Raw genomic sequence first — 72,089 nt, forward strand, 5'->3', positions numbered from 1 at the left:
TCTTTGGTTTAAAGAAATGCCAATAAACCAGAGCACGTTTTTCTCCCATCCCGGAATGCTTTGTGGACTAGCCAGACCCTCCTCCACAGCGCTGTGGAGGAAGGTCTGGCAATGTGAGACTACAAGTTACCCTATTTAAACAAGTAATAGTAGTGCAACTATTTCATTTTTTTTTTTTTTTAAGTAACGCAACTTATTACATTTCATTCTTTTTTGGGTGCTTTTCTAAATTTCTAATGAATGTTTACAACTGTTTCAAAACCATTTTCAAATGTTTTAACCTGACAGTGTTAACCTTACAGCAGTACTCAACACTGACTACTGTCAAACTCCTTTTAAAATCCTTCATCACATGAATTAAGACTATAATAATTTAATTCTAAAGAACATATAGCCTAGCTTTTTACAGAAAATATTCAGATGCAACTCCCAAAGTAATCATGAACATTTTCATAGGTAACTGTAATTTGATTGCACATCTTTTCACAGTAACTGTAACGGATCGCCTTTATTTAGTAATTAAATTACGTAACGCCATTACATGCAACTTTACTCCCCAACACTGCTTATGGGATGCTCCAGACATGCATTTTCACACCATGCATACCAGAATCTGATCCATACCTCTGATACCTGATCTTAATTGGGGTCATGTATGCAAGGTCAACGTACCCAGGAGGAAGCTTTCACACTGGCCCTGTCTTGGATAACTAGCTATGTGTGAAAAGTGATATCATATTCAGAATATGAAATAAAATGCCTTCGGTAGCACTTCTTGGGGAGGGAGTGTAGGGCCCCAAGAAGGGAACACATTTAGGTCATTTGGAATGATTTTCACTCCTACGCATTGTTTTCCAACCCTATCAACAGAATGTGGATTGGACAATTCAAACAAAATGTTTTTAAATTTATTTATTTGTACATCATTTACACATGACAACTATGGGATGGTTAATGTTAGGGAAATATTATAGTAATAGTAAAAAACAAAAGGGGATCTACTACAAATAATAGAAATAGTGTATATTAGAAATAATATGCACTCGTGGCCGGAGCAGCTATCAATGCAAAGAACAAAGAAGATTGGATGACTACACACAGGGATTGTGACTTCATTCTCTGATCAGGACGCCATTACTCCACTATATCTTTTCATAGAGAATATTTGTTTACTGCTATCTTCATGTTCTGAATGTCGAGTACAGAACCTTTAACTGTTGGTCGGTAATTTGCGGCAAACTCCAGTCAGATGTGCCACACGCTCATCAACCACGAAGTTCCCCCTAGTTCCGACGTCGGTGTTGGGGGGGCTGCATCCTTACTTTGCACAGTAGCTGGATTCTCAAGATATCACGATATCATGAGAGAATTGCAGGATTGCATGTCACACGAAAATCCAATCTTGTCAGGCTTCAAATACAGCGTTTGTGTCCGAACATCAGCTAATCGAACCGAACCGTGTGTATGATGGCTGCGACGTGATAGACAATTGGTTCATCCAATCACCTGAAATAAAGAAAGAAAGAAAATAGATAATTTCAAGTATACTGCATCATGCAGTACTTAACTAGTACCTGCATACTTAATTGACACTAACACTGGCATTGGATGTAAATTGTGCACTGTGTAATTCCTCGGATAGGCCTACTGGGCTGTGGTGTTGATTCATTTTAAAAGAGCACAAAGTTGCTAACTTAGATAATATTGTCTGTCTAGCTTAAGTGATAAGCTTTGTTGAGTTCATCACCAAGAGAGAAGCTTTCAAAATCCTCGCCAAAACATTGCTAATCATTGATAACTATAAAGTAGTTTAAATCCTCTGTAGGCAAATTTTTCATCTCACACTGAAAGTAACTGAAACCAATGGCTGCCCAGAAGGTAGGAAATCTACCTGAAAATATATGTTGTGTTTTGGAAAATGGCCAGTAGTATTGCTAAGGGAAGGTCAAGGTAACTTTATTAATACCTGAAGGTAGATTTGGTTTACAGTGGTTCAGCCTCCTTTTACACACACACACACACACACGCATGCACGCACGCACACACACACACACACACACACACACACACACACACACGCAGCAGACTGTAGGATGTAACGTGACAAAGAGACAACATTACTCATTACTAATAAAAAACAATACATTAATAGTTGTGGTTGTGTTTTGAATTAAGGGAATGTTAATTTGTAGTTAGTGATTTAAAGACATGCAAAAGTACCGTGAAAACTTCCTATATGCTGTGGCTGTTTGGTGGCAAACTCTTGTGGTAGCCACAGTGTTAAGTAAGTGATTTTAATTATTTTTATCTGGCTCTTGGCTGTACATTTTACCCACTTACATCACCTTCATCTTTATGTCTAATCACAATAAAGATGGCTCCTCTGGGTATTATTGCTATATTCAGGGGGAATGGACTTCCTAGTTGTTCCCCTGAGACTATCTATCTATTCTTGATACTGAACGTGAGTCTGAAAGCAGTAGGCTATCTGTCATTCACGCTATTAGTTCATGGTTATCATCAGCTGTGGCCAAGGCCATTAGCCCAAAGACATTAGCAGCAGCCATCAGCAAAGCTATTAACTCCTCTCCCTGCTAAAAGGCTGCTGTCCCTCACAAAGACTCATTAAGGAGAGGTGGGGAGGGATGGCCATGGAGGAAGGAAGAAAGACGAGGGCAGAGGTGGCGGAGAAAAAGAAATACAGAAAGACAAAAGGGAAGAAAGAGCAATAAGGCAGGGAAGGGAAGACTTAGATCATTTTAATTGTTCATTGTGTCATTTCCTCCACTCCTGATCTGCAGCGGGTGTAGGATATACATGCATAGATTAACTGTAGTGTTTTTACACTCTTCTGGGTGGGGATGGGCATCGTTGGAAAGGGTAATTCTTACCTAAAGGCAGGGGTTTCTGTTCTCCAAGGATCTACTAGTGTTTCTCTGTAAAAAAAGAAAAAATATGTATCTTCAATCTAAAAAGTGTCATGTGTATCTCTACAAAATGATGATCGACACACAACAGAAAACCCAAGGTTGTTACATTATCATTAGCTGCACACGATATCTGCGGATGCAGAATTCTGCAGAATTTTCTGCAGATTTTCCTGCAGATTTGAAACTAATTAAAAAAAATTTAATTAAACTCATCACGCACGTCTTCACCCCTAGCAGAAAAAAAAAAAATCAGCAGATTCTGTTTGGGTCTGATTACCATTTTAACTTTTAACTTAATTTGCCAAGAGTTGTATATCTGAAATACTGAAAAAAGGAACATAATAAAATATAATCTTACTTCTCACTGTCTGCTTGTCTCATGGGTCATATGGGCTGGAAACTATCGCTATTACCAGACCTTCACAGGCTAAACACACATACACATGTATAGCCCTTTTACATCAATGGCTCAACCAGGGTTATACCCAGGTTGACTAGGTGTTTCAGTGGGGTATCCCTCCTCAATCTACTCGGCCTCAGGGTATGACTAGGGTCGATTTCAATGTGAATTGCTCACAACCTGGGTCGCTACCAGCAAATTATGTGAAATTATGTGGCGGCACTCGTCACCGGTCGCCGCCTATGGTCGCCACAAACTTTAAAGATACAACAACATACATTTTCTTTCACTGTGCTTTACGCTGGGTTTTCACCATAAACTGTATAAAACTAGGATTATTACAGGCAGCTTCAACAACAGCAGAGCGGAGCGGTTCAATTCATATCCGAACAGTCCGCTTACAGTGCGTTAGAACGCTCAGTATGGAAAGTTGAGTTTAATTCTCTCGGCACCACCAGACACCAATCTGCAGACTGGGTAGCGCAGATCTCTCTGTTTTTTTTTTGTCTTTTTAACAAATGAGTCGTGAAGCCAACAGCAAAGCCCATAACCTCTTTGTCCAGCTGCTGGAATAAATATGCAGAGGAGGAGAAATCTGTCCGCACAAAATCATCTGGGAAGTGTTTGGTGGTTATTTATTTGTGCTTTAGAACGTAATCACTGTGAAACAATCATAAAGTAAACTTTATTTATCACTCCCTACTGTACAATGATTCAATTCAGTAGCTACAAAACATTAGTTCTGCTGGTTTACAGCTGGACTGGAGTATGTGATGTTAGCTGTTCACTGAATATGACCTGTAAAGCCCCGCCCATTTCTAGCACTTAATGTAACTGTTATGCATTGCTCCCGGGTTGTGACCTAGGTGATTTCTGAATTGTCATGACCAGGGATATATCCATGTTGACTGGCTTGGTTTAAATTCCCAAAAGAAGGGTTAAAGGTGCACTATGAGTTCCTGCATGGTCACTTCTGTTGACGTTCCAAGTAAATTCCAAACAAAACTGAGCAAGCTTGCCCCTCCCCACATGTTTCCGCAACAGGTTCTCACACTCATCTCGTAAAATACGGACGCTTGGTCAGGTGCCTTTGTCGTTCTTATTGACGCTAAAAGTCTCCTTTAGCGCTATAAGTAAACACTCTTGGTCGGGACTATTGCCGTCCCTTTTGACGCAGTTATGTTAAGGAAAAGGTCGTGGGTGGGCGTACGGTTCTGTGACACGCGGGAAGAACGGGATGGTTATGTTTAGGAAAGGGTCGTGGGTGGGCGTACGGTTCTGTGTCACGCGGTTAGAACGGGATGGTTATGTTTAGGAAAGGGTCGTGGGTGGGCATATGGTTCTGTGACACGCGGGAACAACGGGATGGTTATGTTTAGGAAAGGGTCGTGGGTGGGTGTACGGTTCTGTGACACGCGGGAGGAAAATAAAAAGCGACTATAGCAAGCGTGACAAGCGGGATGCGAACCCCGCTCTCCTGGGTGAAAGTCCTGTGTTTGTTTGACCCATCCACCACCCCAACCAACCTCCATATGCGGAAATTCGCCCTTACATACTACTCGCTAAATCCTATCTAACTGCTGCTCTCCCCAGTGCGTTACACAAATACGCTGAAAGACGCCTTTTTCGTCACATCAGACGCTGACAGCCACTGTCCAAACGTCCTTATTTTACAAGTTCGGAATGAGAACGGGTTGGTTTCCGTAACTGTCATGACTACCTGACTAACTGTCACTAACCCCCACCCCCTCCCCCAACCATCTTGTCGGTGATTGGCTGGAGTGGTTTGTTGTATTTTGGTGCACAGCCTGTGCCCCTAGTGTTTGTTGGACGTTGTCGTTTACGACCCCTGTGTTGTCTCCCGAGACCAGGCTTTTTCACAGTGTATTCAGGGGGCAGGCAGCTAGCTGATCAAGGAGAGATACCTACGATTTGAGACATAAATGAAATCACGCTGAAACCATGCAGGAACTCATAGTGCACTTTTAAACCTTGATCAGACAAGCCTAGCCCAACCCTGGTCAGCGGTGTGAAAGAGGTATTAGACATTATGATGCATTGTTGTGCAGCATGGCGCTGCAGTGGTAAGCACTGTCACCTCACAGTAAAGAGGACCTCCAGGAAACACTAAAGGATCCTTTGTAAGTAAAATATTATGATCTTATATTGTTTGCTTTTTATAATGCAGACACTGAATAATTTGCATTACTGGATCCTTCCCTTAATATTTGCAAAATCTTTGTGTCTTTCTCTTTCTCGATTATTTCTTTAGAAAATTTACATAGTAGCTCTTAGAGGAGCCCATGGTTGGAGCCTTGAAAAGGACTCCAAAAATAGTATAGAAAGTATAAAAAATAAAGAAAATATAGTAGGGATGCAGAATATTAAAAGTGTGGCTGATACCGAGGCCTGCTTGGTTCTTTCAGTGAATAATTGTAAAGATTAACAAAGATTATGTTTACAATATTTACTATCAGGGACGGGCTAGCATGTTTGCCAACGGGCCCGATGTCAAATCCATTTTCTGACACGGCTATCGTCAGTCGCCGTTGATCTTTTAACTCTGGCAGTGGCATGCACATTGACTTGACCATGTACCGATCCGTTCCCATTCACACAAGCTTCTGTGATATCGGTTTAATACATTTCTGCAAAAGCCACATATAGCTAGCAAACCGCCAGTGGTATTAACACGTCCTATGAGCTCCTCTAGAGCCAAAGTATAGGCTTCACCTCTAGGGCACTGACGATCAAATTATGTTTTTTTTCACTGCATCTGGAGCTTAGCGCCACCCAAGACCATTGTGATTGGTTTAAAGAAATACAAACAACGCAGAACGTTTTTTTCTCCTATCCCAGAATATATGAGTGATGTAGCCAGAACTAGATCTGGCAATGCGAGACTAGAGGGTGTTTCACTCTGAGGACGGTACTTATAGAGTACTTTGTGCAGTCACCAAGCTTAACGTTAAGCTAACTGCTGCTGGTGTAAGTAAATACCTCCAAACAATGTCTTGTTTTTAAGTTTGTTAAATTCAGTGGTGAAAGAAGTATTCAGATCCTTTACTTCAGTAAAATTACTAATATCACATTGTAAAAAATACTAATACTAAGTAGAAGTAAAAGTCTTGCATTGAAAATGTTACTTATATCATCAGGAAAATGTACTTAAGGTATTAAAAGTAAATAAAAAAATCCCCACATTTTAGAAACTGGAAACGATCAAAGCAATTCTGTGTTTAATTGTTAAATTATTTCAGATGTATTTGTAGGCCGTTATATTGTTGGCTAGTTTAATTTATTTAAAATAAAAGATCCTATTTTATAAACTACATGTGTTTTATGTGCAGAAGTCTTAATTTGTAAAGTAACTAGTAACTAAAGCTGTCAGATGAATGTAGTGGAGTAAAAAGTACAATATATGTAGCAGAGTAGAAGTAGAAAGTGGCATGAAAAGAAAAGACTCAACATTTTTACTGAAGTACAGTTCTGGAGTAAATGTACTTAGTTACATTCCACCACTGGTTAAATTACAGAAGCTGTGAGGGTGGAGATGTTTAAAGGCACCTTTGATGGAGCTGTGCTGGAAGTAATGGAGGAAGAAGAAAACGGGAGAAGAAAAAGGGAGAGCACTGAAAGATAGAAAAATGAGGGTGGTGAGTTTACCCTTTGACCCAACGTTCCATTCTATCGCAGAATACTTTGGGGCCCCCTGACATACGCTTAATACCTCACATGGATGCATATGAATGTATATTAGCATGCACACACACACACACACACTCCTACAGCTTATGGGGGTGGCTGATTTCATTAGCACCAAGATCAAGGCGCTAAACCATAAGCTCTCATCTCTGCCTCTCTGTACTGTTTCCTCTTCTTCTCTCTTACGCGTTCTCTCCTCGTGTGCACGCCGGTTCAAAGAGATGAAATGACATGTGAACGCACCAGTGATGGAATGTAACTAAGTACATTTACATTTACTCAAGTAGGCCTACTGTACTAAAGTACTAATTTGAGATACTTTGCTTGAGTCTTTTCTTTAATCGCAATTTTATCGAAATCTCAATATGGACTAGTACAATATCCAAATTGCATGGGGGGAAGGGGGGGGGGGGGGGGCAGTACAAACCTCTCCAAGCATTCCTGCTCAGCGGCCAGGCCCATAGCCACTGGCTTATTACCGGGGGGTGGGATATTGCGCGTCCCTGTGCCACAGCAGTTGCCATAGAGGCCCCGCCAGGGTTGGGAACCAGCATACACTCGTGTGCTCCGGTGCCACCAGAATGACCGACAGGCTCTCCTCCTGAATGTGTGCCAGGAAGCAAGGAATCAGAGGGACAGGGAGAGCCACCGTGAGCAGATCGGAGCAGACTTTTGCGTTTTTACCCTTTAGACAGGAACGCGACGGTGGAGCGTTGTTAAGATTTCCACTCCAGAGGGTGGTTTCACTTTTTTGCGTTTTTAAGCCCCAAAAACGCTGTCGCCGTCCAAACGAAAGGCACATCTGATAAAATATTTTGTCGTTTTCACCCGTGAGTGTTGTCGTGTAAACAGGGCCTTAGTTGACTGACACAACTGTTTGGATCGTTTCCAGTTTCTAAAATGTGAGTATTTTTCTGCATTGAGTACTTTAATACTTTAGGATGATACTTTCCTGATGATACTTACATAATTTCACTTAAAGTGCTCATATTATGCTTTTTGGCTTTTCCCCTTTCCTTTATTGTGTTATATATGTTTTTTGTGCATGTAATAGGTTTACAAAGTGAAAAAGCCCAAAGTCCACCCCAAAGGGACTTACCATCTCCAACAGAAAACACTGTTCACAAACTGCTCCAAACAGCTCTATTGTAGTCCAGCCTTTACTTCCGTGACGAACGGGCGTCACTTTGTAACACACGTTATAATGCTCGCCTAGCTGCTAGCATGGCACTCCCTCATACTCTGCTTCTGACTGGCTAGTAGTCCTTACCTAGGTACTGCGCATGTGCGACTCCCAACAAAGATGGAACAGAAGTGAGATGTCTCACTCTGTAGCTAAAACAGAGAGCTCAACACACAGGGTGAAAAGAGGAGCTGCAGCGATGAGCAGTACAACAAATATATGGTGTTTTTTGAAAATTAAACCATGTAAACCTATTCTGGTACAACCTCTAAATACAATTATGAACCTGAAAATGAGCATAATATGAGCACTTAAAGTAACATTTTCAATGCAGGACTTTTACTTGCAACAGAGTATTTTTACAGTGTGGTATAAGTACTTTTACTAAAGTAAAATAAAGGATCTGAATCCTTCCTCCACCACTGGAATGCGGCCATGCACATACACGAAAGCAGACAGCGAGCTTGATGTCGGTAGGTTTGTTTTGGAGCGGGGATCAGGTGGTTCCCTATGTAGGTCAGAGGGAGAATAAAAGGAGAGAGAAGCCATGTGTCGCTATCCTTAATAATTAATCAATCCTTTAGCTTTTTCTGCCTCTCTCCCCGATTGACACAGACATGAGGATACAGGCGGGACAGAGGAAGAGATAGACAGTCAACCGCACATCACACCGCAGAGTTTAATTTGTCCTCAGGGAGCCTTAGGCTTCCATAATCACCTCGATGAGCTTTTAGCAAGCTGCTGTCTAGCGGTGGAAGAAGTATTCAGATCCTTTACTTAAGTAAAAGTACTAATACCACACTGTAACAATGATCTGTTACAAGTAAAATTCCTGTATTGAAAATGTTACTTAAGTGAAATGATTTAAGTATCATCAGGAAAATGTATTTAAAGTAATAAAAGTAAAAGTACTCAATACCGAAAAATACACACGTTTTAGAAACTGGAAACGATCCAAAGAGTTCTGTGTTTAATCTGCTAATCATTTCAGCTGGACTTGTAGGCCGTTATATTGTAGGGTAGTTTAATTTATTTTATAAACTACATGTGTTTTGTGTTCAAAAAGTAATGTAACTAGTAACTAAAGCTGTCAGATGAATGTAGTGAAGTATAAAGGACAATATTTCTCTCTGAAAGTAGCGGAGTAGAAGTAGAAAGTGGCATGAAAAGAAAAGTACAAGTACCTCAACATTTGTACTTAAGTACAGTACTTGCGTAAATGTATTTAGTTACATTCCACCACTGCTGGTGTCATAATCAGTCTCTCAAAGTTCAAATTACATGTTCAAATTTCTCCATTTTTTGTTTGATATTTTTCTGTGAGGGATTTTGCACGATTTGGCACCCACATAGGTACTTTTGAGGAATGGTGCTTTTCTGATACTTTGATCTGCAATATAAAAAAGTAGTTACATAGCTTGGTGCCTTTGCACAGCTAATGAGGGTGCGATTTTCCGGGGGGGATGTGTGGGATTTATCCTTTCTGGTCTATATATCCCTGCCTCTGCTGAATTATTTTTTATCAAAATGTATCCCCCCCACAAAGTGATCAATGCTACTTCACCAGTAGACCATATATTACATACCTAAAATAGAAGTATTTTAAACTAAGTAAAGCGCTGTAACGTGAACAGTCCATAGTGCCAGAGAACGATAAAATCAGAGCAGCAGTTGCCAGTTGTATTTAGCCGCTCCAGAGCTCCGGGACGCCAGCTACCAGCGGCAGTTGTTTAGCTGCCAACAGGTGACTGTGAGCTGGCTACAGGCACCGCCAGATGACGGTCCTTTCAGCAGCCGTGGTAGTGGAGTTTAGCCAGAAAAAGTGAGCGTCATGCGGCGATGACAGTTAAGTTTAGGAACCAAAACGTCTCGTTAAGTTTAGGAAAAAGATCGTGGTTTGGACTAAACCACTCCAGAGGAACGAACAAGCGGTTTCGTCGTTTTATGTTGACACCACGTTGTGCGATTTCATTTAGAGATTATTTCCCATTGGATGTTGAAGTTTAATAAATAAGTGTTTTGGCATGGCTGGCCGAGTGGCACTATATTCATGGTATTGAAAGGGGGATTTAATTCTTGCATGTTTTGTTTTGTTGTGCATGATCAAAAAACCTCCCCCCCCCCCCCTGCTTTTTTCTCAAATCGCACCCTGAGTATACTCATATGATCTTAGAAAGAAAATGAGGAACCCACAAGAGAAGGGTGGTAATGCAGAATGATTGACGTCTATACCAGTAGCGCGCGCAGACACACACACACACGCAGGCTGGTGACACAGGATATCCTGCTGTAGGCGTCGGCCCAGGGAAAAAGAGGAAGTGCAACATGCAAAGGCTCATGGGAGAGAAGATTCAGTGTTCAGTCTGTATTTCCTTGCTATAAGACACAAACATGAGTATGGAAATGCCACAAACACAGTTAGGATAAAGGCATGTGACATCTAGTTATTAAGCCAAAAATAGATATACAGATAAAGGCATTCACTTTCATTTTGTAGACATTTAGCTGATACACTAATATGCAACAAAATTGTCCTGTTGGTATTAGGAGATATTTGATGTTGAATGTGTGACTTGTGTGAATGTGTCTCGCTTTTTACGCCTGAAAGGGAGGCTGAGAGTGGTATCCATCTTCTCATCTAACTCTCTATTTCTTTTACAGTTATTAATTACACCTATGCTCTGTGACGAAATGTCTGCCAGGAAAATGGTCTATAGTGCTTGATATGTATTAAGTTTAAGTTTATTTTAAGGATCCCCATTAGCTGACACCTAGACGTCCGGCTAGTCTTCCTGGGGTCCAAAACAACTTCAAATCGGACAATATTACATGGGACTATATTAAAACATTACATGACACATACAGGAAAAGAAAAGAAACATAACAACCTAACAAGTATAAAACAAAATAACAGGAAAAACAACCAGAAAAACCCACGAAATAAATCATCTACAAAACAAAATTGCATTACACTATATTACACAGGTAGCTCACAAAGACAAAGGAGAACAAATATATATTACGAAAAAAAAAGAAAATAAGATATAAAACTCCCATGATAAAAAAATTTAATTTCATACTTTATAATATGAGATGTAAAGTCAGAATTTGGGATTTAAAGTCAGAATTATGAGAATTCTCAGGCTACATTGCTACATTTTGGTTTTTAAGCAGAGTTTTGAGCCAAAAGCGATCTCCAAGCACACAAGTGTTTTTAGCTCCAGTAGAAGAACTAAACCGAAGCGCATATCTCCTGAACATTCTTCTATACTGGGCGTACACGTGCCGGGGTAAATAGGAGGCAGCATGTATACTCCGCCCGTTGCTGGTAGTTGCCATGGTAACATTAGCTTAGTCTCAGAGAACGAGACGTCGTGACCGATAAGACCCAATCAGGCGGCGAAGCAATTGGCGTCAGTGTCGGTGTTGCCAAAGGTCTCCGTTTGTGGCTGTTGAGACTGCAACACAACCCCGCAGATTGCAAACCAAAACTGGGTTAGGAGTGTTTTCAAATGTGTCCGGTTTAGGGGCTCTGAAACGCCAGAGCAGGGGGAATGAGAGGTGTAAATGTAGCAAAAGTTATTTGTTTTTTAACCCAAACGTAGTAATGTAAATGCAGCAGACTAAAGTCAGAATTCTGACTTTTTTTACAAAAAAAAAAAAAACTCAGAATTCTGACTTTAAACTCAGACCTCAAATAAATGTAATCCTCTTCTGTAGGGATGAATATATATATATATATATATATATATATATATAAGCTGCAATAATTGGATTTTTGATCACATTTTTGGGGCAGCTGACGAAATGTAAAAACAACTGTTTGTTATTCCCGTGAAGAGAGTCTTGAAGAAACAGAGGGTAGGAAGCAAGGAAGGAGGCACAGGAAGTGAAGGAAGGGAGGTTGCGATGGAGGTGCGGACGGAGGGGAAGCTCGATGCCTGAAGCAGATGGGGAATAAAACAATGGGGGAGCTGTGACATGATGGGATTCCCCTACATTCCCCTGTTGGGCTGACACAGAGGCCAGCAGTGACAGCAGTGTATTTACACACTCAGCCTGCTTTGTCTTATGCAAGAATTAGAACCATGGGGCAAACATGCGTCTGTACACAGAGGGTTTATTGTGACAGGAAGTCTATGAATCATTAAAATAAAATACAGTCTACTGCGAAAAGTAAAATAGCAGCACAACCTTTTTCACATGATCAAAAGGGTAATTTCCCGGATTTTTTTTGACTCATGGGAACAACATTGTTTGAAATTGGTCCAGTATTAAGTAAGAACACTGCAGTTTGAAGTGGCGAAACAAACAATAATGCAAGTTATTGTGCAATTGCGCACCTTCACATTTACGTCCACAAAAAGTGCTGTTTTGCCACCAACGTGCTCAGATTATTATTCTCAGTGTCTGACAACATTATGGAAAAGGATCCCTAAAGAGGTCGACCTTTTTTTAAAAAGTAAGATCCTTTTTGTTTAACCAGAAACAGCTCCGAAATTGCTATCACCAAACTTACCAGACTCCATTTAAATAAACAGTCATTTTATCATCGTACACACACTCCATTCGAAGTCAACAGAAACAAAATAAAACCAAATCAAAAGCCATCTTGATTTGTCTTTCCACTGTTCCAACAATTGCCACTCTGGTTTGGTTGAAATAAACCCTTGATTCACCTATTTACATGTGAAAATATGTTGGCTCTGTGCACGCTAAAAGTATTGTTTATTTTAAATGAAGTCTGGTGGGTTTAGCAGTAGCGATCTCATGTTTCTGGTTAAACAAAAAGGATCTTACTCTTTAACTAAAAGGACTGTAGGGATTTTTTTCCATAATGTTGTCAGACACTTGTAATCATCTGAGCCTGTCAGTGGCAAAAAAAATGCAGATTTGTCCTATTATATTTGCCCTGTTTGGAGCTGCCCGCTACAGTGTTCTCGCTCAATACTGGACCAATGTCAAAGATTTTTGTCCACATTAGTCACTTAGACACCAGTGTATGGGAAAATTACCCTGGAAATCCAGACCCAAATCCGAAAGATTAAGGGTCTGACATTGAGTAATGAAAATGGCCCAGCTCCAGGGGCAGCACCAAGCACGTATTTGAAAATCTCACTGCACGCAATTGGACACTACGACCAATCACAACAATACACAGGGTGACGTATACAGAGCCCCATACGCTTAGCTACCAGTGGAGCTAACAGGTAAATTAATAATAAGTCGTCATCTGTTTAGCTCGCCTCTGGCCCGCCAGATATACCGATGTGATTGGTGCCACTCAGCTACAAGGGCATAGTTAATGAGCATCATTACTCAATGCCAGAGTGATTCGCTGAGCAAATTCAAATTGTGCTCTCGCGAGAACTCTGGATTTCCAGGGTAAGGGAAAATAGGGTGCAGGTTGAAAAGAAAAAAACGAAATTACCCTTCAAAGATGCAGAGGAGATTTCTTGCTTTTGTGGTTTTGAACAGATTGGGAACAAGTCACTGCTGATGTGATGAGTGACTGCACTTATGAACACGTTGTGCAACTAGTTGCACAGTGCAGAGCTGTTTGACCTTACACAACAGACCCAAATATTTACACACACACACACACACACACACACACACACACACACACACACACACACACACACAGGTATGTTTTCAGCCACAGTACTCCCAGTGTAGTAATGGGGTCACAGAGAGAGCTAGCTCTGCTGCCTCTCTTTTGTCTGTTTGCCTTCAGGCCCAATGGTCTCTCTTCCTTTGTATGTAGTCTCAGGTGTCTCTGTCAGCCTGTATAGATGTATCTTGCTACGTCCTTTGCTCCAGCTGTGTGTCTTTTTTTTTAGAAGATCATTTTTTTGGTCATTTTGGCCTTTAATCGATAGAAACAGGGGGAGAGAGAGGGGGAAGACATGCAGCAAAGGGCCGCAGGTCGGAATCAAACGCTGGGCCGCTGCATTAAGGACTGAGTACACGGAGCGCGTGCTCTACCAGGTGAACTACCAGGGCGCCCCCTGTGTCTTTTTTTTATACCACCATGGTCAGCTTTAGGGTTTTACCCCAGTACAAAATGGTTCTCAGTCGTCAAGTTTCCATTTTAATGGGGTGCATATTTCAACAGAACTTCCAAAAAAACAGCAAAAGAAAATGCATATCAATGCACGTTGCCATGAACTACTGTTGTGAATATTAGCAATTCGGCGTATCAAGATCAACAGTTGGCAATAATAATAGCTTGGATTGTTGTAGGGACCTGAGGAAGCTTGATATGAAGGAAGACCAAGTATAACACAAACAGAACAAACAAAACAAAAGAAGTTATAATAAATGGATTTAGTTTCCCATGAATAACTAGAGTTGATGGCACTAATTCTCCACTTCAGTAACGTGAGCTATTTAAATTAGCTGGATACATGGTTAAACGTCATTTCCTCTTACCAGTGTATCGCCGTGTGTAACGTTGCTTCGTCCACTGCAATCCCCACCAATCGGTTCCCAAACGTCCCAGTTAGAGAATAAATGGCGTGAACATATTCTTTGTAAATCTTTACAATCATTCCCCAAAACAACCATGCAGGCCTTGTTGCACGTTCCAAAGTTTCTTGAAAACTTGCCATTTTCATTGTGTTCTAGCTCAAAATTTATTGTTTTTCCTGTAGTGAAGGGAGTTTGAGAACGGCAACACACGAAAGGTGAGGGGCATCTGGTGCGATGTCAGGCAATCATCCTGGAAATGTGCTTCTGTTGTTCCAGACTAGGTGCCATTAAACCACTGCAGAAGGGCGGGGCACAGATGACATAATAAAAACCAAAAAAACAGCCAAACCTCATAAAAACGATGTAGAAAATGTGATGGAAATATGGCATTTTTGTGTATTTTATGTATTAATAAGAGGAATGTTAGATTCTCCTCATCACTCCAACACCATTGGGCTAGAGTACTGTCATTTTGACAAAGCCCAATGCCTCGGCCAGAGGCAATACAAAACTATTTTCAGGCTCTTGTTCAGTGCCACTTTTCATGGGAGCGGTTTTATTTTTGTCTTAAATAAATTTTTTGCTTGCCGAAGTTTTTCTTTTCTTGCTCTTGGAGGAATTGTAAAGCGTGGTCCAGACTCTGTCTGTAAAGTGTCCTGAAATTACCGCTGTTATGATTTGATATTTTAAATAAAATTTAATTGAGTTGAATTGAATTGAATAGTCTCTCGGTATCAGCAATGAGAGGCAGACCTTCCCACTGTTAAGATGTATTATAAGACCAACCAGGTCAGACTCCTTCTACTGGCTGCTGCTCTGCACTTGTGACGGATATCGCGAGACAATTTTTACCTCGACGAGAAGTCTCGTCACATTTTAATCTCGTAGGACGAGATCTCGTCACACCTCTAGTATCTACCATTGGACTCCTGTTAAGTTCTTGTGTCAACTATAAATCAAGTTGGAGGCGTCTCAATTGTACGTAAAGCAAAAGAAAAGATGCGAGTGGACAAAATTTGTGCAGGTGCCTCAAATTAAGGCAAACATGTATCCAAGTTGATAGTTTTCTAGTTAAAAATTTGCGTTTATTGTGAGGCAGAATGACTTTGTTAAAAAAAGAGAGCAACTGGAGGAAAATATTAGAATGAACTGGTGTTCCATGGCGGCCCCCGTATGTTGCGGACATATGTAAAGTGGTGAATTAACAGACTGCGCAAGCAGTCAAAAACCCTCTCTTACAAAAAATATTCTTTATTTGCAACAGCAAATACGATTTGATAGAAACGTAAACGTTTTTGTTAAAGATGAACTATTGTGCATTTCCGTATTTTCTGTCATTATCTATATTGTTATAATGTTGGATTGTCATGTTTAACGTGGCGAAGAGCTTCAAATATTGAGGTAAACGTATTTCAGAGAAATCCCCGTGAACTGAAACGTTCGGATTTCCAACTGTTCTGAACGCTCCGGTTTCAACAGTTTTATCGACTCTCGGCTCGGTTTCACGTTTGATTTGATTTGATTTATTTAATATGATTGGTCATCTGCTCCAAGTAGGCAGGCAGATGCATTGTGATTCATATTAAATACCAGAATTGTGGACATGAGACTTGACTTTTTAAGCGTCATATTTGTACTATTGCGGTCTACTGGAATAGGTTTAGATGCTTTGATGTTCAAAAAACACAGCGTGTCTCCCATTCTGCCCACTGCTCCAGCTCCTCTACCTGAAACCGTTCCCTCATTCACTCACTCACTATTCCCTATATAGTGTTAATTAAATAGTGAACTATATAGGGAATGACCAAACGAGATTTCGAACACTCACTGAAAACACATCGTTGCGTGACTTGTGTTATTTGTGTGACGGAGGCGTGCGCCGCCCAGCATTATGTAAACAAACCGAAAACAAAAATACTTCCAATATGTCTCTAAAACAAACCGAGAACTCAGGAGACTAGTAACAGGTTGTATATATCTTGCTTGTTAACATTTCCACTGTTTAGAAACTAAAGTCCGATGATTTGTAACTAATTCTAGTTTTCGTACTCATCACTGTAGCTTGTATGAGAGTGTTAGTTGGCCTTCTTTGCATAATCGCAGGTTGGAGCATTGGTATATTTTTCTTTTTAAGGCCATACTGGGTAAGCTGCCTCCTTATTTATGTTCTCTCCTGACTCCTAAAGTCACTACAGGGAAATGTAATCTTCGATCATATGGGCAAATCATGTATGACATTCCCCGAACGCAAACTGTTTTCGGTGAAAGTGCCTTTACATTTTTTGCTCCATCATCCTGGTATAAACTGTAGAAACATCTTAAATTAGACTACCTACCAACATTGATACAGTTTAAAACTAGGATAAAGGATTACTTGAGTACTAAATGCACATGTGCTGGTACTGAGTGCTGCTGGTGATTATGTGGAGATGATGTTAATTTGCCTTACTTTTTACTTTTTTTCTGTTTTATGTTGTCTGTTTTTGCTGTATATTTTAAATATGGAACTTTTGTACTGCTGTCTTGGCCAGGACTCCCTTGAAAAAGAGATTCTGAACCTCAATGGGATTTCTCCTGGTTAAATAAAGGTTAAATAAAAAATAAATAAATAAAAAAAGTATGTAAGTAATCATGTATGGCTACATGTAGTTCTAGTTACAGGGTTCCTGTTGGCTGTATAGCAAACAGTACTCTGCATATCCACAGCAGTCCCTCCATCTGGCATCACACAAACCCATTATGTTCTATACAGTAAGCTGTGCTGTCCCCTGCTGTGCTCAGCCAACCCATCAGTCACACACACACACACACACACTCAAACACAGACACACACACACACACTCACAGACAGGCACACACACACACACACACACACACACACACACACACACACACACACACATCCTGAATCCTGAGCATTATAGAAAATTCACTTTGTGTGTGTGCCCGTGTGCACCCTCATATCTCTAAATTTAACTTGATCTGTTATTCTACGCTACTCACGCAAGGGGCACACACACACACACACACACACACACACACACACACACACACCGAGCAAATGAATGAAGAGGAGCGGCTTGTTTCTAGGTTTAAGAACATATGCACGTGTGTGTGTGTGTGTGTGTGTATGTGTGTGTGTGTGTGTGTGTGTGTGTGTGTGTGTGTGTGTGTGTATGTGTGTGTGTGTTAATGGATTGACAACCCTAATACATGCATAATTCTGAGGATAGCAGGTGTTTGATTTGGCAACAAACAGTACTGGAATGATAGAGGTAGGCTGTGATGGCATGGTCTTATAAGTCCGCTATTAGTAGAAAAATCCTATTTTGCATGGCAGCATGTTAACAGGAATATTAGTGGAATATTTATCTTCATTAGCCACGTAAACAGATTCACTTTTAAGTCTTTTTATTTTATCAATGTAATTGTGTTGTCATTTTGCTGGTGAAGAAATGTTAAGGTAAAGGTTGTAAATATGTGTTTTCAAAAAAAGCAAAAAATAAAAAAAAAATACCGTTGTACTTTAGTATCTTTGCTGTGCGTCCTCTTATCATTTCTTTATTTCTCCTTGTCGGTGTTCCTATACACATGTAAATAAGAAAAGAAATAAGCTCACAAAATTGCTTGTGGTAAAAAGCAAAAATATCCGTGCACTATGTCACAAGATGCTATCCTTTATTGCTCTATGCATGATGGCCCTGTGTTATACATTGGTTTTTTTTTTTGCATCTGGGATTTGTTTCTCACTGACCCGTAAATAATGACAACAAAGGGATATCCACCAGCAGGGCAGAACACACACACATACACACAAACACACACACACACACACACACACACACACACACACACATACACATACACACACACACACACACACACACACACACACACACACACCCCAGAGGATCGCCATCATGTGCTATACATAAATAAGTCACTGCCCCATATACAATCTACACCATCCCACTGGCCAGGACATGCACATAACATGCAATGCTATATATCTATATTTGATGCAGCCAATATACAAGCACACAGATGCACATACACACATCTACTTACTGGATGTGACATACAAGTATGGCTATGGCACGCATGTCACACGCGATGCCCTGAACTGTGTGCCCTCCTGGTGTTTGCAGCAGTGCAGTAACAGTATAAAGCCCTCCCTTTAGCATGAAGCCAAACTCTGAAGAGACACATCCCTTCACACGTGAAGGCTGTAAATATGATTAAATAAAAGGCTCGGATCTGCTGGTGTTGGTGCTGTTGGTGCTCTGTGGCAGTGACTGTTGATATTCAAGTCTTTCATAATGTTTAAAAGTAGCTGTGTGTCTCCTTTTCTTTTGGTATGCATCTCTACCTGCCTCTGCATTGCCTGGCTCTGCCTTGCAAACTGCTGGCTGGTTGGTTTGTGTACAACAGCCATAGCAACCAGGGGCGATTCCAGGATCTATTTAAGTTTGGTGACACGGGGGGGGTCTTGTCAGACTACAGCATTAAAAATCTGCTTAGAAATATAGGAAATATTGGATAGGATAGAACAACACAATGTATTTCTGCTAAATAAAACACATAACATTCATTATTAGTTTCAGTTGTTTTTATTTTAAAAAAAAATTCATATCCAAATACAATACACATTTTTTATAGGCTCAGTCTGCCTTTAAAAAAAATATTTCAGTGTTGGTTCCATGGTATCAGAATTTTGGATAGCCACCATGGAAACATTAATTGGTCATGTGACAAGGGCTGGGAAGATTGTCAGAACAGGCAGCCAAGTACTCTGATCCAATGGAAATCACAATTGCCCTCCGATTAGGGGGGGGAATCATATTTCAGGGGGGAAGGGTGCCACCTCGTGCCCCCCTCCTAGCCCCGCCCCTGATAGCAACGCACATGACGCATGTTCCGAATGCTCTATTTATGTGTCCAAAGAATGCTTCTAAATCCAAAAAATGACGCCATAGTCACCTGACCAAGCCTCGGTTTTTGACGCGCTGGGGGTGAGAATGTGTTGTGTAGGATGGCATCTACGATGTCTCAGCAACATTCTGTACCTTTCTGAACACCAGGGTTCATTGAACACAAGGCCTGGGAGCCCCAAATGGAACAAAACACTATAACACCCAACTGTACACGGCCTGCTTCACATGGCGTGTACAGTATACAGTACATTGCATGTGTTCTGCGTGACCTATGAATGCTCTCTGCCTTCTTCCAACATTGCGTGATCATTTATGTTTTATTATGTGTGATGTCAACCGTAAATGCCTCTCTAAACGCAAGTGTGTGTGTGTGTGTGTGTGTGTGTGTGTGTGTGTGTGTGTGTGTGTGTGTGTGTGTGTGTGTGTGTGTGTGCGTACAGTTTCCTTTTTACCCCAGGCACACAGAATCCCACTATTGGCACATCATGTTTGTTCGCCTTCTCTTTCCCACTCTCTGTCGGTTACGGTTTTCATCTCTATTTTTACACTCTCTGTCTGTCCACCCCTGTTTCATCTGCATCCCTCTCTCTTTCTCTCTCTCTCTCTCTCTCTCTCTCTCTCTCTCTCTCTCTCTCTCTCTCTTCCTACCTGTCTCTCTGTTAGTCTCTCGCCCCTCCATCCTGTCTCTGTCACTCCGTGTGATTTCCTCGTCTATCAATCCTAATTTGCTGTCATTATTCCTCTCTTCCAGCAGCCTTGCTATATCCCTGTCTCCCCTTCCTCATCTCTCTCCCTTTCTCTCTGAAAAGTGTAACCTACTTACAGAACAGCAGTCTGATGAATAATGGAGGAGAAACGGTTACTATCAGCATCTCCATCAGCAGGATCCCGACTTTGATCTCCGGAGCGGAGCGCTCCCCTTCCCTCCTGCCCTTCCTCGCAACTCCTTTCTCTTTTCAACTTCTTTTTTCTTTCTTTTGACGGTTTGTACAGAAGTAATACTACATTTACCAACAAAACACCTCATGAAATCTTTTGTGATTTTGGCTTAACTGGCCAATTGTGAAATACAGCATACCTGCCCCAACACTGCCTATTTACACAGGAGTCTCGCTAATTGTAATCTTTTGTCGTGCCGTGCTCCCGATTGGTAATTTGTCAAAGTGATATGACTCAAATGGGCATTTCACAGTTTCTGTTATGTGTCCAGACTGTAGAATATGCCTGGTAACCTCGTCTGGATCGATAACAGTTGTCAAACTTTGTTTGTTTCGGGAAACAACAACAAACTTTAATCTAGCAAGCTACCCGCTGAAAATGTCAAGTTTTGAAGAAAATTTGCGTTGTTCTTTCGGAGAATGATTGTAAAGATTTACAAAGAATATGTTTACGGCATTTACTCTCTAACTGGGATGTTTTGGGAGCGATTGGCGGGTTTGCTGTGGACGAAGTAAAGTTACACACATTGATACACTGGTAAGAGTAGATTACGTTTAACCTTGTATCCAGCTAATTGAAATAGCTCACGTTACAGTATTGTGTGAACAGTTAACTTCACTGTGGCGTTTTCTTTTATCAGGGTGCAAATGTTCCACCAAAACAAGTTCCTTTCCGAGACTATTTTGCAGAGTCACAATCGCTGCGTCCAGAGCTTAGCGCCCTGCACAAGATTATTGTGATTGGTTTAAAGAAATGCAAACAACCCAGAGCGTTTTTTTCTCCTATCCTGCAATTTATGTGTGGAGGAGCCAGACCTTCCTCCACAGTGCTTTGGAGATGGGTTCTGGCAATGCGAGACTACTGGCAACCCAACCGTAAAAACACAGCTGTTCATCATTCGCCATGTTCAAGCTTACGTTCGAGTCAGAGTCAACTGAACTGAAAATGGATGAAACGGCTCCTAAAAGAAGAAGTATGCATCAAAATGTCTGTCCTCTTGGTGCGAGACCTTCCCTTTTCTAGCTGCTAGCCGCATCAGTAAACACCATGCGTTTTGCAAAGTATGTCGGGCAGACTTTAGCGTAGAACACGGTGAGATGTTAGCAAAGATGCTACATACAGCTTACCATTCCAAGCGATACCCTCTCTCTTTTTCACAGCCTAATGCGCACCCGGCGCCACGAGGTGGAAATAGGGGGCTTTGCCCCCTCAGTTGTATTTTCTGCCCCCTTGTTTCAACATCATACATCCATAAAACGTACAGACACAACAACACAATTACTATTAAGCTACAAGTTATGTTATGCCTGTAGACAAGCGTCTACATCGCATGGGGGCATTCAACTACTAACAACAATGTAATCCCATCTGCGGCGATATTTGACACAGAGAGCGCCAGCCGTCCTCTCATTTCATTAATAAATCTATGACTTATCACTTAAAAAAAACGCTGTGCTCAGACCACCGCCAGTAACCTAGCAACGCGTATTGTTTACATGTCTTTGACAAGGCGGCTGCATTATTAGAAGCTAGAGCAAGCTTAGCAACCTCAGCAGTTGGTTTTTCCGGTCGCCGCCACCTTGCCAGTCAAAATGTGTCGTTGTTCAAAACCTTTCTTTTTAGTAAACTCTGTGTACACAAACAATGTTCTCAATGCTCGAGTTTATGTGTAGAGCCCCTTGTGATACTTCGAGCAAAGTTTCATGTTGTGTCGAGCCTTCTTAGTGTTTTAAAAATAGCGATTTTGATAGTATCAAAAATACGGTAAATCTTAAAAGTGATGTTTCCGTCCTAATTATGCTTTTAAACAAAAGTTTGACTCGGGTACATTCACAAAAAGACCCTAGGCTGCATTTTGGTGAAAGTTAAGCTTTAACATTCTGAGTTTAATAAAAAAAATTGTATTTAGTTTGTAAATCTGCGGAACATTCTGTGGAGTTCTAGCGATAATTCAACATAATCATTTACGGACTTTCAGTGAAATCGAATTGTGATAATATGATTATATTGTGTTATTGTTTCACAAAATATTTTTTTCTAAATAACTGGTTCCAAGAAAAATGTATTTGAATTAGTGCTAGGCAGTTCATACCGTATACCGGTAGTAATTTCCCATAGGATATTAACTTTTTTAATATACCGTAATAGCGGGGGGGCACAGCAACCGCAGCAGTCGTTACTCATCGCGCTAACGTTACTCATCGCGCTAACGTTACTCTGACCTGCTAACGTTAAAGACATGTCACTTCAAGCCAGAGATGGGGACGCACTTAAGTCGCACTTAAGTCGCACAAACACCTGACTTCCGACTTGACTTGCGACTCGACCCAAAAGACTTCAGACTTGACTCGGACTCGAGCTTCGAGACTTGTCAACATCCTGTTTTCATGTATTTCTATTTTCTTTTATTGCCGCATATACGTTGGGGAAACATGACGAGCTGCATGTTCCCTGCCCTTTGCCATAATGTGCAACGTAACGTATGCGCTATGCCTATGCGCGCGCTCACCTATCAAAAAATGCATTGACGATGGCGACACCAAGTCCTCCTGGAGTTGTGCCTTTTGTCATTAATTTTGCTTTCAATAACTTTGTAAACAGTGGCAGTAAGTGAACAGCTACATGCAAGGTGTGTGGCACCAAGATAAATAATGCCGGATCAACAACGTTGAACTTCATCAGGCATCACACAACGCACCCAGATAGGTCAATCACTTGCTAATGTGAAAGAGGCGTTACATTTAGCATATATCGTCACAGGTAACAAGCTAACCATCGCAAAGTGTTGTGCAAATGCTGGAACAGGCAAATTGTATCTTTATAACTATAAAGAATGTTTTTTTTTATTTTATTTTATTAATTTTTATATATTCTATGTACTGACAGTAGAATAAGCCATTATGAACCTATATAAAGTCTCAGTCAAGCAAAAGAAAGAAAATACATACTGTGATACAAATTTTTGGTCATACGTCCAGCACTAATTTAAATACTAACAAAGAAAGTCTGAAAGTCTGAAAGTCTGAAAGTTTTATCTGATGTCATGCGTAACAGTGAATCAGTTCAGTTCACTGCACTGAATTTGACGGAAGTTGACCGTACATAACCTCTTACCCACCTTTCCCCTCCATCCCTCCTTTACACTCTTTAACCCTCCACCTTATCCTCCATCGCCTCCACACTTCACACCCCTCTATTCACACTCTCTTCTCCTTCACAAACACTGTCTGTCATTGTTGCGGCAGCTGTTACTCGCCTTGTCCTGATTTATCTTCTCAACAGCATTTCATTGAATTCTTGTGTGCTCTGCCATGAGATCTGGATTCATTTCACAGCTTGACTTCTTATTATTTGGATAGTGTGTTCCATTTACTTCAGAAGTCGGAAGCCAGAGCTGAGAATGACTTCACACCCGAGTTGACTGTGTTCCATTTAACAAGTCGTAATTCATAGTGGAGTTAGCTTTAGCTATTGTTAGCAATACCAGCTAATAACAACGCATTATGCTGTATTTTGTGCATACAAACAGTGTAGCAACATGTCCACAGATAAAAGTTGGACAGGAATGTGTGTATGACTGAGTATTTAATGAGACAAACAAGACAGTAGTGCTAATAAACTGTATATTACTACAGCTTCCACTGCTGTTGATGCACGGAGCAGCCATGTTGGATTTTGAGCTTGGGATACTGTGAGGTTCTCCGACTTGACTTGGAGTACAAATGGAATGCAGTATTTATTCAATTTCTTTTCAGGTTGGATGCCTGGTCAACATATTATGCGTTTCGTCTATTTAAACGTGTACATTTAGTTTGAAGCAGGGCTGTAGTCAAGTCCACCTTTGTCAAGTCCAAGACTAGGACTAGTCAAAACTGAGTCAAGACCAAGTCCAAATGAGTGACAGTCATGGCCGAGACAGAAAAAAAAGAATCCTGAAAATGATTAATGCTTGATGAAGGAAGTTTGACGCAGCCAGGCGTATACCAGGCGATCAATGTCAATGCCCTTCTAGATTGATTTTGAGTTGAATCAATACCTGTTTTCTGAACATGCGCGCTTCGTCAATGGTTTTGTTTTAAGGAGGAAGTTACTTTAGAAAAATAGCATAAAGTGCTGGAATGTTTGGCAAGTCCAACGGCCGAGTCCGAGACAATTCCGAGTCCAAATACCAACGAGCCCAAGATAAGTCCGAGAGATAATAGAGAAACGTCTCGAGTCCCAGTCCGGACTCAAGTACTACAGCCCTGGTTTAAAGTAATATCACTTCCTATCCAACTGGCAACAATCAAATTGGGTTTAAAGCACATGGCCTGTAGTGGGGTTTTTCCATTAGCACTTCTGACCGTGTCAAGTCGACCCATGCCTCGCAGATTTGCGTTTCCATTACCAGTTTTAGTGCGCTGAGCTGTGCAGAGCCACGCCCGAGATGGACCACCAAAGTGCGCCCAACCGGCAACCTGACAGAGGCAACCCCCCTTCTCCCCATCAAATGTTGGGAGACTCAACTCACGTCTGTGCAGAGACAGAGAGAGACAGTTTTAGTGTGTGTTCAGTGTACTGTTCAGCTCTCTTTACTTTTGTAGCTTCCAACTGAATGTCTGTGGTTTTAAGTTTAGATTCTCTCCTGCGTTCCTGTTTTTACTTTCAGATATCTGCTTCATTTTACTGTTTCATGATCTTACGTGGTGTAGTCACGCTATGACCTTAAATCTTAAGCTCCCACTCCCTACACACATGAACGCAGCATACTTTTTTAACCCTGATGGTAAGAGTCCAAATGTAATACGGTTAACCCTTGTAGTGTCTTCTCGTCCACCATGAACTTCTTGTCCTTCCGGGTCAAAACTGAAAATGAACTTTTTTTGGCACTTTTTGCGACGTTTTTGTCGTTTTTTTCTATGCTTTTAATGGGTTTTTTTTTAAACGTTTTTGTCACTTTTTTTTAAATTCATGATCAATAAATCTAATTCATGACATTATACCTCATTTTGTTGTTAAAAAAAAGCAAATAATATGAATTATTTTGACTAATGGTTAAGATCAGAGTATGTTGAGTGAATCACAGATACGTTTTGAAACCATTTAAACATTTTTTTCAAATGCTATAAAATTTAATAAAACACCCAAAATTCAATTAAATGAATCATTCATTTTACCTGTGAAGAACGTTGTATGGGTTCCATCCATGCATCATTGTTATTTTTGGGCAATTTGGTTGATAGAAACCCATACTTCTGATATATATAAAAAAGGGTTAAGTGTGTGTACTAATTAATCCCCTGGCATCAAAATCTCACAACAGCCTGGTAACCAAAGTTGGCGATTGGGTTACGGTGCGTATCGGCTCACACGCTCTAGACGCCAACACTGTTTTGTTACACATCACGCCTCTTTTGCTTCCAGAATGCCGCCATAGAGACAGGGCGCATTTAAGTCTCGCCCCAACCAAGGGGGAAAAGAACTCTCCGCTCTCCATTGACTTGTATTGCATGAAGGTTCCTCCTCATCAATTTCATCTAGTAGCAAATAACAGAAAAATGCCTAAAGGCTGCTGTGTGGTGCATGAACTACAAACAATGTAAAGAACTCATGACTTAAGTTTTAATAAGCTGCCGACCCGACAAACTGAGCTTTTATGAAGACAAAAATTAATACAGATGTGAGGAATCAGCAGAGAAAATGAGGAGACTGTGGGATCCTGACACTAAAGCTAACGTTATGTCCCATGTTACGTTTGCAGCAAGCATTTTGTTACCAAGTCCAATATCCAAATAACCCAGTTTTAGGCTAACTATATGTCTGTAAGTTAAGCTAACACATGTAACGTTGGATATATGGTTAGGTTAGTGTGAAGATGTTGTGGGATCCCACTGTCTCCCCATTTTCTCTGCTGATTTGTCACTTCTGTATTTACTTTTGGTGTATTCACAAGGGAGTTTTCTGCATTGAGTACTTTTACCCTGATCATACTTTTATTTTACTTAAGTAGCATTTTCAATGCAGGACTTTTACTTGTAACGGAGTATTTTTACAGTGTGTTATCAGTACTTTTACTTAAGTCAAGTTACTTATTCCACCAGTACTGGACAGCTCCATACAAAAAAAACATCTTATTGGACATTGTATTTTCAGCTTCATTTCCCTTAGCCATCATTTACTGCAACCATTATGTTTTAGTCACTGCTTCCCTTAAATGTGGTTGTCACCTTATCCTTGTCTGGCCGGAATGCCATACTGACCAAATTAACACACGCAATAAAAAATACATTGTTCACATAACACAGTTTTTGTTTTTTTATGTGGCTCTCTCTCACACCTTCCCCCTCCTCTCCCAAATCCTCCTCTCCCCCATCCTCCTCTCATGCCCCATATATCATACCAACCCCTTCACACATTCCCTTCACTAGCTTCAGTGAGTTGTGTATCTCTGCTTCCTCAGTTGAAATAAACATAAACCACAGCCACATTAAAGTGAAGTGCAATCTTTACTGCCTCTGTATCTCTCTGTCTGTATGTCTGTCTGGACTTGCCCGCCTGTCAACATGTTTATCTTAGTAGCGGAGCTACAATGGCGGATAAAAGAAAAGACAGAAAAGAATCCAGGTCGAAGAGATGGTTCGACATGGAAGACATAGCAGGCCATACCTGCTGCAGCAGTTACAGTTGTGTGTGTGTGTGTGTGTGTGTGTGTGTGTGTGTCAGTGAGAGAGAGATAGAGAGCAGACAGTGTGTCAAGCCTGCCAGAGGACTGCTGAGCCCAAAAGCGCTTTATATGTAACCCCACTGTATACTACTGACTTACTGTGTGCTTGTACTTCATGGGAAAACAAACATTGTACTACTATGTTTACCTGACAGAGAAATGTTACTGGTTACATTGCAGGTTCAGATTTGAATCACAAAACATCTCAATTAAAATGTGGAGTTATCACAGACATTTGCCTCATGGACTCATGGCTGTGCACCATGCGCCACCCATCCGGCCCGTTATTTTAGCCAATCAGCAAAACTCTGCGTTAATCACCCACCAGAACCAGACCGAGTACAGAGACGGAATTAGCCGGCGCCGGCAATGTAAGTGTGTGTGTGTGTGTGTGTGTGTGTGTGTGTGTGTGTGTGTGTGTGTGTGTGTGTGAATAGAATAGTCTATATTGTCATTGTACATGTACAGCGAAAATGAATGCAGTCCTTCCAGTGCAAAACAACAAGTTTTTGTTTCAACTACATTTTAGGGTGAGTCTGAGTGAGACAAAGGAAGTAAAGCCCTCTTTGCCCGGTCAGGCTCCAAGTCCAGGATTACGTTATCTATTGCCCACTGCTTAGAAGTGGTGAATTTACAGCCCACAGCAATTTAATACAATAAAGTGTCTGGCTTTTTTGGATATCTAGTGTCAGTAAAAAAAGGCCTTTTTAGTGAGTTTCCTATTAGCAAAATTCTCTGAGTTAATTTAAGCTGGGCTTTTATTGTGAAGGGTAGACACGGAAGAGCCAGCGTTGAGGCAGCATTTTTTCCCCTCAACTTTTATTGTGCGGTCGTTTAGTTTTATCACAGTTTATCAATATCCAATATCCCACGCTGTCCAAACTGCTCCAAATTCCAAACCCCAAGTTCATTGGGTGGCCAGGAAGCCAAGTGTGAAGTAGATTGGAGGAACGGCTCTCAAGATATTTGAAAGACAACGGACACACACACACACACACACACACACACACACACACACACACACACACACACACACACACACATGGGGGTCCTCGATTTTATAGTTGGATAAGTTGGTTGAGTGTCAATAGTTCTATCTCTATTCATATTTTGTTTGGATGTGCATGCATGTATATATATACAGTATATACTGTATATATATATATATATATGTGTGTGTGTGTGTGTGTGTGTGTGTATTAGTGTGTGTGCGTGCGCTTGTGTGTGTGTGTGTGTGTGTGTGTGTGTGTGTGTGTGTGTGTGCGTGTGTGAGAAGAATTAGAGGAACAGTACAAAAAGTGTTATCCATAAAGCCACACCACTAGTGACTGATGAAAACAGGTTAGCAACTATCCAAATCCATAAAAGTACAAAAGAATCAGTCACACAAATACCTTTGAATGACAACTGTGCAGGTTTGTATGCTTCCAAGCAGCCGGCTGTCGGTAATCAGTGCGGGAGCTACATCTGATCAGTGTCGTAAATACGCTTAAGATATATTTGTGTACAATAAATATATGACATAGCCAATGTCAGGTGTAACTGGTCACTGTGCAACAATTTTTCACCTCTTCCATCATTGCCCTACACTGGCAATATACCTGCCTGTCTCTCAATACTCTCTTTGTGCCCCTTGTGAGGGATTATTGATGCCTTTTGGTGTCCTTAAATCTTTTCTCTCCAGCCGCTTTCACATTAACCTACTAACCCTGACGTTCATCTCCATCCTCATCTTGCTCTTTGTTTTTTTATGCACTCCCCAAACCCATTTTTACCTCTCCCCTGTCTCCTTAGTTTCCATAGATTTAATGTCCGGTATCGATTAACAGGCAGCAATGAATGTGATGTGTTTCCCCTTTCTCCGCTCATATTTTAACCAGCAGCTAATCAATACAGGGAGGCATCACATAAAACTAGGGATTAAAGGGTGTGTGCGTGCGTGTGTGCGTGTGGCAGGGGGACGTGTTAGAATCTATGCATTCATGCATGAACATGTGCAAAAAAGGGCAAACATGCAATATTTTTTAATGCAACTGTAAACACTTTGCAAGTGTCTATAAAGCAGCCAGGTCCCATTGGACAGGAAACCAGTCAGCTGAGAAAAAAAAATCAAAATAATTAAATGATGAAAAAATACCACACAATAACCAAATGCAATGCAAAATTCGTTAGCATTTTCATCCAAATATTCCTTTTTTTATTTTTTATACCAGGTTTGTAGTTTACTCTAAAGGATGTTATGATGAATTTAGGCCATTCAGAATTATGATCCGTGGTTTACTGGCACAAGTTCTGCACAGGAGAGTATTTTTTTTCTTAAAACTGTAGCCTAGCCTACAGTTTAAGGACTTGTACAGGACTTGTGTAGCCTATATGTAGGCTATGTAGTTATAACCCAGCACTGTATGTCAGGTAATAATAGGCTAATAATAATATGAAATACAAATAGTAGTAAGCTAGTTATTTTAGTTGAGAATACCAGTCAGCAATAGTCACATTTTGAAAGTAGGAAGAAAACATTTTGGAGGCACGCGCGGGACAGATAGGTGGAGCTCGTGCGCAGCTGGTGTCACTCATCAAACGAGAGAGAGAGAGAGAGAGAGAGAGAGAGAGAGAGAGAGAGAGAGAGAGAGAGAGAGAGAGAGAGAGAGACAGAGACAGACAGACAGTTGGTACAGCGAGGGTACCACAGGACACTGCTACTGCTGCTGGACCTCAACAACTAGCAACGAAGGCGGACAAACCCAAACTGCCACGGATATATCCTCGACCTACCTCACCTTTGGATATTCTGCTACTTGGACATAAAGCAAGTTACGTTTGGACATAAAGCAAGTTACGTATGTAGCATTTATGTGTCAGGGCTGTTTTTCTGTCGTCAACGTTTGGATTCTGTGAACCGGAGCGAGCGGACGGAGCAGCGACTGGATCTTTTTACTTTTCGGCGAAGGCTACATTCATGTAGGCTACAGCACTGTTTTAAACATTTGTGGTTGTGAGTAGTCTGTCCACTAAGAGACTGTTCGCCTGGCTGGCCACTAGCTTCCGATATCGATAAGTGGCTGATGGTCAGCCACTGTGGTTTACATAATACAATTTCAGCTACTATAGGCTACGAACACAGCGAACAAACTGCTAGCGATAGCGACGTTAGGACCTGTATAAAACCGTTGACACAGGCTGTAGACGGTGAGGTCATTATAAACTCTTGAACATAAAAGGCTACACACCACATGTGTGTTGGTAGGCTATAGTAGCCTATTGACATATCACAGTTTGTCTTTCCTTCTTTTAATTATTTGGTGCTACAAAGTAACGAGGGCTGCAACTCCACCAGCACAGCAGTTAAGTTGGTAAGCACTTGTAGCATTTGGACTTTAACAAAGACAACAGCGTTTAAATTGTCGTCTAAACGTGTTCCGGTCGTGCAAAAACGACATAACTGAGGGTAAAGTTTGACAGTAAACTGCCTGTACTCCTCCAAGGGCTGAAAGGTCACCCGGACCGGTCGTCTCTTTTTCTCTCCTCCCCCTCCTCCTATCAGTCTGTTATGAAGATGTGAACTCTTCCCTCCCTCCCTTCCTCTTTCTCTCTTCGCCGTCCAGGACGCTTTGATCTTTTTTTTCTCTGTTTGGTACAAAGAGATCAAAGGCGACTCCCGCCTCTCGGGGATGTACGAAAGCGTGGATGTTGTGGGTTTTAGCCCCAGCCCCAGCAGCCCCAGTCCGGGCTCTTTTCTGAGCATGGACTACTACCACAGACCCCCGGGGCTCGGGCCGGAGAAGGGACTCCTGTCCGGTGTCGGAGGACTCCAGCGTCCGTTCGTAGGGTCCCTGGTAACCGGCAGACACTGGAGCGGATCCAGCCACTGTGAGTTCCCAATGAAAAATGATTTGCCATTTTGGACTTGTAAACAAAATAACTGCAGGGCACACCAGAATTTGTCAGTGTAGATAATTTAATTAGTTGAGAAATAACAAGGGGGTCCTGGCGGGTAAAGCCCTTGTCTATGCTTTGAAATGTGTTGTCAGTTGTGTGAGTGTGTGTGTGTGTGTGTGTGTGTGTGTGGGGGGGGGGGTGGGGGGGTGTGAATGCATGAGTACACCGGTTCCAATTGGGACACATGCCCCCACAGCCTCATTTTTAGTCCCCTAACGAACTAGATAGGAATTTGAAGACACCACTGTTCTATACAGCATGTAGTGCCTGCCATTCACTTTAACTTTACTAGCCTGCTCAGCATGTTTCCTTTCCTATTCTTTCATTGTTAGTCCCTTACAACATGTATGTGCTTGTTCTACAGTACACTAGCTACTGTTTGTGTCCACACCATTTAAATCAAGTGGATATGTTTTTTTAAATGTATTAACATTATGATTGCCAGACCCCTAATATACCTTTACTAGGGCTGGGACGATATGCTTTTGGCCCAATTCGATTCTTTAACGATACATGGGTGCCAATTCTAGAAGTATTGGGATTGGATAGTATTGAGAATGAGGACATACGTCATGGTAGCTTGCTGTCACGTCACAATTTGGGAGGTGTCTGAGCCCGACCATTTTGGCGTACCTACACTATCGGTTGCCAGGGGCAACAGTGTAAGAGCGCTGCATTTCAAAACACTGGACGAAATGGATGTGGAACTGTGAACTGTGCTGTCCAATTTGTTTTGTTGAGATGGAGAAGGTGAATCAGCGTCAGTCTGCTTGCAGGAGGAGAATAGTCTGTCGGCAACTTTGCCCGCAACGTGCGAAGGTAGGTAACGTTACCGACACTGATAGGCAATAATGTAAGCAATAGCTAGTCGTTTTCTCTTATTTATCCCATGTCAATAAATTAAAAACTCATGGGAATTCATGTTTGTACTTTGTAATTGTCATAACTCTTACCGGTAAGGAGAATTGCATTAATTAATTAATCTTAATTACATTAAGCTTACAGTAGCTAACAGTTTACATTAGCTTGTAGTTTACTACATGTAACATTAGCTCATTGTCCAGTAGCTTCTAGCTTTCAAACAAATGCGGTGCAAAATATGATCAGCAACTACAACAAGGTAAACGCTACCAGCTAATGGAGGTTGCCACAGGCAGTATGATATGCAGTAAACTGCAAGTGAGAAAGGGTAAATAGTACTGTAAACACAAGCTACAAGGCTACAACCAACATATGAAAAGTCATAACAACACCATTGATAAACACCCACTAACACAGTAAAGGTAGCTAGGTGTAAGTGTGTTAAATGGTCAACAGTTGTTAGTTAAGACCATGATGAAGAAACTACACCACTACACAGTTACGAAGTACCTTCATGTTACAGTATGCTTAAATATACTTGTGATACAATTCTAATCTTACCAGGACAGGTTGGATAACTACTAGACTAAACTAATCTTACCAGAACAGGTTGGATAACTACTGGACTAACCTAAATCTTTCTCCTTCTGTCTGCAGTCTTGAAGCAACCCCATCATCGGCAGCTGTGTCTGATCGTCGCTTCATGTTGAATAAACCTGTGTACAGTATATAGTAATGTTTGAATAAATGTTATAATAAAGATACACGTTTTCGTTAATGTCTTTTTAGAGCTTGTATACCTAACGAGTTATTAAAACAGGTAGCATCTGAATATAATTATTCAGTTAGAAGTTTCCTGTGTCCAGGTCATAATTTGATGGAGAAATAGACATTGAAAAACAGTTTATATTATATACACACCCAAAAACTTAATGACACAGACAAACCAGTTAATTTAATGCATTTATTTTTTGAATGGCAATCTCTAATATAGCAAATAATCTATTCAACATCTCTCTTTGGCCTCTGTCTCCCTGCTTGTCTCTTGCTGTCCCTCTCCTCCTCATCTCTCCCTTCTAGTGATGCTAGTGCAGCCTTCGTTTGTTCCTTAGTCTCTGTTAAAAGACAGCAAACACAAGAAAAATATGTTTATCGTTATGAATGCTAATACGTAACGTTATGGAACGTTATACTTTTTACATGGGAAACTACTCATACATTTTAGCTTTCATTTAACGTTGCTAGTGAAGTTAACAAGCAGCAGCTTTACCCATCCTGCAGCTACAACTGATAAACTCAAAACATTTCTAAATCTCACTCTCACGGTACGCATATACAGTAACGGCAAACACAAATGGCACAAAAGACAGCGACCCAGCTAACAGCCTAATGTTAAATGATTAGTATGGGTGTATTCACTTATGCTTAGCACTGTAGTTAGCTAGCAGGCTAGGCAACAACGTTAGGTGCACTTCGTGGCTTTAAGAGCCGACAACACAAACATATTTAAAGAGATTTTAAGAGAACTTACCCGAATGAAAATGCAGAGAACACACTCTCATCGACTGGGAGATGCGGTCGAAAGTAATGTCCTTTCTTCTAATTGCAGCCACTCAAGAAATCTGATGTCTCATTGTCACATCGGACACATGCTCTCCTTCGTGCTTTTTCTATGTAGGGATACAAAAAAACTGTAACTCATGGTTTCTACGCTTTCCATGAAAATTGTGTGTGGAACTGAAGCAGTTTTTTACACAGCAGTGTGTTCCAGGCATTCTAAAATATTGAATTATCTAGAATCTAGAATAGTGAAAAACAGAATTGCAACGAAGACCTCTGCAACCAACACAAACAATGAACATGAGCAGTTCAAAATGGCGGAAGGGGGATCTCTGGGGGCGGGGCGCTGTGCCGTGACGACATCTCCTCATTCTCAATTGAGTGTTGCGATTTTCTTTTCCTTCTTTAACAAAACCAAAAGTTAAATAATACACATCTAAAGACAATATATTATGAGACATTTCTAAAAACTAATTGTTTTCTAAGAATGAATGCACATCACATGTTAGTCAGTCAGTCTGACATTTATTTAATTTGTAAAGAAACACATAACGGATATGATGTAGTCGCTGTCTGCGGTACCGTATAAACAGAAAATACTTAGGTGAATCATTGACAAAAAATAAATTAAAAAAAAGGTTATATTAAATCTGGGGAAAAGAATCGATTTCAATAAATCGTCGCAAAAAAAATCCTGATCCATATGTGAAGTGATTTTTTTCCCCACCCCTATCCTTAACAGTGAGGATGTTTATGTAGCTGTATGTCTATGTATGCTGTGTGTTATGCAACTTTAAGATTAGGTTCATGTTTTCAATGAAGTGATTTATATGACCTCAGTAGGTCAGCAGCTGTCTGCACTCATTTACCAAATCCAGCTGTCATGACCTAAGGCTCACTGCTTCTTTTTAACGATACCCAGCCTTATTTACAGCTGAAACGTTTCGTTGATGTTCATTGGTAGATAGTGGAGCAACTATTTTTCATAATCAATTAATCCACTTTTCAAGCAGCATTTCCAAACATTACCTAGTTTTCAGTTTCTCAAATGTATAGGGTTTTGTGCTGTTCTGTGTCCTATGTGATAGTAAACTGATGTAGACATTGTGTTGGGCTTAAGCCAATTCTGATTAGTATTTTATTCACTTTTTGCTGACATTTAATTTAATTGACAAGACAGTTTAGCAATTAATTGAGAAATAATTATCAGCTTAATCAATAATTAATATGGTAGTAAGTTGCAACCCTAGAAGGATTTTCATAGATTCTGTAAGTTACTACTCTTTTATTTGACATTCATATATATTGCATACGGTATAACGTGTGCAATACAGTGTTTTGTATTCTAATGTAATTGACAAGGAATTAGGGGGCATACTTTACCACAAGAATATTACTAATATTGTATGGTTTATGATAATTAAAAGCCTTGTGTATGTAAACAGTCCTTCCAGAGTTTTTTTGTGATTGTTGCGTGCAAAAATCCTTGATTATACTTATTATATATATATTTAGTTTTCTTAAAAAATGCGATGGAATATGCGGGATATTTTTGCAATTTTATGCGATGAAATTGCGGGCGCTTGCAAAAATTGCGGGAACTTGCAAAAATTGCGGTTTCATCATGGCTTCATCGCGGGATTTGCAGCTTACTGATGATGTTCACGTCGCGTAATTACGTCACTTCATAACGTTCCCATGGCAACAGGGGGAAATGGCTGCTCTTGTGTGAAGTAAACGCAACATTTTTCAACTTTCTGCTAAGATATATGTGACTTTTTTGCAACGAAAATGCGGGGATTATGAAATCATGCAAGGAAATCGGCATTTTATGTGCAGCGTATTTGAAAAAATGCGGTGCCCGCATAAATATGCAGACTTTGGCTGATTATGCATTGAATTATGAGATCGCATAATCGCGTTTTTCTGGAGGGACTGTTTAAAGGTGATTGTGGCACCTTACATATTATTACAATAGTTTAAAGCTATAGTGCGTAGTTTCTGTCGCCCCCCCCATGAGGAATTCTAAGCAATGACAACAAAACTGTCGGCGTATCCACATGACACAAGGCTTAAGGCTGTTTTATACTTCTGCATAAAATCTACGCCGTTGCTACGTGTAGGTACGTGGAGACACGAACCTACGACGGACCCTGCACAGTAGCCTGATGTGCACCTCTCGAAAAATGTAAGTACACGTTGCGGCGACGCACGTCGCTTGGCCGTGGCTTGGTAGCGTTGCATTTCCCCCTACTCATTTCCTGGTTCTCCTTTTTCATAAACAACATGAAATCAAGGAGAGAGTTAACTTTTCCTGCTACAGATTTCCCACCGTGGTCAGAAAGCACAGGGGAGACACTTTGTTGCTCTCACTATGTCTCTAGAGTCACAACTTGCTCCGAAGCTAATCACTCTCTCACTTTCTCCCTAGCTCTATCACACACACAAACACACACACACACACACACATGCCGGCTCGAGGCACACACCAACGCACAAGTAAACAAAGAGTTCGCGATTGACCCTCCGGAAACCACACACCCCCTAGCGTTCTGGCGGTGAAATGCACCGCGATGCAAAGAATTTTTATTTTTTAATTTTAATCCTGTCGGCTCTCATCGCTCACGATGACCTAAATTGAGAACAGCTACGGTCGTTATTGTAAGTGCAATGATAAGTTAAAGTCCAATAAGTACTTTATCAAACCGTATGAATGTGTCCCAGGCCAGGATAGGAAATTAACTAACAATGTAAAGATCAACAAGCCACTGACAGAAATGTTCAAATTTGATTCATTCAATAAATTATAATTTTTTTGTCTTAAATCCACCAGCCATTTTCATATTATACCAACATTTGCATCCATTGTGGCTGGTGGATGCTTAATATTTTTGCTGCTTAATATTTTTTACCCTGGTGATCGTGCACGCACCCCTCCCCCTCCCCCACACAGTTGCTAGTAGCCAAGGAGGACACGGAGGATTAAAATAACGTGATGGACTCTTCAGAAGAGGTAATTATCTTCACTCGAGTTTCTGCGTGGGAAGGTTACCGGACGACACAATCTTCTGAACATAGTCATACTGAGAAATCCAGAGAGAGTTGTGTGGAGCTCATAGTCTTAATTAGCTTTGTAGCAACTCATTTGGCAATGGCTTGAATGTAACGGACGTTCATCAATATCAAAAAGTTACGCACTAAAGCTTTAAGTTTTTGTTCTATAACAGTATTCCTCAGAATGGTCCTTGGACCACCGGTGGTCTGCAAGCGACTCCTGGTGGTCCGTGAGTTTTTATTTTAATTTAATATTCAAATCAGTGTTTCTCAAACTGCCTGCCAGCATAGATGTGTTATTTCAAACATTAAATACACTTGTATGCGAATTTAAACATTTACATTGGCTGTTTTCTCGTGTTGTCGGACTTCAGCAATGAAGCCGACCGTTTTGCAGCACTGCCTCGCGTGACATTTGAAGGAAATGCGGAGAAATTAAGTTTATGCTTACTGCGTTCTCAGCATAAGCCGCACCATTCTTCCCATTTAAGATGGAAACTAAGGCAATGAGTCGTTATATTTGGCTATAATGTGTAATATAGTGTTGAAGTAGGATGCCTATTGTTTTTGGGAATATTTTGGCAGTTAGGTGGTCCATGAATTTTTTTTCAATGGGTAAGTGGTCCTTGGTCTGGAAAACCTGTTGAGAAACCCTGTTCTATAAGACAATCCTGGTGACAAGTGGTGCAGTGGTGCTTTTAGGGACCCTTGGTTGGAAAGTCAGAAATATTTAAATCTATACATAGGGGTTAATAAAAACAAAGAAATATACTATAAATACTATGTTTGATACTAACACTAATTATTCTTTTAACTAATTGTAATATTAAAATACTAGTAAGTGTAGGCCTAATTGTGTTTCTTTTTGAAATCGTTTTCTGTGTGATGTTCATTTTATGGATTTTACACTTAAGCATGTTTTTGTGTCACCAGTGTGCCATGTTGGGTATCCTTTAAAAGTTTTTAAATAACTGTTACCAAAGTGATACCTGAGTTTTGGTACGGATACCAAGACCATATGTTTTACTATATTTTGTTCTGAGGAATAAAAATGGTTTCTATAAAAGCCCTTTTAATTTCATTACAGAAGCCAAACTTTTCAAATCAAGTATTCTTAGGAACTGCGTAACAAAACTGGACACTTGATGCCAGCTTTCGGCATATTTTCCATCCAGCCATTTTCTATACCTGCTGAACAGCCAAATAACAGAATCATGGATGAAATCGCAAAACTGAAAATTTAAAAAAGCTATAAGACAGATTCCATAGGGCTCTACATTACATTCCAGTGCTAAAAGCTAACTGGAGATATGAAAATATGACTAAATTTCGGCCTGGTGGGGGGCAACTTAGGCCTGGTGGGTCACCAGGCTTGCAATACACTGGGGGAAAACCCTGAACACACAAACACAGGACCTTTTGCTGGGAGTTGACAGTGCTGCCCCACACCAGTGTCACATGTTAGAGACAGCCAGCCTCAGAGTGAGGCAGTAACCTAAGGATATTGACATGGTGATGTCACTGTGACATAGCCCTTGCACAACCGAGTTAAAGTCATAAAAAAAGAGAGTGCAAAGTGGACTCTGGTCGGCCGGTGAGAAACAGAAGGAAAGAAAGACGTATTATAGAAGCAAGGGGGGCGGCGTGCTCGTAAATTCAAGCTGTAACGACAGGGAGGATTGCCTTCGGTGTGTGTGTGTGTGTGTGTGTGTGTGTTTGGGGGTGGGGGTGGGAGGGGTCTTTGTGCGTGACTGGAATGAAGAACGTCAAACAGGTTCAAAGGTCAAAGGCCGTACACAGACACAGGCACGCACACACATTCAGTAACTGCTCCAGCGACATGTAAGCAGTGGCCTGGGGGATAGTGCTTCACTCTCTGTGTGTGTGTGTGTGTGTGTGTGTGTGTGTGTGTGTGCGCTTGGGTGTGATCCAAGGCAATGACTCACTGACAATTGGGAAGTGACCTACATCTCTCCCTCTCTTTATTTCTCCTTCTATCTGCCTCTTTCTTTCCTGTGTCAGCTGCCCAGTCATCACTTCTCTGCACTGAATGACCTCTCTTTCTGTCTGTTGGACACACACACACACACACACACACACACACACACACACACACACACACACACACACACTTTGGCACACATACACACATTCACTGATACTCACAGTTTGTCTGGGAATGTGAGGGTATACTGACCAAGTTTGACCTGAGTGTGAGTGTGAGAAAAGGGAAGGAGGTGGACAGTTGTGTGTCAGTGTTTGCATCTACTAGATGTCTTTATTTCTGTATGTGTGTTTGAGGGATGTCAGATGAATGCTAAAAGAGTGGCAGTGGAAACTGGTTATTAATTCATTCGTTCTAGTCAGAGTCCTTTTGCAAGGCATGTCTTTGTTTGTATTTGACTGTGTATGAATTGCTTCTCCAATGTCACACCTTCACATATTTTATATTTATTAGAGATAGGATAAAGAAGAAAGAGAACAAATATGACGGCTATTGTTGTACCAACTTCTAATTTGGAGTATGAACACGGTGCTAGCATGACTAAAACTTCAATACTGTTGTTGTTATTTTGGTGTTGTTATGGGTTTGCATGTTCCTGTTATGCGACCTGCAAGATCATCAAACGTTTTCTCTAATACACCATACATATTGAGGATGTCACGATCAAGTTTTTTTGGCCCTCAAAAAATGTATACAAAGCAGCAGAATATATAGATCTATAGATATTTTTGATTAAATGTGTATCTGGCACATTGAAATGGCCTTCTAAATATGGCACACATTGTCCTCATGAGATACTTACAGTACTTTTACACCTACCTTGTTTGGTCCTGACATTTTGGGCTTTTCAGTGTGATCCGAACCCAAATATGGGCTATAGTTCTGGAGTCAATATCTGGTTTTGCTGTCTGTTTTGATGTACGACTCAAACCGGTTAGATTTGATCCAACCCAGCTGAACCAGCATTTGTTGTTAAAGCAACACTAGAGCACTTTTGCCGCTTCGGTCCCCCTGCAGGTTGGAAGCGGAATTTTCCATTAATGTCCCATTCGAACTACAGATCCACTACCCAAACTGGCAAACTTGCATAATGTAATGTAATGGACAATTCCGCTTCCAACCTGTATGGGGACCGAAGCGGGAAAAGTGCTCTAATGTTGCCTTAAGACACGTTATGGCAACTTAAAAAGTAGCCTTCATCAGCAACCTGTACAGAAAACTTTGCATTAATTAATTGCATTAGTTATAACCAACTACTACACCTACTGGACATTTGGTGTCCTACAAACACTTGACTCTAGAAATGGCTCCTACAACATAGTTAACATAATATTGTGTTTGTATATAAACGGACTAATGGAGCCACTAGGGCCCGTGAGGCCGTGCACAATTGTCTGCTGAGCAAAGGCCGGCAACATGAAGGAGATCAAATTTCAGTTGAGTTGGGAGGGAGGAAGATGTGCACACATTGTGTTTGTTTACTAGAAATTGTATGTGTTTTTTGGGGTTATGAGACAAGACATGGCAGTGTTAAGCATTGAATTGAGTGGCTGAGAGTAGCTTTGGTGGCGTGGCACCGCCGGAACTTGATGCAGGCCCGAGCCTGCATGGACCCGGTGCAGACAGCTGCATGGATTTTAAATGAGTGTCTCTTTTTACATGAGACGTGCAGGTAAAAAACACGTCAGACATGCTTGCTTTCTACACACCAGTCAAAGAAAACTGAAACTGCTGCAAATATGGCAAACACTTTGGATTTGAAACCAACAAAAGAGGTGAGCCAAAACACATTGACATAGTCCTGCTGATTGGGTTGCGGCTTCACTCTGTGCTTCTTCTTCTTATTTAGTGTTTATTGGTGCTTGGCAAACCAGTTTAGAGGTGTATTACCATCACGCTTTCATTCATGGGCTCTCTCAGTCTCATTATGTTCCACTCAGGGAGCGGCTGCTGAGTCGGGTGCGACACCTAGTTGTAAAATTCCTTATACCGGTCGGGTGTTGGCTTCATATCAAACCGGTTGGAAAACGTTTACACCGGCCCAACCCTACTATGGGCATACAGTATGTCTGCCTTTATGTCTGCCAGTAAGCAACACGGAATTGGCTTGGATTTGATTTTTCAACCATGTAATGCAGGGGTCTTCAACGTTTTTTAAGCCAAGGACTTAAAGAGAGACAGAGCATGGACGCCCTACTAGAGCTGAAGATCTTTGCCCGAACCCAACGGGGTTTGGTCTTAATTTATATAAATTTACACGGGTTTGGGCTTGCGCTCCGGGTTGCGTGGTAAATGAGCGGTCAGGTGATGCGTTTCGATTAGCGCCGAAAATGGATGCTGAGGAGGTGAAACGGAGGCTGGCCTCTGGAGGACTTATTTTATTTCTTTGTTCCAACTTCCAAGTGGCCCATATCCTACGTTAGTCATTAATAAATGATGTTAAAAAATTTATAAATTACTCATTCTTGACGAAAGACAAAAGAGCTGTGTGCGTGCGGCGCAGTCTCTTCTTTTCTTTCTCTCCCTTTTCTGCCAAGTGGTGCGTGTGCCCGCTTGCGGTGTGAAGCGCGTGTCCGCGCTATTCTCCGACATAATGTTAATTCTCAAATTTAATCGATTAATCGTTTTAGCTCTTACGCTAATATCTTTCTGCACATGATGCTGCTACAGGAAATTGAGAAGGTTTACAGGTGAAGGTAGGGCTGGGCAATATCACTAAGATATACCAGAAGACAAAATTTGTCAACAGAGATTTTGCCATAACATAAATACCGTGGTAGCTATCTCTTTAACATCTCTTGTTATATTAGCACAGTGTGAGCAAATCAATGAGCAGTCACTGCCTTTTTGCAATATTGGATTTTCAGGATTATGACATCAGTATGATGTAATAGCTTAAATGTGTCAGGTATGGATGGGTATGGGTAGGATTATCCATATTGCCCACACCTAGGTGTTGGTGATTGCGGAGCAAGGGCTAGTCTGAGCAGTTTGTCCAAGAATGGTACTAGACTGGAATGTGCTTATTGGTTGTAGTTAGTTAGTTGGCTTTGGATTCGCACCAGGAGAAAATCATTAGCAGTGATAATGGATGTCAGTGAGGCTTAATAGCACGTCAACAGAAACCATGTCTAAGAGCTTAGATGTACGTCTTGTTATCTCTCGGGAGAAGAATTCAGTATTGTGATTAGAGGCCGGTCTCTAAGCAGATAGAGCATGCTCTCTATTCAGGAACTGTTTGCTGGCATAAAGCCAGAGCTGCCTGGGGAGGCCATTTAACAGCATTTTACATCACATTTGGATCACTATTGGATTTTCACTAAACTGACCCGGGGACACAGATTGGCCGCTCTGTAGGGCAGGGCGATATGAAGAAAATCAAATATTACAATGTTCTCGACCAAATACTTTGATGTTGATATTGCGACGATATTGTAGGATTGACAATTGGTGCTTTACCAAAATATAATTTACACAATGAGATTTGTGATAAATAATCATCTCAAGTGCTGATTTAATGAGTAAAGGCAAAGTGTAAAGGCAAATAATAGAACAGCTAGAACAGTCTGCTAAGTACAGAAAAACTTTACTCTAATGCAGCCTTCAAAACCAGGAAAAGGCCACACTTAGTACAGTACGATTTTACGATATCCAAAATCTAAGACGATATCTAGTCTCATATCCCGATATATTATCGATATCTTACCCAGCCCTACTGATCTGCCCTGGAGCAAGGATGCCCCAGGTGTCGAAAGGCTTTAACCATGCATTATTTGTAGCCCAGGCCAGGGTAAACCCCAAGCTAAGTATTAATGTATGTAAATAATGTGTTGTTGGTATTTACATTAGACTTTCATACAGTCACTTGTCTTCCTGCCCTGAACAAGTGACTTTCCCTTGACAGCTGCAGGTGTCATGTAGGGATGTCACGGTGAGGAAATGTTCCCACCGGTTAATGAAGATATTTTTCGATGGCGCTCAATGTCTGTAGAGCGCTTATTTGACATCTGGCCTCTCCAGTCGAGCTTCCACTGCCGAGCCGGTGTTCTGTGGGAGGGTTGTACCGCGTTTCAGCAGCAAGGCGGCCGGCAGAGTTTAAAGATTGTTTAAAGATTGCCTCGTTAACGTTATCAGGTTCCGTTACTAGCGTTGGGTTTATAGCTGAAATATTGCCAAAATATGCGGTCAAACAGACGCAGCACAAACACACAGCATTGTGAACGGCCTGCAGACCCTGCACGCTGTTATTGGCTGGGGGTTACACCCACGTGGGGCCCAAAGACTATGGTTGATGCCCAGAAATGCCCCACACACAGCGGAATAAAAATGAAACACAGGCAGAGGGCATGGTCCCTGGAGTTATTAGGGGTGCTGAAATTGGACGATTCTGCATCGACGCACTGACAGACCATAATCATAATTGCCTACTGATGTTGCTCGCTGATTTTCCGGTCACTGCTTATTTTGTTTTTGCCTTTTGTTGTTTGCTGTGTTCAGACTCTGCTTCATTCAGGAAGTGTCTTTTTTGTGTCAAATTGTGTGACCAGTGAAGATTCACACCCCTAGCAGATATAGACACACGTGATGATTGAACCCTCTCAATTACTTTTGTACGAGTCTATACATTGTTTTGTTTTTTTAGAAAATTGCTGCCGTGTATGTTGTCAACTGGGACTACGTGAGTTTCCACCGGGCTGCTCTGGTCCACAACTGCATCATCGTCCACCAACAAACGATTTGTTCCATACCTCCACACCCACCATATTCACGGAAGGTGTATGACAGCCCATTCCCTCGCACGCATGCCTCTCGTCCATGCAATGGATGATTCATGTGGTGAAGTTGTGAAAGGGCTTTCAGGGGATGGATCCGTCATCACTTCAGAAGATTCTTTCCCCGCTGTTTAGTCAGGGAGAACTTGTAATGTGAACTTGTGATGTAGATGAGGTGCTGTGTAAGAGCTGTCTTATGAATGTCTAGACTTGTAATTGCACCAACAACTTTACATCTGTGAGTTTGTCAAAAACAATATGTAGCCCAATGACTGTAGATGTACATAATATGATGAAGCTGATGAGATAAATTTATTATGCATTAACTATTTATTCACACTAATATCTTTATCTAATTAAAACGTGAGTAACAAAGATGAGGCACCGGCGTTCCTCTCTGTTAAAATGCCTTGTCCCTCAGTTTAACAACACAAAGAAAGTCTTTCTACAAAACCTCCAGCGAAAAGCTGTACATTTTGTTTGTACGTGCTTCCGAGTGCGTCATATCCCGCCCACTAAAGCAGAAGCAGAAGTGGGAAGCAATAGGAAGAGATTACCAAAAACAGAGATGAAAACAAGAGCAAGAGACACCGTGAAATACGAGGCGAGGGACAAAGAGAAGTTTAAAAGAGGTCAGACAGGGCTGAAGGGAACTGTTGGCTGGCGTGTCGGTGAGAAGAGACAAATATAGGAGAGATGAAGAGAGGGGAAGATGGAGGGATGGTATGGCTAAAGAGGAGGAACTTTATTTCCCTGCGTGTCTCTCTCCCTCTCTCAATGTAAACAGAGCAGGCCAGTAGAGGGGAGTCAAATCTCCTCCAAAGTGGAATGTCTGGTATGGCTACTGAAGCAGGGGGAGGGGGGGAAGTGTGTGTGTGTGTGTGTGTGTGTGTGTGTGTGTGTGTGTGTGTGTGTGTGTTCGGTTAGAGGTGAAAGGAGACAGAGTGAAAGAGGGAGAAGCAGAGAAGTTGTGGCTGCTCCTGGTATCTTAATCTGAAGGGTCAGGACCTTAAAAATGGGTCACGGTCTGTCTTTGCCAGGCCTCTGAGCAGCCACTTTGACAAAAATGAGCCCAGACGCAGAATTAGGAGTGGAATAGATGTTATGGTTTACTTACTACAGAGCTGCTGGTGTGCAGCGGACTCCTCCACTGTTGCCTGAACTGACATGAGCAGCAGGACAAAAGAAATTACAGAACATTTGAAAGTCAACATTTGAAAAGGTATAATCCAACCACTGAAGTTGATTTTACCGTGTCCATGGAAACAAATTCCCTGTGCAGAGCCAACAGATCGTCGCCTTGATTTTCACCTCACCGAAGCAATGTGTGAGTAAGAGATTAGAGTTTGGATGGGATTAGAGTTTAATGACACACCATTATGCCAACATGGTAGGAATTACAAACAACATATACAATACAGTAATGGCAAACTAAATGGGACCTGGCAGAAATGAAGTGAAATAAATGTAAAATTATTTTAACAAAGATGAAGCATTCTTAAAAAAGTCGCTTTTTTTGCATGCAAATTTTGGTTTACCCAGCTGTAAGAACCCATGTCAGCATAGACAGTTTCAGGCCTCTCTACAACCAATTTTTTATTTGAAAATTATTCTGCAGTATTTGTATTAGTGGGGAGTGTGTCCTTTACCTGCACCTAATGAATCATGGTGTGTGTACTATCTGCATGAAGACAATATGGATTTGCAATAATATTTTAGGTTGTCCTAAGAATTGTAGGAGAAAGCATGATCTCAATTCTGAGTGGAAAAAAGCAGGATTCTTATTTTGACCAGAATCATGCCGTCCTGATAGCTCGCCAGTTTAAATAGCACAAGTACTTTCTCTTATTTTTCACTATGCGTGCATTGTTACATTCAAAACAAATATGAAACTATCTAAGAAGGTTGCCCTTACAATGGTTAGACAAATGTGTCATAAAAATCACACATCTACATGCTTTACAGCTTATTATGCTCCATTCCATACACCATAATGTTTCTATTTCTGTTCAACAGATTCATTTGATGTTGTATCGTTATTGTTAAAGCCAGAGATACGACAGACAGCAGTCATCTAATGGCGCTTACCCACTGCTAGTACCAGCTCTACTCGGCTCGGCTCAACTCGACTCAGTCGCGGTGCCCCGTCCTCCATTTTCCATTGCAGATTTAGCACTGCCTCATGCGTGAGGCGAGCGTGGCTGGTCGTCATAGCGACGCCACAGGAAACTGCCGTGACCTAATGCGACACACACACAGAATGCCAAAGGTGTGTTGTTTTTGACTATCGGCATGTGGCTGTTGCCACAGCCAGAAGACACATTTAGTTTCAAAAGAAGCTGGAGGCAGCAAAAAAAACACCGCTGGCTAAACTATTTAAAAATGGCGGGTTTGTTCAGGACACCCCCGTCTGTCGCTAGCAATGATGACGCAGTGATTAGTGACGATTCTCGCCGACCAATCAGTAGTCTGCAGGTTTTCACGTCACCTTTTGGTATCGCCTCAGCTCGCTTGGAACCTCGTCGGTGATACTAAAAAAAGTACCTGTTAGCAGGTACCAGGGACTTTTTTTCATAATGGAAAACCAAAAAAAGGCGAGTAGAGTTGAGGCGAGTCGAGCAGATACCATGTAATGGAAAAAAACTGCATACTATCTGCTCTAAAATCCATGGTGACCCATAAACCCCAGATATACAAGTTAGGCAAAAAAAAAGCCTCCCCCTGAAGCCAATAATACTTTTTTATTGTACAAACAACAACACAAAGTGGATATCTACGAGCCCCCAATAGACCATATTATTATAAACCAACATGTTATCGTATTTTGGGAAACTTTTTCACTTTTGGGAGACTGCGCATGGCCAACAAATCATCTGGCACATAACTCCCTGTAAAACCACAACGTGCCGTTTTAACACTGGGTTTTTGTACGTATTAAACAGATAAGATATAACTTGTTAATTACAGTGAGCTTCAGAGATGCTGGTTGGCAGATTTCGGCAACTAACATTTAGACAGAGCGGCAGCTTCATATTTACTATACAGACATGAGAGTGGTATCAATTTTCTCATCTAATTCTTAACAAGAAAGTAAACAATTCTGTTTCCAAAATATCAAAGTATTCCTTAATTCATTGGTAACCTAACCAGTTGAAAAATGTTGCTATGGAACTGTGTTAGAATAGTATAGAAAACACTTTATTGTCCCCTTTATTGTTCCCCTTTATTCTAAAATTGACATAAAATCAACATGAAAACAAACTCAAGATCATAAGATCAACGAAGCATCTTAGGACATAAAGGAAGGACACAGGACTGTGCAGACAATATAACATCCTAAAAAGTTACTGTAAGAATGAAAGTGTTATGTGCAAATGTGCTGGTGTTGCTAGTGCTTGCAGCAGGGCTGGTATAGTCTGTGTCTTTACCTCCTAGTTGTTAACTTTCTACCTATTTTCATAAATAAAAGCCACAGAATTGCAGAAACAAAGGTTCCACTGAACAGCTATTACTTTGAGCTGGCTATCATAATTGGGAAACGACAGGTTCATTTGAAATAAGAAGCTGGCTTTTGAGAAGCTGTTTTATGAGACAGCAAACAGGGCAGTTGGTGCTGAAAACATACTCAACCTGAATCAGCTTTGATATTAATCACAACATAAAAAAACCTCCAAAAATCTTATATGTATGATATAAAGTATCATCTGTACCCAGAAACTTCAGCTAATTGTTTATCGGCAGCCGGTTCTGGTTCTGTTATAGTTAAAAGCGGTTAAAAACTCTGTGTAGTTGCATTAAATAGTAGACACCATAAATTGGTGTTTAAAAATGTGTTGGTGTTTAAAAATGTTTGAAGCTCAACATTTCATTGGGGAAGGACCCTCAGAACCCCTGCTTAATATGTGTCCCCCCCAAAGGTCCATTCTGAGCTAGGAAAATCCTGCTTTAGTAACCTGCAAATGTGCAAATACTTGGGTTTTACAGTGCACATTTACAATATTACAAATGTTAGTCGTGATGCTGCCATCTATGACTGATAGCTAGCTTACCTGCATCCACTCACCTGACTCAACTCTTCTCCAGACTTGCACCTTAAGCATTTTCGTACAGTAGCACAAATAAAAGGGACACTGTCACTTCCAGTAAATAAAATGAAATTGTAATCGTTTCCCAAATCTTAGTACAACTCAAGTTAAATGCAAAGCAGAGAAATATAGATGTCTTAACAGAAATGCACTACAATTGCCGTATGACTAAATGTAACTCACCCTGCTTTTTCCTCCCTCTGTCTCCTCATGCAGCAATAGAGACTGAGAGCACGAGTTCAGGGGAGGACCTGCTTGTCCCCAGCCCCCCCTCACCTCCGCCTCCACCGCGCATCTACAAGCCCTGCTTTGTATGTCAGGACAAATCTTCAGGATACCACTATGGAGTCAGTGCCTGTGAGGGCTGCAAGGTAGGCAGCTAAACATATGAGTGAGCTAAACTTACACCGACACTACACAGACTACAGCCCTCATTCTGGCTAACCGGGCCGTGCATGTGAACAGATGCAGGCCGCAGCTAGAAACCCCCGAATGAAAAATAGCTACGTGAGACTACTGAGTGTTTGCATAACGTGTTAGCGAGGAGGTCACAACCTTTGCACCTCTCTTGGATCTGTAAGCCTCTTTGCTTCGTCTAATCCTACACGCACGCACGCACGCACACGCACACACACGCACATACAACTAAACTGTGTATTTGTGTGTGGGTTTTTGTTTGCTTGTCGTCAAGTTAATGCCCTGACGGATGCACTGACCTGCTACCAGCTGACCATCAACAATAAATAGCACGCTCCTCAAGTGTTTGCAGTAGTGATCATCGGGGTTTTTTTCCCGATACCAGTGCTGAAACGATACTTTTAAAACGATGCCGGTGGTGCGAGGTGCAATTGAACGTGCCATTAGGTCCCGCCAGTCTTGTTTCTCCGACAACTCTGACTACGGCAGTGGCCCGGGTGTTTCAAAGTGGAGAAAGTCTACACTGTGTCTTTAGCTGCAGGCTGTTGTACGTCCTGCTGTTGGAATCCTTAAAAAATGAAATACAGCCACACGTTAGACCGTTTGTGATGATAGTAGTTGATAGTGCAGTTTTGGTCCTAATACAATACAAGGTTGTCCCTGTTTCTACTGGAGGTTAAAACAACAGCACCTCCAAATGTTCACAATGCTGTGCGGTACTCTGTTCCCCTGCTTCTGTATTTCGGTCATTGCCTCCATTTCTTCTGTGCCAGGGTTTCTTTCGGAGGAGCATCCAGAAGAACATGGTGTACACGTGTCACCGAGACAAAGTCTGTGTCATAAACAAGGTGACGAGGAACCGGTGTCAGTCCTGTCGACTGCAGAAATGCCTCGAGGTTGGCATGTCCAAGGAGTGTGAGTACAGTATGTAGATGCAGTGCCATTCTGAGTGTGGAGTAAAGAACTGATAGACCGATTCATTGGGCCGATTAATGCCATTTTGAGACAATCAGCATCGCCTGATGCCTGCGCTCATGAGGCAAAAAAATGACTTCAACCAGCTAAACTAGCTTACAGGAATCGAGAAATTATTGTATGGGAGTCACCAGCCCCCATTCCTACTCCCGACCAGTAAAACATTTATCAGATTTGTTATTTGGTATGGTTGTGGAAAGGTAAGTAAGAATGTGTAAGTGTGAAGCCTTTAAAGGGCCGCCCAAACAACAACGGAATGTTTTGAAAATGGTTTTCCTTTGCGTTTTTCAAAACTATGCTGCAAGTTACGGCCCACAACTTAACGCACCCTAAACATAGACAATGCAGACAATAACAGTACAAAATAAAAATTCATGTAAATTCAGCAATTTTGTATTTCATGAAATGGGCATTATATATCGGCCATCTGCCACCCTGCTCTCTAAACATTGGCATCGGCCATGGAAAAATCCATATTGGTCGACCACTAGAGCAAAGTGTGGGAAAGGGTGAGCTTCGAAAGGCACTTTTCTGCAAAGGGTTAATGTTTGTTAATGTTTTAAATTGCTTTTTAGTCATAGCAATAATAAAGCAGAGCACAGCACACTAAGTGACTTCTATAACTCAAGCAAGAGATGCAATACAGCCGTATTGCAAGCTCAGTGCTCCTCTCAGGCAGCACAGCAAGGTGTTTTAACCTCCATATTTGTCTCCCTCTGGTGGCCTTTCGTAGTTGACACACGCCTCACAAAGCCACCACCATTAACTTAGAAGAACCAGTGTCTTGCAACACTGTAACATCTGCTTTTTCAAATCTTAAAGGGGTTCTCCAGAGATGTACTGTTGTGCTTCCATATACTTGCAGGATTACACAAGAATGGTCAAATTGATTGCTGCAATGAAATATCTGAAATTGCAGTCCCTGGTATCTAAAGCATATATATATATATATATATATATATATATATATGTGTATATATATACGTGTGTCAGGCTCTAAAAGTGCTGCATTCTTCATTTCCCATAGAATTACCTCAATGCCTGGTAAATGCCAATGTCTTTCAGTTCCACAAAGTACAGGCCAGTGGGAAGCTGTGACATTTGAACAACTTTGAAAAACGTTGAAAGAGCAGCCTCGTTGTCCTTGATTTAAGATGTCAATGCGAGCTGCTGCATAAACCTCTGAGCTAAATCTTCCAATCTTTACCCCCACCATCAGTGGTGCGAAATGACAGAATGAAGAAGAAGAAGGAGGAGAAGAGGCAGGGAGAGACAGAGATCTACGTCCTGTCAGCCGACACAGAGCAGATGATTGAACGAGTCCGCCGGGCCCATATGGACACATTTCCCTCCCTCTGTCAGCTGGGAAAATACACCACGGTACACACACCAACACCAACAAGCTTATTTTAATTTTTTAAAAAGCAGATGAAAATATTCTTAATAACGCACACCTAAAAAAACAAATCAAACATACTGGTAAAGCCAATGCTCTGAATGTGTTTTCTTCAGCTTTTTAGAAAAAAAAAATTCATTTTTTATTCTTTACCTGACCCCAGAGCAATAGCTCAGAGCACCGTGTCCCTCTGGACGTCAGTCTTTGGGACAAGTTCAGCGAATTGTCCACCAAATGCATCATTAAGACAGTGGAGTTCGCCAAGCATCTCCCTGGTTTCACAACCTTAACCATTGCTGATCAGATCACCCTGCTCAAATCGGCCTGCCTCGACATACTGGTGAGTTCATCACTTTTGTCGCACATAAACACACCCGTAAGAGTTAAAAACGTTACACGAAACGATTCCTCAACAAAGACAAATCCTCCACATTTGGAAATACACAGTTGCAGTACGGCTGAAAGTTGTGTATAAAAAGGGTTGTTTTCTTCTGCCTTCGGCCAACGTATCCCCTTTTCTTAGATTCTAAGGATCTGCACCCGCTACACCCCAGACCAGGACACCATGACCTTCTCTGACGGTTTGACTCTGAACCGCACCCAGATGCACAACGCCGGGTTCGGACCCCTCACAGACCTGGTGTTCTCCTTTGCCAACCAGCTGCTTCCGCTGGAGATGGACGACGCAGAGACGGGATTACTCAGCGCCATCTGCCTCCTCTGTGGAGGTACTGCACTCGATTTCTCAGGAATATCAAAATGAAATAATCAATAAAAGAAAATCATCAAAGAATGCAGAGTTGCTTTAGTGTTAGTGCTGTGGTGGAAGAAATGTGTAAGGACAGATATTATTTTTGCCTTCTTGATCCCACATTCACATAGAGATGATGGGTATCGTAGGGCTGTACAGAGTAATGTTCTTTGTTGGCTACTTACTGTAAACGTTTAATGTGTGTGTGTGTGTGTGTGTGTGTGTGTGTGTGTGTGTGTGTGTGTGTGTGTGTGTGTGTGTGTGTAGATCGTCAGGATCTGGAGGAATCAGAGAAGGTGGATGTTCTTCAGGAGCCGATGCTTGAAGCCTTGAAGGTTTGACACCTACTTATTGTTATAGTACTATTGTTACTAACAGAATAGTATTGCATTTTTATTCCAGAAGAAGACATCCTTCAGTTCCAATACAAAAACAAGTACTACTTATAGAAAGCAACGTGTAATACGTAACTGAAGGCTTTGGTTACTATTAGTGACTATATGTTTTACACGTTTCTGAGACTGTGTAATGTTCCATCTGATGATCATAAATGACCTGTAACAGCAAACGAGACTAACAATGAAAAGAACTCTAGTTTTATATAGTTTTTATTAATGCCTCTGCCACAAAATGATTTACGGCAGGTAGACAGCGCTACGGAGCACACGTTCTGAAGGGTCACAGATTTCGGCTGAACACGAGTAAATGTTCCAATTAATGATCCAGGCAGCACATTCTCGTCTCCCTCCTTCATTTTACAGTCGAATGGTGGCTAGAACGGCTCCGGGTCAAACGTCAATATGGAATGGATTAATCTGCGTTATTTCTTCTCAGATTAATTAATCAAAATTAACGTGTTATTTTGACAGCCCTAATTTTAATGTTATTTTAGAAGTTATCTGCTGTAGTTATGGCTGATACTGGGGCAGGGCCATCACAGAAAAAAAGAAAATTAATCAAAGAACAACTAAAAGCTGAAAGGGAAAGTGAAAGACGACAGCAAAACCGAGTCATTCTCGGTCGGACTTTCAACAGATGGAGACAATTACGGTATTGTAAATGATTCAAAAACATCCCATAAAATAACTTTAGATTGCGCGATCTGGTTGTACGTCAATAGCCAACATTAAATAACGTCGCCTTTCCATTTAGCGCAGACATTTTATTCCTTTTAGTCCATGTTTGTGTTGGCCTACTATTTTCTTTTCTCTTGTCCCCCTGTACTTGTGTAAAGCGTCCGTGAGTTTCATGAAATGCGCTATATTAATCTATGTTATTATTACGTTGGTTGCTACTGCAATTTCTTAATGCTTTGCCTCGTGACACAGTGACAGTGATACCCGGTTAAAGGATAAGGCTGCAGTATTCTATAATCTATATATATATACGGTATATATATATATATATATATATATATATATATATATATGGTTCTTATTGTCAACAAATGTTAGTCTGTCTCCCTAATTTCTTCTTTTTGACTTCCCTACCATGTCTGTTTCACTCAGCACAAAGCCTATTTGTTTTAACTAAAGCTGTCTTTGAAAATAGATTTATAGTTCATTATACAGGGCTTAAAAAGGCTCAGTAATACATCTGGTCACTTTTATTTTCATTTTTGCAAACCCTCTCAAACAGGATTGAATTTTGCTATTGTTTGGTACATTTGTCAGGGTCCGATTACTACACATTTGATGCTCTAGTGAGTATTTGGGGAAGCGGAATGGTGTATATGGGATTGAGTCAAAATAAACTACAGTGTGCATGTCACCCAGTGCAAAAGCGGGCTCATTGATGTGTTTTTAGTAGTGGTTGGACAACAATGGAGCTCTGTAGCAAAGAGGAATATCAAATCATAACAGACGTTATCTCAGGACACTTTACAGATAGAGTAGGTCTAGACCACACTCTATAATTTACAAAGACCCAGCAAATCACCCCTAAGAGCAAGCATTTGGTGCGACAGTGGTGAGGTAAAACTTCCTTTTAACAGGCCTAAACCTCAGACAGACCCTGGCTCTTGGTGGGCAGTCTTAACGGGTTGGGGAAGAGGGAGATACAGAAATATGACTCATATTAATTATAACAGTGGGTATAAGAGAATGACATGATTAACAGTGGCTGTTATTGTAACACTAAAGATAATAGATCTATGACTAGTAATAATAGTTGTAGCAGTGCAGGGCGTTAAGCAGGACCTCGGCACCAGCTGCAACCACGATCCAGAGAAATCTGTAAGACGAGAAAGCCATTCCTTACTAAAAGCTTTATCACCGAGGAGAGTTTAAAGCTTAAAGTGCTCATATTATGCTTTTTTGCTTTTCCCCTTTCCTTTATTGTGTTATATATCTTTTTTTGTGCATGTTATAGGTTTACAAAGTGAAAAAAGACCAAAGTCCACCCCAAAGGCACTTACCATCTCCAACAGAAAACACTGTTCACAAACTGCTCCAAACAGCTCTATTGTAGTCCAGCCTTTACTTCCATGACGAACGTGCGTCACGCCTAGCTGCTAGCATGGCACGACCTCATGCTCTGCAACGGACTAGCTAGCAGTGCTTACCTAGCTACTGCGCATGTGCGACTCCCAACAAAGATGAGATAGAAGTGTGATGCCTCACTCTGTAGCTAAAACAGAGAGCTCAACACACAGGGTGAAAAGAGGAGCTGCAGCAATGTGCAGTACAACAAATATATGGTGTTTTCTGAAAATTAAACCACATAAACCTATTCTGGTACAACTTCTACATACAATTATGAACCTGAAAATGAGCATAATATGAGCACTTTAATATTTAATGTGGAGACATGCCTCCCAAACTGAAACTGGAAACTAGTTTAACAGGAGAAGAGCCTGATAGCTGAAGACTCTGGCTCCCATTCTGCTTTTGGAGAATGTAGGAACCACAAGTAACCCTACATTCTGGGAGCGCAGTGTTCTAGTGGGGCAATAGAGTACTATGAGCTCTTCAAGATATGATGGGGCCTGACCATTTAGAGCGTTGTAGGTCAGGAGAGGATTTTAAATTAAATTCTGGATTACAGTGCAGAGAAGCTAATACGGGAGAAATATGATAACTTTTCCTAGTTCCTGTCAGTACACGTGCTGCAGCATTCTGAATCAACTGGAGAGTTTTAAGGGACTTATTGGGGCAGCATAATAATAAGGAATTACAATAGTCCAGCCTCGAAGTAACTAATGCATGGACTAGTTTTTCTGCATTGTTTTGAGGCAGGATGCACCTAATTTTTTTTGTGGGCTTTAAAGGGTATATCCTGATCAAAGATAACTCTTGAGATTGGTGGTGCTGGAGTCCAGGCAACGGCAACTAATTAGTTTCACATTGCTTGATCGATGGATATAATTGGGTATCATTACATAACAGTCAAAGTTGATAAAGGGCCCTGTTTTAATGATCTAAGCGCACGGCGTGAAGCGCATGGCCAGGTGCGTTTAGGGCGTGTCCAAATCCACTTTTGCTAGTTTGAGAGGGGAAAAAGGGTCAGAGCGCCGGGCGCATGGTTCAAAAGGGTTGTACTTAGTGTCTTCATTAATTCATAGGTGTATTTTGGGCGTAACATGCAATAAACCAATCAGTGTCATCTCCCATTCCCTTTAAAAGCCAGGCACGTTTGGACCTTGGCGCATTGCTATTATGATGGCAGATTTGCACCGTAATATTTTTATTTGCAATCTTTTGCATGTTTGTGTGCTGCTGCGCTTCCCTGTGTGTGTGTGTAACAAGCATAGTGTGCACGCGCTGTGCACGACCCTAGGCACATTTTACCAAATTCGCTGTTAAAATAACAATGAAATGCTGTGCTATTGACTTTAGACCAGGTTTTTGTTGGTCAATGGCACGATCACTTCCCGCTGCCTCAAGATAGCAATACGCCAATAATTCACCTGAACACACCTCCCTGTAAGACCAGCATGCCCATTGCACCAAAGATGGGTGCAGGTGCATTTGCTATTTAAACGATGTGGGCGCTGGACGGGAAATTGACAACTGCGTCTGTCTTAAACTAGCAAAGACAGGTGCAAGATAGGGCCCTAATAATATTGCCTAAAGGAAGCATATACTGTGTAAGGTAAACAGAATTGGTCCAAGCACAGAGCCTTGTGGAACACCATGGATAACTTTAGCTTGCATTGAGGATTCGCTAGAATTGAAATTTAAAAATAAAAAGATAGGCTACCAGTCACAAAAGTGAAACAAATAGGTTGTCACATTGAGAATGGTTGCTCACGCTCCTGTCCGCTCATATTTACCCGCATGAATCCCAATAACCAGGCCTACACATTTACTGCAAATACTGTACCTATCATCATTCTTAAGTTTCAAACATGTTGAATTAAAATCATCTGGCTAAAAATGTCTCATATACCTTTTTCTTGAACGACAGGCGTCTGTTTTGGGAGTTAATATGCTGGTTATGAACGACCAAATGAAGTGTCCCTTTAAATGTTGCTGGCGCAAGGAATTGTGTGACAGCATTCTTCTCCTTTCCTTTAGTAAAGGGTGGTCCAGTGTATCCTATACTAAATGAGATAATAAAGGAAGCATTGAAACATCTTTCCTTATCATTCAGAGAATTCGACCAGCTCCTATCATGGCGGCCGCTTGAATACTTCCGGGTCATTTCACTCAGTTAACGCAAAAAGGACTATTGGAACACAGCCACAGACTAAATACACTAGGAAGGGAAGGATTACATTACATTACATGTCATTTAGCTGACGCTTTTATCCAAAGCGACTTACAATTGCTACATATGTCAGAGGCCACACGCCTCTGGAGCAACTATGGGTTAAGTGTCTTGCTCAGCGACACATTGGTTGATGTATCGCAGTGGGAATCGAACCCAGGTCTCCCACATAATAATAATAATTGATATACTGATTTATATTATATACATAAATATAAACAAATTATGTTCCTTTATGTCTTTTTGTGTGCATAGATCTATGTGAGGAGGAGGAGGCCTGATAAACCCTGTATGTTCCCCAAGATACTGATGAAGATTACTGACCTCAGGAGCATCAGTGTGAAGGGTGAGACACACATACATACACACACACACACACTGGCGATTTTACTTGCGTGCAGTGGCGGTGCCAGAGATTTTCTTTTGCTGGTACTATGGGGTTGCTCGACTTTTTAGTGAGGGTGCTTTCAAATTTAGGGTTTCCTATGGGGTGGTTCTGGCTCGGAGGAAGAATGGTCGCCCCATACCCACGAGGTTGGCGGGTCAATCCCAGGCTCCTCCGGCCACGTTCAAATTCATGGAACAGCTAGAGACTCAGTTGTTTATGACCGTATTACAAACGGCTCTGAGATGGCGGTGTAAACCGCGGCCTGTCCTGTCTCCTGCACGCTCCAGAGAGAGAGAGAGGACTGACGTTACACAAGTAGTTCTGTCTCCTGTTGTATTGGTTTGCCCTCTTGTGGACATAATGCGCAAAAAATAGATATTCTAATATATTCGAACCTCTGTGGTTTTTTAAAACGAATATTCAAACCCTACACCTTGGACTTAGCCCAGGTCCACCTACGTAATGACATAATCTCTTATCCTGAACTTGTTCTCTCTGCTTTTTTTTCTTTTTCTTTCATAGGAGCAGAGCGAGTGATCACGCTGAAAATGGAGATACCTGGCTCCATGCCTCCCCTCATCCAGGAAATGCTGGAGAACTCTGAGGGACTGGAGGGGCACGGAGCCGGGGGAGGGAAAGGGGGAGGCGGAGGAGGAAAAAGTAGAGGAGGTGGCAGAGAAGAGGATGAAACAGAGGTCGGAAGCTGTCGTCCAAGTCCGTCTCCCAAATCAGTTCGCTCTCGCAGCCCGAGCCCCGTGCCCTGCTCGCCCTCTTCTTCTTCCTCGTCTTCCTCCCCCACCACCTGAAGTCCTACACGCAGCACCTATGCTCCACACAGCACCCCCTCCTCCCCCCACCGCACGGCGTGGTACTGCCAGAACACCATCCACACAGCAGACTGAAAGAACTGCACCTCATAACAGATGATCGGGAAGACAAAAAGTCTGAATGTCTGAATGTGAGCCCATAAACTCTCTGGGTTACTAGGGACATGTTTGGTCCATGACATTAATAAAACCGTACAGTATGTGTGCCAGGAGCGAGGCAACAGTGAATTTCTAGGTGGTGTGAGGTTGAATGAAAGCAGGTAAACTACGCTGTGAGGACTTGATTTGTTGTTCAGACGTCATGGTTTTACATTAAATTCAACAACAACAAAAAACATTTCACATGCCTGAAAGGTTAATTATATGCAGACTGTGTGAACCTAAATGAAGAAGTATGGAGATTCTGAAATGTGGACGGACTGATGAAGAGGATTCCTCTTAAATCACACATCTTCTCCCTTATGAAAAGTCATGTATAGTACGCAGAATCAGTACGTGTAATATATTGTATATAAAAAAGGCTGTGAAAGAAGTTATGTCGGAGTAAGGGGGACTTATACAATAAGATATTTTCTTAAATGTACATGTGTGTGTATGTACTGTATTTACCCAACACAATATACCTAACACAATATATACCCACCCCCCCACACCCACCACCCCTCCCCTCACAGACACATCAGGGGAAATATTAATCCATGACTTAATTTTCTTCCACTGGAATCAAAAATGTAAATGTAAATTTGGAGACTTTCTATCATTTTAGGCAAATGCATAAATGTATTTCTCTGTGTCGCTTTGCATCATCATCCGTAGAAATGTATTTAGTTTTTTTCCATGAATGATGGAGTTTAAGCCACTCAAATGACTTCACTTATGAAACATAAGACCTTTTCATTTTAAAGTAATTACAATGTCTGCCCGCTGGTGGACAAACTGTGATACCAGAAGTAGGGCTGCTGGATTATGGAAAAAAAAATCATAATCACGATTATTTTGAACAAAATTGAAGTCCCGATTATGTAACACAATTAGGTATCGACTTTTGGAAAGATGTTGCATTTATTGAGGTTAAAAAACAGTGAAACAGTTAAACAAATCAAAAGTGAAAACACCTTGAACTCTGACATTTCCCTTAATACTTTTCCCGTTTAACTTTTTTTTTTTTTCTCATTCAGAAGACAAGACAAAACAGTTTACTTGCAAAAATGTAACGTGCAAAGTAATTTTTTCTCCATTACTGTTTATGTGATCGTTAGGAGTCAAAATCGTAATCATGATTAAAAAAGTCATTAATTGCACAGCCCTAACCAGGAGTACAAACATCGTCTCACAAGAGGTTTCCCATCTGGTAGTCTATATCAATGATGTTTCATCTACAGAATTGCTCCGGTGCCCCCAGATGTCCGTCACCTTCCTCTTTCTTTGTGTTGGCTTCTTCTCTGGTGGATTTCTGAGGACTATGGTTAACTGCTAGCTAGACTATCTGTCCAATCTGAGTTTTCTGTTGCACGACTAAAACAACCTTTGAAGTACACATGTTCCACCAAAACAAGTTCCTTCCCGAGACTATTTTGCAGAGGCACCGTTGCTCCGTCCGGCGCTTAGCACTGCCCAAGACAATTCTGAGTGGTTTAAAGAAATGCCAATAAACCAGGGCACGTTTTGCTCCTATCCCGGAATGTGTGGACTAGCCAGACCTTCCTTTGCAGCGTTGTGGAGGAAGGTCTGGCAATGCAAGACTACTCATCCGGTAACAAGTTACCCCCGCTGGGGCACTAGAGCTGTCGAGCTCTGCAGAATTATAGTTTCATTAAGGTAATATGGAAATGTCATCATCAGGGATGACAGGTGCTGCCCCAAAATGTATACAAGCTGTATTTTGTTTTTATAGTGTGCACCACTAACTGTCACTCCCACTGTCTCACTACAACATCTCTTACTTTGTCAGGTACAAATGTCGATTTTCACTGTTCTCTTTAACTCACTGGAAGATATGAAAATACAGGGAGTTAATAAAAATGTATGATTACCTTATATCCTAAATTATGCGTGCTCTTTGTTAAACCATGGTGATCACTGTGAAATACACTATAGGCCTATATATATATATATAATAAATTCCTAAACGGCATGCCATAATAAATATATATATATATTTATTATGGCATGCCGTTTAGGAATTTATTATATATATATATGTAAAGTTTGAATATATTGAATGAACCTTGAATATATACTGTATATAAATGAAAGTCTGAATATATTGAATGGAAATCAAAATATATTGAATGGAAGTCTGAATATATTGAATGAAAGTTTGAATATATTGAATGAATGTGAATATATTGAATGAAAGTCTGAATATATTGAATGAATGTCTGAATATATTGAATGAATGTCTGAATATATTGAATGAAAGTTGAAATGGAATCTGATGTCTGCCACCATCTTGTGTTTTCATTGTGATTAATCCTAACTGAAGTGTGACACTGAGCGAATCAGCAAGAAATCTACTGTCAGCAATTTTGAGCAATAAAGAGATTATTAAAACACTGGCGAATGCATGTACGGGCCAAAACACTGGTTATGGTAACCATATCCAGTACCGTTCTCCCAATGAAGAAGTTTATTCACTTTTTCATCATGTAAGACGAAATGAAAGGAACCTCTCTGGTCAGGCAGGTCCCTTTCATCAGGCTAACGTCAACACGCCTTTCATTCAATATATTCAGACTTTCATTCACTATATTCAGACTTTCATTCACTATATTCAGACTTTCATTCAATATATTCAGAACGTTCATTCAATATATTCAGACTTTCATTCAATATATTCAGACATTCATTCAATATATTCAGACTTTCATTCAATATATTCAAGGATCATTCAATATATTCAAGGTGCATTAAATATATTCAGACTAATTCAATATATTCAAACTTCACATATCCTATATATATATATATATATATATATATATCTATATATATATATATATTACCCATTGTCTTTGTTTCCAGGAATTGACCCTGGCCTTCATCATTACTTCAAAGCAATAGAATGCATTGAGCATGGAAAGGATCCGCCCCCTTCAGGTGCAATTACTTCACCTTAATGAGAGACTACTGTTTTGATTCGGGTATTGGGAAGGGTCAGATCGACGTGATGTGAGGGGGACATGGTTGTGTGCTGATTTAACCTGGACAGTCACAGGTGTGTAAGACAACTTGTGATTTTGGAAGGGATAAACACTGCGGAAGACAAAGGACTCAAAGACCTGCTTGTTTCCCCCACTACAAACTTTCGTATACACTTTTAAAATCTGAACGGCGACAACAACGGAGCAACAGGCTAGCAAGGACGCCGACGGAGCGGAGCTAATTAAGCACCGGAGCGGTCCCCGAGGCTGCTGTCGTCTCTCGAACGCTGAATTATGCAGAGTCCGAGGTGGGTCAGTAACACCGGGGTTTGCGTCAGAAAACAGGTTTAGTGTTTAGCATTTAGTTTAGCATTTCAATTTCCAGATAACAGCGGGTATAAGTTAGCAGCAGGTTTGATATTCGCCGGATATTCGTTTTCGACTTACCCCCAATAAAATTCCACTACATTACGAGTGTAGTATGTTGAGGACAGTTTAGGACACTGTGTCAAAAAAAAATGACAGTGGTATTTCTCGTTGATACCGATTTACGAGCGAAAACAGCACTTCAATCTACGTTCCGGCTGTTGGCTGAGTTAGGGACCGTCTACAAATTACAGTGCTCAGGCTGGTGACATATAGACTTATGGGATTCTTTCAGGAAAGAAATCACCAAAAATTAAAAAGACCTTTTGTAATTCTGATTACTGTATTAGTAGCCAATGGTGGTCTGCTAGTTACTACAGGTCATATTTTTGTCATATGTCACATTATAGTGAAACAGGATGGAATTAAAAGTTTAAAATATTCACCAAAAATCAACAAAAGTACATTTCCTCATTCTGATTGCTATAGTAGTTGCCAATGGTGGTTTGCTAGTTACTACAGGTCATTTTTCTCATATGTCACATTATAGTGAGACAGGATGGAATTAAAAGTTTAAAATATTCACCAAAAATCAACAAAAGTACATTTCCTCATTCTGATTGCTGTAGTAGTTGCCAAAGGCAGGGTGCTACGTACTACAGGTGCATTTTTTGCGTGGAGGACCACACATTCTCCCGTCGTTTGTTTTTTATAAATCACAAACTTTGCGTGGGAAGTGGTGTACGCACATTTCCAGCCCCGTTTTGTGCGTACGCCACGTTTTTATAAATGAGACCCCAGGATTTTAAATTGAATTCTATATAGGACTCGTAATTAGTGAAGTGCTGCTAAAACAGGCGTGATGTGTGCCCTCTTGTTAAAAGTGAGTTAAAAGCCTTGCAGCAGAGTTCTGAACAGCCTAGAGACGGTAAAGCTCCTTCTTACTCAAACAGGTAAAAAGACTGTTGCAATAATCCAAACGTGAAGAAATTAAAGCATGAATGATCATCTCTAACTCACCCTTAGTCACTAATGTTCTTAATTTGGAAATACTTCTCAGTTGGAAGAAACGGTTCCTAACTAATTGTTTAGAGTGGAGCTCCAGGGACATAGCTGTATCAAAAACAACACCTAAGCTCCTGAGGCTCGGCTGGACAGACGAGCATATGTCACCAATGTGCTGTTTTATCTGGGGGATTCGACTTTCAGGGGCGATAATTAGCGTTTCTGTTTTATCTGAGTTCAGAGGCAAAAAGTTGTCACATAACCACTGTATGATACTAGACAAGCAGTTGATTAAAGAAGACAGTTTAGAGAACTCAGTTTCCTTAAACGAGCAGTACAGTTGGATATCATCCGCATACAGATGGTAAGATATGTCGCTAAATTGACTAATTATCTGTCCTAGAGGGGAATATGTACAAGAGGAACAGAATAAGTCCCAAGACAGAACCCTGAGGTACCCCACACGACAACTCTGCAGTTTCAGACATGATCTGATTCACTTCTACCAGAAAGGCATGATGAAAACCATTTTAAAACTGATCCAAACATCCCAACCAGATCACGAAGTCTATTTATCATAATGTTATGATCAGTAGTGTCAAAGCCGAAGAAGGGTCCAATAGGACCCAAACTGTATATTCCTTCGAGTCAGCTGACATCATAATATCACTGGAAACTTTAAGTTGTGCAGTTTCCGTAGAATGCTTTGTATGGAAACCAGACTTGAATTTGTCAAACAACTCGTGATTCTCTAGGAAAAGGGTGAGTTGCTCTGCTACAACTTTTTCTAAAGATTTTTTTTACATGAATGGAAGTTTGGATATTGGCCTGTAGCTCTTAGGTTGTAGTGGATGCAAACTGGGCTTTTTAAAGGGGTGATAGAATGATTGATTGATTGATTGATTGATTGATTGATTGATTATATAGGGTATTTCAGGGCTCCAGACTAACTTTTTTCACTAGGAGCACAGTGGCCCCCAACTGAAAATTTTAGGGGCGCAACCAGAAAATTTAGGGGCACACACTGTAAATCAACATGCTAACCAAATATTCACATTTCTACAAATTTCCACTGTATTACTAATAAATACTTTGAAAATAGATGCAGAAATTACAATGTGCTGTTTCAAATTCAGTGTCACTTTTGAAGATGCAACATAGAAGGTTAATTGACAGCACCATCGCTGTCATGGGGGAAAAAAAAAAGTATCTATCTATCTATCTATCTATCAGCTCTAGTCTACAATTACAATGAATTCAACTTAAATTAAACATGCATTGTTTAGGCTACTACTGAACCATTATCGGTACCGATACCTGAAATTCGGTTCCGTTACCCAACGGTACCTTTTTTTTTCGTACTTTCCCTCTATAATTACAAAACAATTATTTCAGTTGTAAAACATATTGTCAAACCTATTTATCCTGTGTACTTAGAACATTATGTTATTTTATTAGAATATGTTACACTCTAAATAAATTAAATAAAAATAAAACCCCTCCTCCCAAACCCATCCCTACAAACTATTAAATTCAATAATTATTCATTTCTTACTCACTGTAACTTTTATTCTTGTATTTGCATAATCTTTTTTTTGCCTGTTTTATTTTCATGACCGTTTTTAATTGCTCTTTAATGTTTCATGTAAAGCACTTTGAATTGCCTTGTTGCTGAAAGGTGCTGTAGAAATAAAGTTGCCTTTCCTTACAACCTCAGTCATTCACCAGGGCACAGGACAAGTGTAACGTCAACAGCACCGCGACCGCTTTCGCCTCGCCATTAATATCATATCACAGCAAACGCTGTCTGCGTGAAGTTTTTAAAAACTGTAACCACACTTGAAACCACTTTATCGGCATTTCCGTGACTCACTGTGACTTCAACAAAACTGCAGAGCCGACGTAGTTTGCACCGTCCGCAGCTATGCGTGTGTTTGTGTCAGAGCTCCGCGCTCTGTCAATTTTCAGAAAGGACAGATAAGCTTGATCTTACGCGCTCTCAGGTACCGAAATGTCGACGTTTAACGTGTAAAAAAAAAAAAAAGGGGGCAAATTTACTGGTCGCACACCCTTAAATTTTGGTCACAAAATGCGACCATTTGGTCGCAGTCTGGAGCCCTGTATTTCACACTGTTCCTTAAGGTCTCCTAATAGGGTTGTAACATTGGTTGGGCTGAAAATTGCCCGAATGCTATTTTATTAGGCCCTTAACTACCCTGTGAATATGGCTCTATTTGGAACAAGAGCTTTTCTTCCAAATATGGTATGCTCATGAATATTTAGATGAGCTGCGCACTGATTGGTTTGAGCGAACCCCATAGAAACACATTGGAGACGAGACAGCAGGTCTCATATTTCAGACACTGCAAAGTTATACGTTGTTTGTCGGGCTATTTTGTTATTAAATGCACTTCTGATACGTTTTTATGCGAGAAATCAACTATATAAAGCTCAAATATGGGCCGTTTTATGAAAATGGATGGCTAATTGCAAATTTGGTAAGACGTGTCGGACTCCACACAGTCCGACAAGAAAACGGCAACCTCACCCAGTGAAAGTCACCGTTTCTCGGCTACTGGACTACTGGAGCTCCGTGGAGCTCCGCGGAGCTGGCTGGCTGCCAGCTGCCGGCATAACTAGAGTATATTTAGTATGCATTCCGTCACGCCACTTATATAACATCTACCCCAAGGTCTTATAAAGCTAACTATGGTGTCCGATTTCAATTTATTGCATTTTTGTGAACATTAGGGATTTCGTTAATTTAGTAATTAAATAGCGGACCTCTGGAGATCTGCATGAGTTAGCTAGATTCAGAAGACTAAGCTGACCTCAGGTCAGTGGTGTAGCCTATGCAAATGTTGGGGCGTGACAAAGACTAGGAGTTGAGATCATGACGTCAACTTTTAGCTTTGTTGAGATTCGCCCGTTTTCAGCGGCAGTTTCAAAATGTGAGATTTGCAGAGGATAGGGGTATCAATGGGATTTTGAGCTTCTATGTATGTGTCTATATATGTCCCCACCGAACTGTCGTTATTCAACTATGACAAGGTAAAATCGGTTTTGCATTCTCACCCCTTTTTAAGTACAGGCTTAACAACAGCATGTTTAAAAAATCTAGGAACGGCACGACGAAGTATTGAGCATCGCAACAATACAGGTGCCAATGGAGTCAAAAGCTTGTACAAATAGGACAAGATGAGGGTTTCAAAGTACAGTATGTAGCAGAGAGGTGATATCATGTAATGCCACAGGTTTCAAGGTGGACCAAGAATGAGCGGGAGACAAGTCACAGGCAGAGTTTTGAGAAAGTGATGGGGAGATGTTAGCCCTAACATCTCTGATCTAATTTACAAAAAAGTGAGGAATTCATTACAGTCCGATTTAGATGACCCAGTTCCTTGAGGGCCAGAAGGAGACACTAATGCATTAATTGTGTCAAATAAGATTCTGGGATTGTGCTTATTCAAGGATATAAGCTGAGAAAAGAAGCAAATTCTCGCCTTTCTCAGCATCTCGTTTAAAGTAACCCAGTAGCGGTTTTTGGCAGAGGCAAAGCGGGCAGCATGGGGGGCGGTACAATCCTCGAAGCGGTTTTCTGCTGTGTTATCTATCATTTCACCGTGTGGGGAATTGGCAAATTGGCGGCCCTGCTTGCTGAGGAGGTACCGTGCACAGAGAAGCTGTGAGAAGGGGAAAGGGGAGGGGGGAGCGGGGGACAGTTCACCTCTGGGTCGAACGGGTTGCTGGGCATAGGCGCCGATACCGTTGGTGCTCCGCTAATACTGAGCACCCATGAAGCTGATCGCTGTTATGTGTCAGTTAAACTTTTCAGCTCCAATCCTGTCCTTAGTTGAAAGAGCCTACTTTACGGCTTTATTATCGAGTTGATAGGAGTGTGTGTTCGTGTCCGCCGTCTGAAATGCAAACATTTTTTGACAATTTTTTATTTTTTTTTTAAAGGGCGTGCGCCCGTGAGCACCCACGGAGAACAACATAAATTGGCGCCTATGTTGCTTGGTCTCCCAAATGGAACGGTCCGACAAGGGGGGGAACGGGGGATGATAAGGATCTATCGGAGATCTACCCCAACTTTTGGACTGCTCTCAGGATTGCACTTACTCTGCCAGTCACTGTGGCTCAAGCAGAGAGGAGCTTTTCAGAACTAAAGTTGATCAAGTCATACCTGAGGTCAACCATGTCCCAGGAACGGGTCACTGGCCTTTCTGTTAGTATCAATCATTCAATAGGGGAGCAGATTTCGTAAGATTTTTGCATCAAGGAAGGCCAGAAAGGTCAGGTTTTGGTTTTAGTTTGTGTTTTCTGTTTTTAGTGCAATAGTGTAATAATTAGATTGTCTTTAGTGCGTTTTCACATTTGTGTGGTGAAGGATTTGTACTATTTAGAATATTTTTTATATATATATATATATATATATATATATATATATATATATATATATATATATATATATATATATATATATATATATATATATATATATATATAATCATAACATTGTGCTATAAAATAGAAGTTAAGGTCTTTTGCCTTGGTATGACCGATTGTCATTTTGTTGTCAATGCTAAGGCAGAATACAGTAACTTCCTAAAACGGGTCAAAGGTCAAATTTGAGTTAAAAAAAATTTTTGTCGATGGATTAAGACAAGTCTACACTACAAAATGTGAAAATTACAATAGTATACCTGTAACTCAATTGTCAGGACAAGATAACTTTAAAGTCATTTTTCTCAGTTTTACACTCTGGCGAGTTAAGGTCTTTTGCCTTTTGTAGGGCAGCATAGTCCAGTCCTCACGCAACAGTTGTTCCAGCTTCAGACACATCATCGTTTATATTCGCAGTTTTTGTTTTCTAATTCATAACTTTGACAAACATGTATGCTATATACAGTTAGTAAAGAATACACTAAACCACTTAATTTAAAACAGCTAAGTAACTAATGACATATTTAAAAAACATCAGGTTATCATATTTATCAGGTTCTCTTAACAATCCAGTCCAAACTTATAGTCACCCACATAGAGCCAGGTTTTGTTTGAGGTTTCTGCCTGATTAAAGAATATTTTCATGAACACCGTTGCACCAAATACCCACTATACTATATACAGTACACTACATTTATTATACATACTGTATATCAGACTCTTGTAGCAGAGACACTGTATATATTTAAAGGTGAAAAGATAGAGCACTTAGTTTCTCTGGTAAATACTTCCTAACAGACAATAAAATGTTAACTTCAAACAAAAAAACATCTCTTATACTTAATAAATTATTCCCTACACCTGTCTGTATTTAAGTCACACAACATTCTAAATGACAATTATACACATATTCTGTCAAGATAAATTGCCCCCTCCCTCCCCCCCCAAAAAAAGAGAAACACCAGGGAACATTATCAGAAAAAAATTTATTAAAAGAACTATTACAAACTGTACACTACTAATATAAATAGCAAACAATGAAAAATATTACAAAATATTATATAAAAAACAGGAAAACCCCAAAAAATAGTCTTAAAAAGAACATTTTCACTGTTCTATTCTAACACGTCGTCCTTCCTTTTCATCTTCCTCTTTATTATTCTCCTCCTTCTCAACCTCATGTGGCTCTTCTCTCTCCATATTTTCCGTATCCATTTCAATTTGTTGTACGTCATCCTCAAACGCTGCTGAAAACACAGATAAAAACACATTCATTGTAACTATGCATTTTTCTCCCAAAACAATTATATATTATCACATATTACAGTCCAAAACACAAACTACATGGGCTGTATTGTGGACACACTGTTACACAGAAAGTCAATTGAGTTTATGTATGGATTTCATGAAGGTAAATGTTTAAGGTCACCACTCTGTACTGGTCCTAGTAAAATTGGTTTTACGTGTAATTTAGTAGAACTTCACATGACACATCAGTTTAACAAATACATTAATCAACAATACCACCATAGTCAAAGCTGGGACAACATGCAAACTACAACTAAACACAAAAACTCACCATCATTATTAAATAGAGCTTCCAACTCCATATCCACGACCTTCTGCTCAGGCTGTTCAATCCTCCTGTGAAGATCCTCCTCCTCCTGACTGTGACGCTGTCTTTCACACCACAATTCAGCCTTCAGGCCATTCTGCTGCCACCTGTGCTTTTCCTCCATTGCCCTCCTTAGCCGCACCTCCCTACAAACGATGCCCATGATGCCATCAATGGCTGACACCATCTGCGGGTACAGTTCTTCACGCGATGCATTTACATCCTTTACTGCGTACTGCAAACAAAAAAGATTATATCATATTACTACATAACCAGTGTAGTGTATTTAACAATTGAAAGAACTGCAAAAAAGACACATTTGCAAAATAGTAACTACAGTATATTATAAGCTACATAAAAACAACTGTATGGTACGTATAAATGAGTATTTTCATTTCCTTTGTCTGATATTACACAATGTTTAATCCCACTTATTAACAAATAAATTAAACACATCACTTACTGCGCAAACCTGCAGTGCACATGTAGCAGCCTCGACCTTTTCATCATCTACCTTTCCAATTTTCATTGGAGACGACATCTAAAAGCAAAATAAATAACATTATATAACATACACAATTATAGCCAAAGAAAAACATTGAAATTAATAGCTAAACCAAAACCATATCCCAATCATTCACTATTTTTTTTCAAAATAATTGGCCTTCTAGAATCACCTAGGTTGATAATTAACTAATGTATGTAATGTTAATGTAATGTAATAAATCGGATTTGTTTGCGCATTTTTCCTGTCATGAATAAGTCTTAAATTTGTATAATTTTACGTTATAGACATTGACTATTTTCATAACAAATTGACAGCAAGGATGTTTGATTATAGGTTTCGTACTTTTTTAAAAGAAGTCATCATGTCCCCTGCTCAGCCAATTGGCAAAATAATTGATTATTTCTACAGAGTAGAGTTTCAGCAAAGAGACTCCCCACACGTCCACTGTCTTTTCTGGGTGGAGAATGCCCCAAAGATAGGAACAAACCCAGATCAAGACGTTGTCAATTACATTGACAAATATATTACATGTGAACTTCCTCCTGAAAGTGATGCTATGCATGAGATTGTTTCTGGTGTTCAGATGCACAGTAAAAAACACACAAAGACTTGTAAAAAGAAGGGCACAGCATGTAGATTTAATTTCCCACGACCTCAAACTGGATGTCCATGTTGGCATTCCAGCAACGCAGAAGGTCTCGATTGTACTGATTTATCCAAACCCCACTAGGGTTTCTTTTATGCACAACACTGGTTTTCTTGGTAGTTAATCGATAAGCCTTTTCAAAGATTGCCTGATTGATTCCAATTGAATCGAACAAAGCCTCTGTAGCCTGCGTTATGTGTGTCTCCATTTCAAAACATCACTGCAGGTTGACTGTTTTAGCAGCAAGTCGTCATTTGTGATTGGTTGCAGAATGTGGCAGTTTAGAGGCGTTTCCTCTCACTGCTTGTCTGAACCATTGTAACTATGGCCACGCCAAGACCCGCCCTTCAATCACTACTATTGGCCAGGCAAAGTGAACCCCATCCAATCTAGTTGCTTCGCAGGGCGGGTCTTAGCGTGGATCGATCTATCTATCTATCTATCTATCTATCTATCTATCTGCTTTACAATTCAACGGGAAGCCATATTTGGCCATTTGGGGACAGCGCAAAGTCAGGAGTTTAGCAACATAATTGTCGAAATCTGGATTTGTTTGAGTTGGCTTTTTTCTGGCTTTTCTCCATAATGACACAGTAGATATGAACATGTTGGGCATCCCTACAAACGAGAGAAATCTTGATTTCTTTGCCCCTTGATTTTCTCCATAATTCCAGGGTAGATATGGACATGCTGGGCATCAACGGGAAGGCAAGGAGCTGTAGTATGTGAATCAGTTTTGAAATTCAACGGGGAGCCATATTTGGCCTTTGGGGGTAGTGCAAAGTCAGGACCTTTAGCTCCACACCGTCCCGTTGATACCCAGCATGTGCATGTCTACCCTGGAATTATGGAGAAAATCCAGCTGCAAAGAAATCAAGATTTTGACAATTCTATTGCTAAAGTGCCTGATTTTGCACTGCCCCCAAATGGCCAAATATGGCCCCAAATGGCCAAATATGGCTCTCCGTTGAATTTGAAAGCTGGATCACATAATAAAACGCCACACCGTCCCATTGATGCCCAGCATGTCCATATCTACCCTGGAATTAAGGAAAAAACCTAGCTGCAAACAAATCAAGATTTTGACAATTCTATTGCTAAAGGTCCTGACTTTGCACTTCCCCCAAATGGCCAAATATGGCTCCCCATTGAATTCGAATGCTGGTTCACATACTACATGCTCCTCCCCGTCCCATTTATGCCCAGCATGTCCATATCTGCCCTGGAATTAATGGGAAAACCAGCCTCGAAGAAATCAAGATTTTGCCAATTCTATTGCTAAAGTGCCTCACATTGCACTGCCCCCAAATGGCCAAATATGGCCAAAAATGGCTCCCCGTTGAATTTGAAAGCTGGTTCACATACTACAGCTCCACACCGTCCCATTGATGCTCAGCATGTCCATATCTACCCTGGAATTGTGGAGAAAATCCAGCTGCAAAGAAATCAACATGTTGACAATTCTATGGCAAAAGTGCCTGACGTTGCACTGCCCCAAAAGGCCAAATATGGCTCCCCGTTGAATTTGAAAGCTGGTTCACATACTAAAACTCCACACCGTCCCATTGATGCCCAGCATGTCCATATCTACCCTGGAATTGTGGAGAAAATCCAGTTGCAAAGAATTCAAGATTTTGACAATTCCATTGCTAAAGTGCATCACATGGCACTGCCCCCAAATGGCCAAATATGGCCCCAAATGGTCAAATATGGCTCCCCTTTGAATTTGAAAGCTGGTTCATGGACTACAGCTCCTCACTGTCCCATTGATGCCCAGCATGTCCATATCTATCCTGGAATTATGGAGAAAACACAACTGCAAAGAAATCTAGATTTTGACATTTCTATTGCTAAAGGTCCTGACTTTGCACTGCCCCCAAATGGCCAAATATGGCTCCCCGTTGAATTTGAAAGCTGGTTCACATACTGCAGCTCCAGACCGTCTCATTGATTCCCAGCATGTCCATATCTACCCTGGAATTGTGGAGAAAACACAACTGCAATAAAATCAAGATTTTCAAATTTCTATTGCTAAAGTGCCTCAAATTGCACTGCCCCCAAGTGGCCAAATATGGTTCCTTTTTGAATTTTAAAGCTGGTTCACATACTACAGCTCCACACCATCCCATTGATGCTCAACATGTCCATATCTACCCTGGAATTGTGGAGAAACTCCAGCTGCAAAGAAATCAAGATTTAGACAATTCTATTGCTAAAGTGCCTGACTTTGCACTGCCCCAATGGTCAAATATGGCTCCCCTTTGAATTTGAAAGCTGGTTCACATACTACAGCTCCACACCCTCCCGTTGATGCCCAGCATGTCCATATCTACCCTGGAATTAAGGAGAAAACCCAGCTGCAAACAAATCAAGATTTTGACAATTCTATTGCTAAAGTGCCTCATATTGCACTGCCCCCAAATGGCCAAATATGGCTCCTTGTTGAATTTGAAATCTGGTTCACATACTAAAAGTCCACGCCGTCCCGTTGATGCCCAGCATGTCCATGTCTATCCTGGAATTATGGAGAAAACACAGCTGCAAAGAAATCAAGATATTGACAATTCTATTGCTAAAGTGCCTGACTTTGCACTGTCCCCAAATGGCCAAATATGGCCCCAAATGGCCAAATATGGCCCCAAATGGTCAAATATGGCTCCCCTTTGAATTTGAAAGCTGGTTCACATACTACAGCTCCACACCTTCCCGTTGATGCCCAGCATGGCCATATCTACCCTGGAATTGTGGAGAAATCCAGTTGCAATGAAATCAAGATTTTGACAATTCTATTGCTAAAGTGCCTCACATTTCACTGCCCCCAAGTGGCCAAATATGGCTCCTTGTTGAATTTGAAAACTGGTTCACATACTACAGCTCCACACCGTCCCATTGATGCTCAGCATGTCCATATCTACCCTGGAATTGTGGAGAAACTCCAGCTGCAAAGAAATCAAGATTTAGACAATTCTATTGCTAAAGTGACTCACATTGCACTGCCCCCAAATGGCCAAATATGTCTCCCAGTTGAATTTGAATGCTGGTTCACATACTACAGCTCCACAACTTCCCATTGCTGCCCAGCATGTCCATATCTAGACTGGAATTATGGAGGAAACCCAGCTGCAAAGAAATCAAGATTTAGACAATTCTATTGCTAAAGTGACTCACATTGCACTGCCCCCAAATGCACAAATATGGCTCCCCATTGAATTTGAAAGCTGGTTCACATACTACAGCTCCACAACGTCCCATTGATGCCCAGCATGTCCATATCTAGACTGGAATTATGGAGACAGCACAGCTGCAAAGAAATCAAGATTTAGACAATTCTATTGCTAAATTGCCTGACTTT

The 72,089-nt window shown here is 40.9% G+C and overlaps 1 protein-coding gene across 2 annotated transcripts; it reads left to right on the top strand.

Annotated features, from left to right (window-relative positions):
• The first annotated feature begins 29,928 nt into the window (after positions 1–29,928).
• On the top strand, positions 29,929–57,979 carry LOC116045009 (retinoic acid receptor alpha-B-like). Of its 2 annotated transcripts, XM_031292507.2 has the most exons (10): positions 29,929–30,621; positions 30,911–31,138; positions 47,761–47,915; positions 48,735–48,876; positions 50,156–50,316; positions 50,496–50,672; positions 50,856–51,060; positions 51,351–51,418; positions 56,049–56,139; positions 56,704–56,987. In XM_031292507.2, the coding sequence occupies exons 2-10, from the start codon at positions 30,940–30,942 to the stop codon at positions 56,985–56,987; spliced, it is 1,482 nt and encodes a 493-aa protein (XP_031148367.1). In that variant the 5' UTR covers positions 29,929–30,621; positions 30,911–30,939. The 2 variants fall into 2 exon arrangements, with proteins under 2 accessions (XP_031148367.1, XP_031148366.1); XM_031292506.2 differs by having other exon boundaries at positions 29,929–31,138; positions 56,704–57,979.
• Positions 57,980–72,089: the final 14,110 nt, after the last annotated feature.

This window comes from Sander lucioperca, chromosome 2 (assembly GCF_008315115.2).
Source record: "Sander lucioperca isolate FBNREF2018 chromosome 2, SLUC_FBN_1.2, whole genome shotgun sequence".
NCBI lineage: Eukaryota > Metazoa > Chordata > Actinopteri > Perciformes > Percidae > Sander > Sander lucioperca.

What these genes read in the sequence shown, in the direction of transcription:
- LOC116045009 (XM_031292506.2), top strand. Translation starts at nt 30,940, where the DNA reads ATGTACGAAAGCGTGGATGTTGTGGGTTTTAGCCCCAGCCCCAGCAGC. An exon ending in GGTTGGCATGTCCAAGGAGT is followed by an intron (nt 48,877 to 50,155) that starts GTGAGTACAGTA and finishes CCCCACCATCAG; the next exon opens with TGGTGCGAAATGACAGAATG. An exon ending in CAGGAGCATCAGTGTGAAGG is followed by an intron (nt 56,140 to 56,703) that starts GTGAGACACACA and finishes TTTCTTTCATAG; the next exon opens with GAGCAGAGCGAGTGATCACG.